The sequence below is a fragment of the Schistocerca nitens genome, chromosome 1 (genome assembly GCF_023898315.1).
Source record: "Schistocerca nitens isolate TAMUIC-IGC-003100 chromosome 1, iqSchNite1.1, whole genome shotgun sequence".
NCBI lineage: Eukaryota > Metazoa > Arthropoda > Insecta > Orthoptera > Acrididae > Schistocerca > Schistocerca nitens.
The window spans coordinates 137,568,645-137,640,733 of record NC_064614.1 but is presented as its reverse complement, the minus strand read 5'-3'; positions in this window follow the sequence as shown (position 1 = coordinate 137,640,733).

The window sequence follows — 72,089 nt, the reverse complement described above, 5'->3', positions numbered from 1 at the left end:
TAGACTCATCGGAAAATAGTACCTCTGCACAGAACGTGAGGGCCATTTGCATTTGTTGACGTCCCCATTCACAAAGGACTACTCGTTTTTGGAAATCGGCTCCATGAAATTCTTGATGCAGTGACACGAGGTATAGGTGATATTTGCGATGATACAATATTGTGTTGTGACAGTACTACCTCCGAACAAAGCGATTTCGCGGTGTAAGTACGGGCACTGCCGCTAGTACATCTGTGTCATTAGCTTCTCCTGTAACACGTTTGCTTCGTTTCCTTTTGCCGGTCTGTACGCTGCCATCATAAATATGGGCCTTTACAACCTTGTAAAAGAACAAACGAGAGCGAGATTTCTCTGGAAATCGCTCGGTATACAAAGCAACAGCAGTCTCAACATTTCCCCTACATTCTCCGTAAATCCGGATCATTTCATGTACCTCTTATGTGGTCGCAACATTCATCGTCTACGCTCAGATCTGCTCTCCAAACGGCAGGTAGGTGTGCAGCTAATACACACTGTAACATTGTAATGTTTAGAGCCGCTATCAGTGGTACGCCTCAACGGTCGCAGGCTACTGCCGTTCGTGAATCGTCGTAGTTCGGTGGTGGCGCGGCTAGTGATCCCCTGTTCTGTGCGTCGGAAGAATACAACGTTGGGAATGGGGTTTCCAATTAGAAGTTATGAAGTACTAGCCCGTGCTACGCTCCCATCATTGAGGTTGGGTCCCAAGTGCCACTGGATATTCAAGGGCCGTTACGTAGCCTGGCGAATATTACGATTGCGTACCCGTTTCTATAGATACTGCCTACAGGAAAATTAAAGAGACATTTGTAGAGAAGAGAACCACTTGTATGAATATCAAGAGCTCAGATGGCAACCCGGTTCTAAGCAAAGAAGGGAAGGCAGAAAGGTGGAAGGAGTATATAGAGGGTTTATACAAGGGCGATGTACTTGAGGACAATATTATGGAAATGGAAGAGGATGTAGATGAAGATGAAATGGGAGATACGATACTGCGTCAAGAGCTTGACAGAGCACTGAAAGACCTGAGTCGAAACAAGGCCCCGGGAGTAGACAACATTCCATTAGAACTACTGACGGCCTTGGGAGAGCCAGTCCTGACAAAACTCTTACCATCTGGTGAGCAAGATGTATGAGACAGGTGAAATACCCTCAGACTTCAAGAAGAATATAATAATTCCAATCCCAAAGAAAGCACGTGTTGACAGATGTGAAAATTACCGAACTATCAGTTTAATAAGTCACAGCTGCAAAATACTAACGCGAATTCTTTACAGACGAATGGAAAAACTGGTAGAAGCGGACCTCGGGGAAGATCAGTTTGGATTCCGTAGAAATGTTGGAACACGTGAGGCAATACTAACCTTACGACTTATCTTAGAAGAAAGATTAAGAAAAGGCAAACCTATGTTTCTAGCATTTGTAGACTTAGAGAAAGCTTTTGACAATGTTGACTGGAATACTCTTTTTCAAATTCTAAAGGCGGCAGGGGTAAAATACAGGGAGCGAAAGGCTATTTACAATTTGTACAGAAACCAGATGGCAGTTATAAGAGTCGAGGGACATGAAAGGGAAGCAGTGGTTGGGAAGGGAGTAAGACAGGGTTGTAGCCTCTCCCCGATGTTATTCAATCTGTATATTCAGCAAGCAGTAAAGGAAACAAAAGAAAAATTCGGAGTAGGTATTAAAATTCATGGAGAAGAAGTAAAAACTTTGAGGTTTGCCGATGACATTGTAATTCTGTCAGAGACAGCAAAGGACTTGGAAGAGCAGTTGAACGGAATGGACACTGTCTTGAAAGGAGGATATAAGATGAACATCAACAAAAGCAAAACGACGATAATGGAATCTAGTCAAATTAAATCGGGTGATGCTGAGGGAATTAGATTAGGAAATGAGACACTTAAAGTAGTAAAGGAGTTTTACTATTTAGGGAGTAAAATAACTGATGATGGTCGAAGTAGAGAGGATATAAAATGTAGACTGGCAATGGCAAGGAAATCGTTTCTGAAGAAGAGAAATTTGTTAACATCGAGTATAGATTTAAGTATCAGGAAGTCGTTTCTGAAAGTATTTGTATGGAGTGTAGCCATGTATGGAAGTGAAACATGGACGATAACTAGTATGGACAAGAAGAGAATAGAAGCTTTCGAAATGTGGTGCTAGAGAAGAATGCTGAAGATAAGGTGGGTAGATCACGTAACTAATGAGAAGGTATTGAATAGCATTGGGGAGAAGAGACGTTTGTGGCACAACTTGACTAGAAGAAGGGATTGGTTGGTAGGACATGTTTTGAGGCATCAAGGGATCACAAATTTAGCATTGGAGGGCAGCGTGGAGGGTAAAAATCGTAGAGGGAGACCAAGAGAGGAATACACTAAGCAGATTCAGAAGGATGTAGGTTGCAGTAGGTACTGGAAGATGAAGAAGCTTGCACAGGATAGAGTAGCATGGAGAGCTGCATCAAACCAGTCTCAGGACTGAAGACCACAACAACAACAACCCATTTCTATTCCTCCGATTACAGTTCCATCTATGGTCAAACGAAGAAAATGCTTCAGACAAAATGTATGTAGATTATCCCGTAGAATCGTAATCTGCAACAAAAAAAACGGGAGTTCCCACTGAAGATTTCGAAGTTGCCCTCCGGCTGCCACCCCCGTGTCGGGTGAGGTGGCTGGTCGTTGGATGTCCCCCTCCGAGACAAACAAATTGCAATTATAGCCTGTTTTGATCGTATGTGTGGTTTTCGAGAAATTACAATTGAGCCGGGCTGCGGCTCGTGTTGGTGCTGTTTGTATGTCTCCGTCCTCTGTTGGAGGCCGTATCGTTTAGTTGACATGGTTGCGGTTGTTTGTCTTCTTGACTGGCGCCACTTGGTTTCGCAAGCGTTGCCTGTCCGCTAGTGGCAGCAGCGGCGGTTATCGATATGTAGTAACTGTGGCCCTATCTTTGGGGCGACGTCGAGGTTGTTCCATGTCGAGTCAGAGGGCAGTTCGGTTGGGGACTCAGGAGTAGCCAGGTCCGTGCAATGCGAAAAAACACGGCGGGACCGCTGATGGCGTGCATGGACTGCCGGATCGAAGGCCTGTGATCACGAGGGTGCACAACCTCGTCGTAAACCGGATCCGGCAAGCTTTAAGGTCAGTGCATTTGGATTCAAGTAGAGAAACCTCCACCATTGCGAGATCTTGCGATTCTCCAGTGACTTGGGTTCGTGCTGCTGCTCGTAGTGTTGCTGAGGCGAAGAGCAGCGAGTGGAGTGCTTGGGAAAGGTGGATCTGATTAGCGTTCCTGGACTTCTAATTACTATTTATTGCGTTCAGTTTGTTACTATTTGTTACGTTCAACCAGCGGTATTTTTCCTACCTCGTGGCTGCTAATGCCCCATGGGGGTTAGCGTATGTAACGGCAGTGTACGTTTCCTCGCCTTGCCACTGCTGTCTGGTGAGGCGTGTAGTTTTGACAGCTTTCTTGGTTGTAGGTTGGTTGGCGGTTCTTCTCCTCCGATGGTAGTGATTCCTTTCTCGTTCCAAGCTCTCTAAGCGCAGTATTCTGCGGAAGGAGTCCAAACTGCCGGTTCTGGCTTTGGCGTATTTTTACATCTTAGCATTTGGTTTATTGGACTTCAGGTAGCCTCATCAAGATTATCATTAGTCATTCGTTAGACTGCCACTAGTCTGAGTTACCATCTTGTGAAGTGAATGCAACTCTTGGGTGCCTATCTCATCGCTCGCGAAAGTGTTTTTTGCCGGACCTACTCAGAGGTCGACTCCTGGTGCACCGTCTGTGTTTTATAATTGTATTTGCTGTTTCATTGTACGTTTCTAAAATTTTTTATATAATTGCAATTCTTGGCGTTACAGCAGGTTTAAATGAATGTGCTACCAAGTTTACCATCATTTTGTCTCGCCCGTTTGGTGATCAGTTGCCTGTCTTTTTAAATTAACCTTTGCTATTGCATTGCTGTTTTACAGTGTTGTTAAATTTTTTTATAATTTCTGTTCTTGGCATTAAAGGCCTTCAGCCGTGTCAGTGGTTACTTGCCTTAAAATTCTAATTGGGACCACATTGGCTTGTTTTTAAAATATTATTTGCTGTGTCTGTATTTTATGCTCATTTGGTAAATTGTAACGCACTGAAAGCACTATTAATTACACAGTTGTTTATTCTTTCATCAACAACGTGTGATATCTTTATTTATTGCCTAGTCCAGAATTATCGTTTTAAAATAAATGTGCGTAATTGCAAAAGGGAACCAATAGTAACTGATTATGTCGGCGTCCACAATCGTAACCGAATCCTGCCTTCCTTGATTACCAGGTTTCCACAATATCTTCAGTTCAAATGAACACCCTGTATACAATTAAGTCGAAGACGATCAACGACCTCTTCAGTGCGGATGCGCACCAGGCTAGAACTCATACTCGCACCGACGAAGTGCCGCGAGTAATGAGGTTACTGTGCAAGGGTCATTACTATAACGTTCCTAGCAATGGTTCTTTATTCCTTTCAGGAGGGTACACCAAGACAAGAATTACACAGAAACTAACTTCCGCTCCTCCTGCAGGTAACACACACACACACACTGGACTGTGGATGGTGTCCAAGAGTCGTACAGTAAATAAACAATCTACACAAATGGCACTATTAACGAAGCTTCACTTCGGATCGTCATCTACTTCTCTTGCACGCCGACGAGGGCTATTGAGGAACTGCAGTGCGGCCGGCGCATAAGGCGACCAACTCTCGCCGACGAGAAATTGCCCGCTCTGGTAGCTGCGTCTGCTTAATTATCCGTTCTTGCGGAAGATATGTCCTACCCTCTCCGCACACGTGACTGGCAGGGGCGTGGCTAGGAGTTACTGCACTGGTCTCTGGCTACGACTGGCGAGGCTCTTCTGTCCAGGTACGCCTCCTGGTGACGTACCAGCAACTCAGGCGTTCAGCGACGTCTTTTTTTTTTTTTTTGTGTAGTGTGCGCTGAAGAGATCATCCTTGATGACATTCTTCTAGGATGGGATATAAGGATAAAAGGAAGACACTTTATTTATTACACATTCAGTTAGGCTTGGGCAGTCAATGGGTCCTTTAGCCTGCTGTCTTTGGTGATGTCTACCTCCTGTGGAGGGTGAGATGTGTCTAGGCTCTTATGTGTGACTGCGTCCTCGTGTTATAACAGATCGCCTAAGGGGGGGGTGAAACGTTATTGACTTCAGTACTCGATACTTGTACCATCTTCCAGGGTTTATCGTTCCTACCGATTCTAACTGTCGATCTTCATCACTAAGGGCATCGATTTTGTCAGAAACTCGTCGATCCTTGTCATGGACCTTCTCTTGTATAGTGGTCTCGTGGAGTGCTGTGCGGATGTCGACGTTTCTTGTCCACCATGGAGCTCCTTGATCCATCGATAGCAAATGTTTTGCAGCGCTTGGAGTTTGTTGTACACTCCTGGAAATTGAAATAAGAACACCGTGAATTCATTGTCCCAGGAAGGGGAAACTTTATTGACACATTCCTGGGGTCAGATACATCACATGATCACACTGACAGAACCACAGGCACATAGCACAGGCAACAGAGCATGCACAATGTCGGCACTAGTACAGTGTATATCCACCTTTCGCAGCAATGCAGGCTACTATTCTCCCATGGAGACGATCGTAGAGATGCTGGATGTAGTCCTGTGGAACGGCTTGCCATGCCATTTCCACCTGGCGCCTCAGTTGGACCAGCGTTCGTGCTGGACGTGCAGACCGCGTGAGACGACGCTTCATCCAGCCCCAAACATGCTCAATGGGGGACAGATCCGGAGATCTTGCTGGCCAGGGTAGTTGACTTACACCTTCTAGAGCACGTTGGGTAGCACGGGATACATGCGGACGTGCATTGTCCTGTTGGAACAGCAAGTTCCCTTGCCGGTCTAGGAATGGTAGAACGATGGGTTCGATGACGGTTTGGATGTACCGTGTACTATTCAGTGTCCCCTCGACGATCACCAGTGGTGTACGGCCAGTGTAGGAGATCGCTCCCCACACCACGATGGCGGGTGTTGGCCCTGTGTGCCTCGGTCGTATGCAGTCCTGATTGTGGCGCTCACCTGCACGGCGCCAAACACGCATACGACCATCATTGGCACCAAGGCAGAAGCGACTCTCATCGCTGAAGACGACACGTCTCCATTCGTCCCTCCATTCACGCCTGTCGCGACACCACTGGAGGCGGGCTGCACGATGTTGGGGCGTGAGCGGAAGACGGCCTAACAGTGTGCGGGACCGTAGCCCAGCTTCATGGAGACGGTTGCGAATGGTCCTCGCCGATACCCCAGGAGCAACAGTGTCCCTAATTTGCTGGGAAGTGGCGGTGCGGTCCCCTACGGCACTGCGTAGGATCCTACGGTCTTGGCGTGCATCCGTGCGTCGCTGCGGTCCGGTCCCAGGTCGACGGGCACGTGCACCTTCCGCCGACCACTGGTGACAACATCGATGTACTGTGGAGACCTCACGCCCCACGTGTTGAGCAATTCGGCGGTACGTCCACCCGGCCTCCCGCATGCCCTCTATACGCCCTCGCTCAAAGTCCGTCAACTGCACATACGGTTCACGTCCACGCTGTCGCGGCATGCTAGCAGTGTTAAGGACTGCGATGGAGCTCCGTATGCCACGGCAAACTGGCTGACACTGACGGCGGCGGTGCACAAATGCTGCGCAGCTAGCGCCATTCGACGGCCAACACCGCGGTTCCTGGTGTGTCCGCTGTGCCGTGCGTGTGATCATTGCTTGTACAGCCCTCTCGCAGTGTCCGGAGCAAGTATGGTGGGTCTGACACACCGGTGTCAATGTGTTCTTTTTTCCATTTCCAGGAGTGTAGTTGGAGACGCACGTAGTTCCCCACGAGGTGGAGCCATATAACATTGTGGGTGCCACCGTTGCCTTATACAATTGGAGTTTAGTCTTAGGGTTGAGATCCTTACTCTTCAGGAACGGAATCCATGACCTGGCCATATTCTGGGCTGCCGTCTTTTTGTCGTCAATATGCTGCGTACAGAGCAATTTTTTGTCAAGTTAGACACTGAGGTACTTCACTCTCGGCGACCATGGGATAAATTGATCAGCTATTTGGAGTCTGTCGTTCAAAAATGGTTTCCTCCGTGTGAACATAACGGCTGCCGTCTTCCCGGTGATGTCGCGGTCGCTAGCATGAGCTGCGCCGTTTCTTGCCTGTGCAGCGTAGTTTCCGTTCGGGTTGCGGGTAGTCCCCCTCGGCGCCATAGCAACTACAAATGGTTCAAATGGCTCTGAGCACTATGGGACTTAACATCTGAGGTCATCAGTCCCCTAGAACTTAGAACTACTTAAACCTAACTAACCTAAGGACATCACACACATCCATGCCCGAGGCAGGATTCGAACCTACGACCGTAGCAGTCGCGCGGTTCCGCACCGAAGTGCCTAGAACCGCTCGGCCACCGCGGTCGGCTAGCAACTACACTCGTATTGTGTGATATAAGTTGACATTTGGGTCTGACGGGACACATGTTAGGGCAGTCCGTGTGTTTGCAATGCCGACTGTGGCTGGATGGCTTAGTGGTCACAGCATTTGTCTAATAAGCATAGGACTCCTGTTCGAATCCACCTCCGGCTCAAATCTTCAACTTTCCCCATTTTCATCGATGTCCACTTGCAGCATATGTCTGTAATTCCATTGTGTTTTATTAATACTGGCTGCTGGATCAGAATGGTGTCTGTTCCTTCGGAAATTTCCGAAAGTATAGACACCATGTACATACGTTATGTGAGGTTGCGTGAAATCTGGTGAAACCCGTCGGCAGGCACTTAACACTTGGTGGGAGACCCTGTTATTGTAGACATCTTTACGTACTCGCCATGAGCTCATAACTGAAAAGTGCGATGTGACGCAATAGATAGGAAAGTGCGCAAAGCTTCATCGGATTTTCACTGCTGTTTTATTCTGCGACCGATCGGTAGTCGAAATAAAATAGCCCTCGTATATTTATTAGCCAGACCCAATATCTTAGAGTGCACGCATGAGGGTATGTAACCTGAGGTATTCAGCACTCATATTACCAAAATGTAAAATTTAATATCTAACGCAATAGAACACATGGTAAAGTAACCTACCCATCTGAATTTATTGAACTACAACAAAAGGACACGAAGAGCACACCACCAATAACTGTTTTTCGTATTTCTTTGCGCAAACGTCGTTGAATGTGTAAATAATACTCTTTATTGATTCACCTTGTGACAAGAACTCGTGGTGCACTATTCCGTTAAAATGAAAGTTCATAGTCAGCGTAACCTTCACATCTGACCGCACTTCGCTAGCTTATTTCGGTCTTGGCGAGCCACATTGCTTCCACTGGTGCGACTGATTTTTAGTTTCGACGTCATATCCGTGAATACATGTTTCATCAGCAGCTACGAAACGTTTCAGAATTCAGCATTGATGCGGTGTTGACTTTATCTAGCAACTCCCGAACAACCTTTTTTTCCTTAGAAATCCAACACTTTTTGCGTCAAGTATATCTGCCTGTTCACATTGTGTGTCTCGGTCTATAACGGTCACATTATTTCGGACAAATCCATTGTAATCATTTCGCTGCAGTTAACTGTGGACTTGTCTTCATACTTCCACGTATAGCGTCCCCACTGGATCGACATATACCGTAATTTAATATTTGAAACTCGGAACAGTGAAGAACATTATGTATAACATATGACTATTATTTTCAATACGCGTCATGACAAGAATGAGATCAATTCTATTTATGTGAGAATAATTGGGAATAAATTGTAATTGTCTAGGCGAAGAATAAAAAATTCCTCGTGATGTCTGTGAATAGAAAATTTTGCAGGAAACTCTAAAGTCTTCTTGGAAAAGTGTTGTACTATCAGAGTCTAACTTAACAGTCGCGATTTTCCGTCTCTTTTTTTGTTACCCACTGCGATTGCAGAGCACCAAGCGGCCAATAAGTTAACTATTGAGTTCGGCGAGATCTTGTGACAGCGAAATGGGTCATAATTGTTTATATTGGTCTACAGAATGTTTTTACAAACGGTAGCGCCGGTAGACACCACATGTGTCTTTCTTTTAAATTTCCCAACGATCGTAGGAGGCTTGAACCGCTACACTACAGAGCAATTTACTTAAGATTTTCTTGTGACCTACAGACATTTACTGGAGAATGTCGTGCTCCTTAAGAACTAAAAAATTGCTATTAAACAGCAAAAGAACAGACCATTTGGTGAAAGGCGTCCTATTTCAACTCAACAAGCTGAAATTTTCTTCACTACACGTGCAGTCAAATCAGTGAATGTGGAACGTGTATGAAATGTAATACCTACATTATTTAACGCAGCAGATAAGCTACCACTACTGTAGCTAAAGGAAAAAAACACACATACATGATAATAAAAGATCAAAAGCAATACAACTATTTCCCAACACAGAAGAAACCAGTTCCACAATTGTTGTTGCATCTGAGTCATAAACGGGAAGAACCTTCAACACATTCGCTTTTGAAGGAAAAGCAATTAAATTTACAGAAATGTTTATGTGTTTCAAAGTCGAATGAAGCGTAAGACTGTGCGAAACATTAGGCTTCATACAATAGTGTTACGTGCCAAGGAAACTGCCTAGCATAATAAGAACAGACAACAAAAGAAATATATTCTCTTCATGCATGAAATATATGTTTATATTCTCTTGTTTTCATCGGAATTAACTTCCACTATACACTTATTTAAAAGTATTTCTTCATCATTAGGTTGTAGCTTACGTCACTGAATGAGGGAGATTCGGTTATTTTTTCATGTATTTTATGGTAAATCACCTCTCTAGATAATTTACTAATGCTTGAAACGCAAAAATGTAATGACTTTTCCGCTGATCAACTAGAAACATAATTAAAAACAAACTTTAATTTTAAGGATGCATTGTCACGGCTTGGGTCGCTCGTGTCGCATCATCTGTTAGGCGATGATAATATTCACAGCAGAGAGTGTCGCGATTGTATACGTTAGACTGACTATTTCGTCTCTGGATGTAACTGAGAGTAGACGCCTAATAGTTGCGCTGTTATGTACATGTCTGTATCGTAAGAATATTGTGAGAAAGTTGCATAACATATGTATTAAGCATTACTTTTGTGGTTACTTGTGTAATAATAATAACCTCCTCGTCAAATATTTAAGCACTCTCAGATTTTACCTAAGATTGCAGCTTCGAGAAATAACACCGCTGGCGCGCAAGAACGGGTAGCATTCATCTCACACTAGGTGAGGAGAACCCTACGTCATAGTGACGTAACGCCACGTCATCGTGACGTAAATAACCTAAATCGACTACATGAGTACGTATATCGATCTCTGCTGTTGTACTAATAACGCCAAAGCTAAAAGTAAACACATATGTACAAAGGAAGTGACAGGAGTTGTGTAATATGCTCATCCCAGTGGAATGAATTATTAAATGTAATCCCAACAATTTGCGATATTATTGTGTGTTTCATGAACATAATGAATGTCTGAACGAAGGAACCATAACGAAAGTAAAAAAAATGGCAATTTTTTTTTTAAATCCGATGGATCGCTCATAAATAGTGTGAACAGAAACGTGGAATAATTAATTATTAAACTGCAATCTAAAGAACGTAGGATGTTATTGTGTATTTCATGAACATACCGAATATTTGAATGAAGGAATCATACCCATGACGAAAGTTTAAAAAAGTGTCTAGTCACTTTTAATCCGATTAATCTTGAATAAATCATGTGGACAAAATCGTGGAATAGGGAGTAATTGAAGTGTTTCGTATTTTTATAAAAGCCAATAATTGAGACAGAACACATAATTCATGTGGGCATAAACGTTAAACTGAGAAATTGCAGTGGTTCTGAAAATAATTCCGAATGTTGCTGGAAATATTGAACCATCTAGTTCCATTTAATTCTGCCTTCATGTCGTAAATCAACTGGAAAAGATAGCGAAATCTTTCAGAATACCTTTATGGATCGTCTCGAAAGCTTTCTCATCGCCGTTAGAGCCCATGTTCAGAACGACGCACACGCTAGCAACACCGGACAATAGGACAATGAAACCACACAAACAAATAGCAATGGAGATTCCAGACGCACACAAAAGTCGATATATCCAGAATGCACACAACAATCGATAGGACAACTTGTGAAACTCGTGATGACGCGGACCTACGTCACGATGACGTAGGGCTCTCCTCACCTAGCTTGAGATGAATGCTAGCCCTCAAAAACAGGCTCCTATTACGCAGCAGATTTAATTTTCTTTAAATCGTGAAACAGGCGGGCAGTTCTGAGGAAATTAAATTATACATTCTGATTTTCAGCATATTAATGAATGAGAGTAACATAAGTTAAAATCAGTTTTCATTTTCTTGATGAGTATACAGTAGGCTGAGGCTGCGGCCTGTGCTCACGTAACCATAGAAATAATTTCATTAATTTTTATTCACTAATCTTATTGGAGGCCCTAGAGCATCAAGTATAAGGCAGCAAAGAATTTAAATTCAAATATTTTAAACACAGCTAACAGAATAAATAATTTTTTTTATCTTTTTGGTATTTCTTATAAGTCTCGAACTTACGTATGTGCATATATATAATACATGCATATATATAACACATTTTAAAACGTAAAAATAAAAGGAATTAACTATTTCATAATTGTAAAATCTCGAACTTACTTATGTGCATATATATCATATGCATATATATAACACTTTTTAAAACGTAAAAATAAAAGGAAATAATTATTTTATAATTGTAAAGGGATAATAAATACACTGTTCGAAAATTATTTCGAGATAGCAACCGGTCGTCGTAAGCCGGCAGTAATCCCGAAAGCTCTTCGAACATTTAATTCGCCGGGAAAATTTTAAATTTCGCAGTACACACATTACATTGTAGAGGGACAGTGTGTTTTCTAAATTTCATTGCACTGGCATTAGTGTAAAAGGATTAAATATTAAAAAAGAAATCAATTTGTAAGTGTTCGAGACGTCAATTTACAAGAAACCGAGAGGCCTTTCTCGGAATATTGCGAACACCATACGGCACACTTCACAGAAACTAGAATTTAAATGTACAGTTTTTCTGTAAGCGGAATAGAAACTGAAATGGCATTTTCAAGCTGTAAATCGTTTTAGGAATCATTTATGAATAGTGTGATTTTTCACAGAACTACAGTACGTAATTGTACGGTGAAATTTCACTCGCTCTTAAACACATGTAACCAAAGGCATCCATATATAAGGGAGGGATCGCAGGAATGCGTTGCCAGCGCGCGCTATTTCGCCGTACTTCGCATATCTGTGTGGAAATCACAATTCGCATCGAGCGCCGGTAATTCCATAACAACGCGACGAATCTCCGGTGTGAGGCAACATGGCTGCCTCAACGAGACCCGTTATCCAACTGTCAAGAATAACTGAAGAGTTTTGTTTCGATTCGCTGTGCCCACTTGCAGTAACGACTTTACTTTAGAATACAGAGTTATTCAGGGACAACGAAACTCTCTTAAAAGGACTTCAAAACAAGTTTAACCACTTTCTTTAGGAGAGACGCAAATACAGTATAAAAATAGTGGAATTCTTAGCTTTTGCAGTGATCGACATTCTGAAACTAGTTCCTTAGAAGTAGACATTCATGCAAACATAAGGATAATAAACAGAATGCACTGAGGTGCCGAAAGTCATGGGATACCTCGTACTGCCGTGCCGGACATTTTGCACCGCTTAGTGCAGCAATTCGACGTGGCATGGACTCAGCAAGTGGCCGGCCGGTGTGGCCGAGCGGTTCTAGGCACTTCAGCCTGGAACCGCGCGACCGCTACGGTCGCAGGTTCGAATCCTGCCTCGGGCCTGGATGTGTGTTATGTTCTTAGGTTAGTTAGATTTAAGTAGTTCTAAGTTCTAGGGGACTGATGACCTCAGCTGTTAAGTCCCATAGTGCTCAGAGCCATTTTGACTCAACAAGGCCCGCATCTCGTGGTCGTGCGGTAGCGTTCTCGCTTCCCACGCCCGGGTTCCCGGGTTCGATTCCCGGCGGGGTCAGGGATTTTCTCTGCCTCGTGATGGCTGGGTGTTGTGTGATGTCCTTAGGTTAGTTAGGTTTAAGTAGTTCTAAGTTCTAGGGGACTGATGACCTTTAGCTGTTAAGTCCCATAGTGCTCAGAGCCATTTGACTCAACAAGTCGTTGCAAGTCCCCTACAGAAATACTGAGTCATGATGCCTCTACAGGGGTCCACAATTGCGAAAGTCTTGTCGGTGCAGGATTTTGTGTACGAAATGAACTCTATTATGTCCCATAAATGTTCGATGCGGTTCATGGCCAAATCTTTCGCTCGAATTGTCCAGAATGTTCTTCAAATCAATCGTGAACTATTGCGGTCCAGTGACATGGTGCACTGTCAACCATAAAAATTTCATCCTTGTTTGGGAAGATAAAAGTCCAAACGATCTCCAAGTAGCCCAACATAGCCATTTCCAGTCAGTGATCGGTGCTGTTGGGCACGTACACTCAGCCCACGGCATTGTCGAACCACTACCAGCTTGCACAGTACCTTGTTGACAAGTTGAGTCATGGCTTCGTGGTATCTGCACCACACTCGAACCGTACCAACCAACTGAAACCGGTACTCATCTGACCAGCCACTGTTTTCCAGTCCTCTAGAGTCCAATCGATATGGTCACGAACTCACGAGAGGCGCTGGAGGCGATGTCATGCTATTAACAAAGGCACTCGAGTCGCTCGTCTGCTGCTGACATTAATTTTCTGCCGTTAGTTCATACAGTGTTGCTTGTCTGCTAGCACTGACAACTTAACGCGAACGCTGCTGCTCTCGGTCGTTAACTGAGGGTCGTCGGCCACTGCGTTGTCCGTGGTGAGAATTAATGCCTCAAATTTATACAGTCTTGATACTGTGGATCTCTGAATACTGAATTCCCTAACGATTTCCGAAATGGGATGTCCCATCCATCTAACTTCAGATATCACTCCGCTTTCAACGTCCGTTAATTTGCGTCGTGCGGCCATAATCAGCCGGAAGCCTTTTCACGTGAATCACCTGAGTACAAATGACTGCTCCGCCAATGAACTGCCTTTTTATACTTCTGTACGCAATACTACCGCCATCTGTATAAGTTCAAATCGCTGTCCCATGTTTTTGTCATCTCTGTGTACGTGGTCCCAGACCGCGATGTTAAGTACTTTTAAAACACCTTGACGCTTGAAGAACGCAGCTAGCCACAAATTCTTTTAAGAAGCTTTACTTTACTGACGTCATGGCCATCTTCAGGTGGGCTTATTTGTTTTATTACAATATTAGATTAGTCAGCAGCATGTCCTCTGGTATGAGAACATTGGAGTAGTTAACATCACTTTGTATGCTGTGTGGGTCACATGCTGTGCATAATATAGAAAAACATGTTAATGTTCCTGCATCTGATAACGTAGAGGGTGTAACAAAACGTTATGTCGAAATTTTCTAGTTGTGGAATAAAATGACTTTCAAGTGTCAACATGTCAGGCGTAACAGTGTCCAGGGTACATAGCAAAATTTATGCATTTTATAACAAAACTTGTATGACTGATTAATGTGACTGTGTCATCTGCTCGTCTATATGCCATGGCACGAATTATGTAGTGTACTGGACTCGTAGCTAACTGAAATTAATGACCTGATTGATGAAATTTTTCTGATCCATGTCTGGATTTGTAACAAAACGAATAAAATGTGTTATGTGAACATAGGTCCGGAAACGCTTTATTTCCCTCATCGTCACATTAAACATGGGAAACACGCAGAAACAGAAAGTACCAGCATTACACGTAGCGTTTTCTTACACGAAATGTTCCAAGTACCGTCATGGTTACGTTTGCTTAGAATGTTCGGCAATCTGTAATTTTTAGGTTCACCGTATGTGTTTGTTGTGCCAGTGGAACGGTGGTAACGTTGACGTGTGGCTTACATCACTGCTTGTGTTGACATGCAACTAACCTCACTACTCTACTAGACAAGGACGTAGCATCAACTGTTTCATGATCATCACGGACTGTGCATGCAAGCAGCATCGCCAGTTTTGTATTTGTCACGGACTTTGCATCCAGTACAGAGAAACGGAAATGTGGAGTTGGCAGATACCCGTTTGCTGTACGGATTAGCTGACGGTAATGGAGGTGGCGTTCAACGTTTATGTCGGAAGAGATTTCCAGAACGACGATGTCTCAACAGGAGAACGTGTGAAGCAATTGTGCGTCGTTTTAGGGAACACGGCACATTTCAGGACGAGGACACGTCAACTGATAGAGAAACTTCTTCGTGCAGTTGACGACAATCGTAATGTCCGCGTAAGGCAATTAGCTGCAACAAATAATGTTGAGCACATGACTAAGTCCGTACCATGTACAACGTGTGCATGCACCATCAGCAGCTGATTTCCCTGCACCGGTACAATTCTGTAAGTGGTTCGTTCAACAGTGTGTCAACCCTCAGTTTAGTGCAAATGTAGTGTTCATGCATGGGACTTCGTTTCAACGTGATCAGATTGAACATTTTCATCACCATCACGTATCGGCTATTGGGAAAGCTCATGAAATTGTTCAATCACTTCATCAACAAAGATTTTCTGTCAACATCGGTCCAGTATTGTTGGTGACTGTTAGGCCTTATGTTCTACTACATAGCTTCAACGCAGAAGCTTATCATGCTTTCTTTAATAATACTCTAGTTTTTCTGCTAGAACATGTGACGAGTGGGACACAGTACGTGTATTTCGTGCACGCTGAAGCTTTGCCTTGTTTCGGAATTTATGCTCATAGGGTTCTAAGTAACGAATTCAGTGACAGATTGGTAGGTAGAGATGGAGTGGTTCCTTGGGCTCTACCTTCTCCGGATCTAAACCCAGAAGAGTTTTATTTGCGGAGACATTTGAGAATTCCTGTGTACAGACCGCGACCCAAGATATGGAGAGACTTCGTGCCCGCATCGTGGAAAGTTGCGAAAGAACACGCAGTTCTCCAGAAATACATCCGTATATCAGCATTCAATATGGTGGCGCGTCGATGCATGTATCCTTGCTAGTGGTGGGCATTTTGAACGTTTCATTTAGGAAAGTGTTTCATAGTGGGCGACAAGTTCCCTTCCTGTGTCTTTCTAGCTATTAACGTGTTGAAGAGTTGTAGAAACTGAGCTCCGAGTATGGAAATAAAGCGTTTCCGGACCCCCGTCTATATAATAAATTTTCTTCCTCTACGAATGAGGCACATTTCCTGAAACTTTGGCGATGTCTTTTTGTTACACCCCATATAAAGTGAAATATATACATGTACATTTATTCTACTGAACCGTGCAGACTCGCATCGATCAATCGATCAAATTGGCGGGCCGAATTGGATGGAGCACTTGCAGGGCGTGAGGCCGATTTACCTCCGATGTCTCTGGCTGGCGATAAACGGCTTTTTCATAGCACAGACGTCTTCCAGTGAATACGGTGTTTGTGATTGGCTGTGATGGCAAAGGAACGCTGGAAATTTGCCTATGCCTAGCGTGTGGAGATTCTGAGTGCCACTTCGCTACCGATATTTTTGGTAAGACTCTTTCTGAGGTCTCTGCGCCTTGTTTTGTTAAAGTCGTTGTGCTGCGACTAGTTTCTTCTTCCCGGAAGGTCTGCTGTGTTTGTTGTTTAAGGGTGTCGCTCCGAAAGAGATAAAGTTTATCTTAATGAAAGCAACCCTGTTTCATTACAAACTTTAGTCGCAACTGTTTGCCGAATGTGTGCAGTTCCGCGATCTGTGTTACAGAGCTAGTGCAGGTATATTAATCAATACTGCCCGTTTAAATTGTTCATATATCTAATGGCTTACCGTGGACCATGTTGAGGGCTGAACTGTGTGCTGTTCTTCCTTTTAAATACAGTAAAGTCTAACTCAATAAGAGTGCCTTTCACACACTAATCATTTTAGTTAAGCATTTTCAAGACATTTTAGTGGGGTTAGTCTAATTCGATCTGTATGTGTTTTCATTGTAATCATTTCTGTTAAGCATTTGTAAAACAGTTTAGTGGGGTATGTTTACTTTAATCATTGTGCCTTTTCATTTTAACAATTTTAACTAAGTATTTGTAAAACGTTTTGGTAAGGTTGTTAGCTAACCGCCCTGAGATTTTCTATGGTCAATTCTGCCAAAATAAAAATGTACCGTTCCACTGTAGTTGTTACGGGCGGCCTGGTAAACAAAGGAGTTTACGTAAGTAAGAGCTGCCCGAATCGTTACTTATGGCTAGTGTCTTACTGCCAAACATGTTAGAAGTCAGCGGGTTTGAATTTTCTTCCATTTCAAAATAGTGTGTAATGAATGTCCTGCTGCATAGTTAGTACAAGTAAGTGTTTGCCAATTAATTCTGGGGGCACGCAAGCCATTTGGATTTCTCATTCCTGTAATCAGAGTGCCACCCAGTTGTTAAGTGCTTTGTTGCTTATCACCATATTCCTTGATTGGGTTGATGTTTGTTTATTTATTTATGTTTGGCTCTTAAATGGTAATAAAGAGTGCGGCAGCGTTCATATTAGGATATTAAAACACACCATGAGGCAGTAACTGTAATTTATTTATTAACTTTTATGTCAATTAATGGTTAAAGGTATGCCATTTACTAATGTGTAAGTCATTGTCCATTGCGTGGATTCCTTTTTGAATATGGCTGCTGTCAAATGATGCCCCCTCAGCATAACATATTCATCTAGGCGGCGTTGGAAGCTTCCCGTAACTCGGCATAACGTATTCCATGGACATGATGCGATCCTTCAACTCAGGAATGGTGGCACAATGTTTTCGCAACAAAAGGAAAAAGTCTGCACATGTAAGGTCAGGTGAGCGAGACGGCCAGGAAATGTCACCAAAACGTGAAATTACTCTACTGGGAAATGTCTGTCGCAAGAAATCCATGGAAATTCTGGCTGTATGCGAGGTCGCTCCGTCTTGTTGAAACCATAATTGTTCCACATCCACATCGACCATACCTAATTGGTGAAGAACGAAGTCTTGCAACATCTTTAGGTGGCCGAACCGCACAATAACCCTGAAAGAGTCGTTCAGTGTGGGCGACGGAGGAGTGAAGTGGACTGCGGTAGTCGTCGTGGGCTTGTGGACCACTGCGGCTGCATCGTCTCACAATTACACAATATTTTACTCTTTATTTTACCAAAAAGAGGTAATACGCCATTCACTAGAAAAAAATGCTGTTCAAGTCATCCACACAACACACACTGCCCGAAAAGAGAACAGCACGCCGTTTTAGAGGTTTCCAATTCACTCGATGTTTATTGTTGCAACAGTGCATATGGAGTACATGAAATGATTACATGTACAGATCAGTAATGCAAGCAGTTCTGAAGTACCAGGAGCCCATGCTGAAACACCCATATTAGTATGTGGTGTTCCCTCCACTGACGTCAATGAAGGGGTTGACCCTGGCATTCAGTCGATCATAAAAATGATGAATAATGTCCTGGAATATGTTATGCCACGCCTGCTCAAGTTGTTTTGTAAAAGTTGTTGGTTGACGAGTGGCACGAGTCCTCGTCCCATCATATCCCAAATGAGCTCGATTGGAGACATGTCTGGAGATCGTGCTGGACAGGGAACTTGCTGCACGTCTTCCAGAGCACGTTCAGTTTCATGGACAGTGTGTGGGCGAGCATTATCCTGTTGAAACTACACATCACTTTACATCACCTTCCTGTTACAAGAACGGCAAAAGAACGGGTCTGACAACGTTCTGCGCCTACCGTGCGCTGGTTAACATCCCATCCAAAAACACACAAAGGTGGACGAGAGTTGTACCTTATCGCACCTTATTGACTTGGGTAGGGTCAGTATATCTTGGACGAATAGACTCTATGAGCCAACGCTCACCAGGTCTACATCGTACGTGCAAACGACCCTCACTTGCGTGCAGGCAGAATCTGCATTCATCGCTGAAGACCATAGCACGGCAATCCATTTTCCAAGTGATCCTCTGACGGCACCAGTCGAGCCGTGCACACCAATGCTGTGGCGTGAGTGGAAGACGGGGTAGAGGGGTGCGTGCCAGTAGTCCCACTGTTAATAAGTGGTTCGCAACAGATCGTGTTGACACGTCTGGGCTCACAAGCCCTCTTATCTGTGCTGTGGTGGATGTACGATCTGCTACGGCTGACCTTACAGTACGACGATCCTGGCGAGAGTCTGTGCTGCGTGGACGTCCAGAACCTCGTCTATGGGTGTGAGAATGTTCACATGACCACTGATGCCAGCATCGTTGTATAACCGATGCAGCACGTCCAACCTGTGTGGCTATTCTCCGAATGGACCATCCCGCCACTCGGAAAGCTACAATTTGACCTGTTTCAAATTCGCTCATTTGGCTATAGGAAGCACGAGTACGTCATCGCTGCACGGTTGCCTGCTTGCTTAGCACGTTTCCACCACACTGAGCCTTCTGGTTGTGAGCATTCCCGACCATAGTGTAGACAAATATGGCGCTCTCGTAGCTATGCCACTACGCTATCTGTTGGCGTACGACGTTGAAACCAATAACAATACATCATTACCCCCCCCCCCCAGGTGACATGCATTGCCATCAGATCAAAATCTATGTCATCTTTCCGGGTGTACTAGTTTCGTTTTCGGCAGTGCATAAAGTAGTAATAACTACTGAAATATTCCTATGGAGTAGTGGTGAATAGAGCTTCTTAAAAGTGTATGCGGCTGGCTTCGTTCTCTGTTAACAATTTTAATTGAATAACAGCCACTGTGTGCATCATGATCCAGCTTGAATAAAATAAGAACCGGATAATGTTAAGAGGAGATTGTAAATTATAGGGCATACCAGTCCTAGAACTATTCTAACGTCCAGCCAAAGTCATAAATATATCTCTGTTTCAGACAATTTACAACAACACTTGTCGTTCCCAGAAGTACTACTATCTATGATATTTCTGTAAACGTACAGACATTGCAACGACTTAGCCTAAATATGGACAGTTGAACTGTAGAACTAATAAATAAAAAAGTAATAAAATGTATTGCGAAATTAAGACTGGAAGTATGTACACGACACACATGGCGTGTAGCATAACCTGCAGTCACAAAGATAATCGCTCTCAAATAATCGTTCCAGCTGCTGTTCTTTTTTCTTTTTTATCGTTATTAGTCGATATAAACGTTTCAAAGCAACACTTAGCAGTTAATTTTCCGTAGCAGAACTTCACAGTACGGTCGAACAAATGATAGTAATTATTTGGTAATAAACGCTCGTGTTTGGGACCTGCTGAAGGGAGCGACTCATTGCAGACGACTTATCGCTGCAGACATTACCAGCGACATATCGCCTGTGTGTGGGTCCCTTATGCTACCCAAGTCACATTTTGCAGCCATTCATATCAACTCTATTCATATTAGCTGTTGGCTGTTCGAAGTCTGTAACTGCTGTAAGTTTGCCACTTACAGAGATACATGCAGCGTTCATCTCTTTCTTCCAGTAAAGCAAGTACACCCCGTGTATGCAGTCTCGTTCAACCACTGACGTAAAGCCCTCGTAACTTTGATTCTGTAACCTGTACTCAAGTAATTCCACATTTCTTCGCATAATAATAAAGCTAGATGAAGATGAACAGCAGAACCAAGTCATAAAACAGAACTACAATAAATACTATCCCGTAAATAGTGGTTAGAGATAAAGTACAGCTGGTCAGAAAGCTTTTATCTCGGACCTTCTGACGCTAACTACTAGGCTACCGAATAGTATTCACTGCTGATTCTTGACAACTACAAGTTTCGCTTCCCCACGAATTTACATCGACTATCTTCGACACTGTGTCATTAAATTATTAATTGCTGTCTTTTACAGTATTACCTATCGTTTTGTTACTAACTCAGTAAGCGGCGAGAAGTACAAAGACGCAGTTTTTGTTTCCACCATGTATTCACGTCCTTCACCACACTTGCGCTTTGCGTCCACATACAAGTAGAGGACGCCACTAGGCGATAAGTGGAACGTTGCTTTCAAAGTTCGCTAACAAGGGGATCGTACGTACTTCCGCTTATCAATTTGATTTATATTGATAGGGTGTGTAGGGCATGACTAGGACTTCAAGATATTTAAACAGGTAGATGCAACTCTCAACCGTTATTCAGATAATCGACTTTGAACATTTTAGGGCCTGCTTATATACTTCGTGGTGTCTCAAATATTTACGGAGTCAGCAGCTACACGAGTAAGCCAGTAGCTTCATAACCCTGAGGATTTTGATCTAATCCTACCACGGTCGCTATATTTTTTGGTTTTAATTGTAACAGATTGTTTATTTCTGTACAAATTATTAGCATTTTTTGATTCATTTATTAGTTTCATAATCTTGATACTGAATAAAGAAGAAATAATCTAAATTTGTTGCAAGTATGACGTGTGAGCAGCGGAGGACTGCACGTATCAGGATGATAATGATTGTAGAAACAGGAAAACAATAATTATTGCTACATAAGGCACATGTAACGAATGCCGAACTTCTGCATTTGTATTGTTTATTCATTGTGTCTACCGCATAACAAACTTGGCTTATATTCACAAACGTTGTCGATCATCAGAATTTCGCAGCGTACCGAGCATATGGAAACATATCACCTAACGTTGGTGCAGACCACACATGGTGTATTACTGATTGAATTTTTATGCAGTTTTCTCTTGAAGCTCTCTCTCTCCTGTTCGATGACGTACGCGCAATGTTATAGTCGTTTTATAAGGTTCTTCACGTGCCTTTAAAAATAAATGTTGCAAGGCAACACCAGCGGGGTTCATTTTGGAGGAATTTCTTTCATACCACATGTTTGCAGACGCCCACGTACTTGAAAACTGTACCAGCTCGTTTTCCCTCCACATGACTCGAGGAGCCAAAGAAATTGCTCTTCTACTACGTATGGCTTCAAGATGCTGGTTAGAAAATTCTTGTATAATCACAGCCTTTGAAGATGTTATCGGAAAGTGTTTGTATTTGTGTGCGTACTCATAAACAGATTTTTTCACTCTTGATCCAAACGAGTCAGTGATCTCTTGCCAGCAGACGAAGTCCATTGGTAGTAATTCTATTATGTCATCTACCGAAGTTTCGCCTCGTCAAAATTCCGTGGGGATTTAAAAAAGGCAAAAGACAGTATCGACAGTGATATTTGATTCAGAGACTCCTTGCTTATAAAATTATGTGCTTACTTGCTATTTTTATAAGAAAAAGTTTATTTAGAACATAGGAAAATTATAATACATATAAACATTTCATATGCCCTGTTGTAAAGTGCAAAATTGTCTTCTTTTAATGAAAGATATACAGTCACAGGAACTGACTTTTTTGCGGGTGAGCCCTTGGTTCAGAATACCAAAACCTCACCTGCATGTCTTCCAAATATCCAAAAACTCGGATCGCGAAAGAAGAGAGAGTTCAAACAAACCAGTAATTAATGACACATTGGAATTACAGATCTTTACATTCACTAATTATTTACTGCTAGAAGTTCTATGCATACAGATCAATTTCTGATCCACTTGCAGCTTTCAAGGCAATATTCTAAGACTGCCTTATATGATAAAAAATGACAAGAACTTCTACAATAAATCAGTGGGGGTACCTTTAAACACCCAAAAGCCTGAAGTTTCGTAGTTATGATACGGTCCCTCCAAAGAAAAGTGGATTCCTTCTCGCAAAGACTAATGTTTACGATCAGTTGAAACCCATACAAAATATGAGAGCGGATTCCTTGGATACCTTTCACCCTGCAAACTGTATAAGGACGCCCAAAATTTTCAAACTCCGTCTTCTCGGAAACTGTGGACCGTTACTTCTTCCTGTTTAAATGTGTTGATGTCGTAGTTATGCCCTACACACCTTGTCCACATGAATCCAATCCGTGAAAATAAGTTCATACAGTTCCCTTCTTAGCAAGTAACATCCGCTATCGTAAGTGACATTGCTGTAGGTGGAAGGTACCAATTTTGCCGTAAAGTTGCCAGTTACAGGTGAAAATCTTGTTGCTGATTAGATAAAGAACTCCCTCCGCCTGAAATTGTGGGATTCTATGCACGCACAAAGCGCGTATGAGCAGAAAAACAATGTTCTCTTACCAAAGATAGCTTAGTGCACAAACGCAGAAAAATAAATTTTCCTTTAGCAATTATTTTACCTTGTCATCCTAATTAATCACAGAGAAGACTTTAGTTTAAGTTCTGGAAATTTGTTTACTTATGAAGAATGTTTAACTCCACTTATTTAGGACACATGATGTACTGTTCCAACAGCTGTTACGGCAGGGAGAAAGATGATTGCCTTCTACGGAGAAGACGTCCTTGCTTTACATAGATGAACCTTCTAATTCCAAAAGCAAGTTGTTAGGAAAGGGAAATACATTCACCCTTATTAGTCTAACATACGAAGCTGGCCGAAGAAGCCAACCAAGATGAGCTATTTGCGTGAGATAGAAGGGCGGGTTCGTAGGCGTAATAATAATAATAATAATCTGTAGCATACATTGTTTTCTAAACGGTACATTTCCTTCAACTACATTTATTTTAACGCTGAACACTGCTATATTGTTTTCTAAACGCTATATATCCTACAACTTCATTTATTTTATCACTGAACACTACAGTTATTGGTCATACACACAAGAAATATTTACGAAGAGTAATAATCCGTTAAAAATAAATTACCTATCACAAGAAACTTATATAAGTGGTGTTAAACATACACACTACAGTCAGTAAGAGCGGCCAGTTGTAATATTTCAGATACACTACATGACAGCATATCTTTCGCAAAACATACATTCTCTCCAGAGGTGATGCTCAAAGCGGCCTCCCTGCATCGCCAAACATTTAATGATACGTTGGTTCACGTTTTTTCTGAACTCTTCAGAGCAAAGCTTTCCCCATAATTACAGTATAAAGGGTGGTCCATTGATAGTGACCGGGCCAAATATCTCACGAAATAAGCATCAAACGAAAAAACTACAAAGAACGAAACACACACACACACCCAAGCCCGAGGGAGGACTCGAACCTCCGCCGGGACCAGCCGCACAGTTCATGACAGCAGCGCCTTAGACTGCTCGGCTAATCCCGGGCGGCACAGAAGAAGTCTGTTGAAATGTAAAGATATTTCTCCTTAAGAACTCGTTCTGTACCACAGAGGAATTATTGAATAGAAATAATTAGTGTTTTTTTACAGAAAATAAACTTGTAAATGGCTAGCATGCAGCTACACATTGCCGGCCGCGGTGGTCTCGCGGTTCTAGGCGCTCAGTCCGGAACCGCGCGACTGCTACGGTCGCAGGTTCGAATCCTGCCTCGGGCATGGATGTGTGTGATGTCCTTAGGTTAGTTAGGTTTAAGTAGTTCTAAGTTCTAGGGGACTGATGACCTCAGATGTTAAGTCCCATAGTGCTCAGAGCCATTTGAACCCAGCTACACATTTTTCATATATAAAAAACAAGTAACTATTCCTTTTATTTTTCCTTCAGTGACAATTTTCTGCTAGATGTTGTTCCGTAGAATATATCATGTCTAGTTTCCTTACCTCTTGCTTATTATTTCGTTAGAGTTCTTGTTTTCTTCATTCATAACACACTTCATTCTTCCCTCCACCTAAAAAAAAAAAAAATGGTTCTGAGCACTATGGGACTTAACATCTGTGGTCATCAGTCCCCTAGAACTTAGAACTACTTAAACCTAACTAACCTAAGGACATCACACACATCCATGCCCGAGGCAGGATTCGAACCTGCGACCGTAGCAGTTGCGCGGTTCCGGACTGCGCGCCTAGAACCGCTAGACCACCACCCTCCATCTACTTATTTAATTTTCTCTATTCCTATTTGCATTCACATCCTTATTATTTAAGTTTCTAGGACACACTCTGAGCATGTCTTGCTTAGATCCTTACCTATTTCTCTTGTTGCCAGTAATCGTAGTGCCTGTCTCTAGGATTCCTCTCCGCATAACGTCCATTCTTGTATTTCGTAGGTGCAACTTGCATATGTAGAAATTAATGAGTTCACCTCCTCTGCTTTTTTCTGTCTCATTTTATATGTAGTTGGATGCTTCCCTTCGCAGACGTACGTCCCGCCCACGGGCACAGCCCCCTACACCTTTGTGACATTTGCGATCCCGCTACACACCGCCGCCTTTGCACCACTGCCGACGAACAAACAGCTAATCAGCGGACATTGGTCAACTCTCAGCATTACTCGCCAATGTGTCCCAAATCTTTAGGCTCTGTGTTATACAGACGGTAGATTACATCAGTCTGCATCACACAAAATGACTCGAAATTAATATGTGTACCCGACTAACTTTTTTATCCTGCATTCAAAACCGTTCTTAGTTTTCTTCATTCACAGACAGAGTTTCAAAATGGAATAAGATTTGCAGTACTTTTTGTGTGGGTGGGTACATGGACTCACCAAAAAAAAAACCATTAGAATGTAAGGGTGTAACCAAACTGCGGATAATGTGTACTTGAGAACAGAAAAATTTTGAATGGTCTGCTTGCAGGCAACAAATGATTCTTGCTTGGACCAATAAATATCGAATTAGGTTTGATGGAGGAGTTTTATACACAAGATGAATCCTGCTTTAAGTGCCATTCCATGAAATTTCCCTTCATAAGTCAGGAAACATTGAAAACTGGATTTTTTGTTGGTCCTAAAATACACAAATTGATTAATCAACATGAATTTGAAAACAGAATCAATTCCAGAGGAAGAAAATGCCTGGACTGCCTATTTAACAGCTTACAGTGGCAACGAAAATTTGATTTTCAGTATTTCACGTAGTTATTGATGAAATTTAAAAATTTTAAAATGCTGTCATACTCTGCTCATAAAGAGCTATGGTATTACGTCAAAGATTTAACACAGTAAGAAAAGTATTCAAGTCAGAAGCTGTGTATATGTGTTAAGGTAGTGTAGCTCAAAGGACTCAAATTACCCAGACTCTATTCATCCAGTGTTTAAGGACATAATTTCAACTTTTTCGAAAGTTTTGCTCGCTCGCACCTCCAACAGAATAATGAAGGGAAAAAAGCTTATTGCGTGCTACACTTTCGCTGTTTATGGTGTAAAGCTTCAGCATCAATCATGATGTTTTAATGTATTGCATATCTTCTACTAACTGTAGTAGCAAGATATTTTGCAGAGAGTATTCCATTGAATGTACTAGCGAATTTATATAATTATCAAACGTAAAGGAGGAGGTATGGCGTCATAAACATTTAGATGTGTAAAAACCGAGCTTCTGTTAAATCATCTAGTCTCACTCATACAGTAATCAGACATTTAGCGCTGTTCTATTCAAGGGAGTTCAGTTGTTAAAAGAATGGGACTGGGACTCCGTGTTACTGGTCATTATCTACAGAGAAATTATGTTACAGACCTGCCAATAATGGTCAAGAACTAAGTGCTGCACTTTTCGTATACGTTTATCGTTCACATTTCAGTTTTTAAATTTGCTCCTGTATCAGTAGGCGAGACAGAATCTTTTATACGTACACATAAACGCATAGCAATCACATTACGAATTTTGCTTTGATACTGTACCAAAATACTAGACAATGCTGGATACTTCTGCATGAAGTGAGAGTATTGGGTGGTCCAGACTTATATGATTACTTTCACTGTTTCTGAGATGCCGATGCATTCTATAGGTACAACAACAAGCATGAAAACTGATGCAATTCGATATTTGTACTGAACTGATATGAATTGGTAGGAGTTAAGACTCCATTATTTTTTATTTTAAATTAATTCCGCTAAATGTTATAATCTTTAAAAGTATTCAAAATTAATTAATTATTCATATTTTATGTTAATATTTTAATAATGCTCCCAATGCGAATTGGCTACATTTCATTTTTTTGCACATTCTGTTATTATTTTCACCATTTTATTAAAATTTCTTTATTGGTTTCCATTATTCAAACCTGTAGCATTGCGACCAGAGTTCGTTATTCTTCCAGAGTATGCAATTTTGCGGCAGTTCTAGTTGTATGTTGATGAATAAGTATTTGAATGTACTCACAATTGCGTGTCAGCTGTGCAGCGGCTGGGATGTGCAACGAGGCAATGCTATCTTGTCAGATCATGGTTACGTTGACATGAAACCCCAAAATGAGGACACCTTCAACGTTACTGATCAGCACTCTTTCATGACGGTTCTAGGCAGCATCTCAATAAGAGAATATAGCAACGTAAGCGGTAGTGATGTCGATTACATCCACATGTCCAGACACTCTAGGCATCAATCAGAATGGATGCCAAACCCTCCATCTTAGAGGCATAGCCATCATTTTCCATATGAACAAACCTATGGATACATTAGTTCGCTAGCAGTATGTGAGAAACTGTTAGGTAAAAACTGGAGGAAAGGGGAAATATCACAGGCAAGGAACATAGAAAACACAGCTAACTCTAAGCTAAAAGTATCGAAACATCGAATATATCAATATAAATCAATATTTTCGGTTTCACTCATGGAGGTAAAAAAGAAGGGAGTTGTCATTATGTCACAAACTTGAGGACTACGTCCGCCATCTTACGTAGCCCAAACCATTATGTTCACCACATTCATTCCTCCATGGTCCACCGCGGTGATACTTACCCGTGATTGACAAACGCGCACCTCCCTCCAACATTGCAACAAAGGCTTAATCAGTCTTATATCAAACAATTAAATATTATATGCGGAGATAGGAAATCACGGGAACAATTGAAATAGCGCATCACTTCAGTTTGCATTTATTGTAACACTTGATAAAAGACCAATAAAATGTCGCGTGTTAAACTTGACAGATAATAGCACTACAACAATAACAAATACCTGATTAAGTTTTCTGCACTTTAGTTAAAGTTCAACAGGTGAACACAGTATAAGTTCTCCCATAAACATACAAATGCGCGTAGGAGCGTTAAAGAACTGGTTGTGAAACAGTCACAATAACATCAAGGCAGGCATACTCCATTTAAAGGGAAAATAATTAGCAAGTTTACACATTGACTAGAACATTAAGGTGAATAACAGGAAAGTGCACCGTCCACAACACCTTACGGCGACAGTTAACCTCCAATAAGTTCCTTTTTTAACAGTATGACATTAGATACAGCTCAATAGTAATAAAAAATTTAGATTCCATACATATGCGCATAATAACGATTAAAACTGGTGGAAAACACAAAATTAGAAATTGACAAATATATACTCAAAGGATCCGCACTCCATCGAAACACCCCAAATTGGCAACTTAATGGCTAACTAGAGCAACAAAATTAAGAATAACATGCTTATATATCGACTATAATAAAGGAATAAATAACACATACACGGCTTATGAGGGCCGACAAACTGTTGGCCTATTGAGCAGTGATTAATTTAAGCTAGCCACAACATACGCTTACCAGATTAGTGGCGGATTTAAAGACAAGCGTCGAGCAAGAACCCTGCACAGAAGGTAATGGAAACAGCACTAATTTACAACTAACTACAGCACTGAAATCAGCTTATGACAGGTTGACCATTACCGATGTGGGGTACGATGGACAGTCAAAAGACTGAACACTCAGCTGAAACCCAAGTATAATGCTGAGGGACGAAACGCCCAGCCCAAACCGTGTTTAGGGCAAACACCTAGTTTGAGAACAAAACAACCGTGAAACAACAGGATGATGATGCAGCTTGCAGTACAAATGCCAGAGCCCCAATATAGCCTTAACCCAAGGCAGGACTAAAGCACACTAGTTTCTCGCTCAATTAAAGTTTCCAAAACAATCAAAACTAGCAGGATTCCCTTACACGGCAGACGTGCTAACACTTCTGTTCATACCCCAGAATCAACTAGCGCAATATACATCACTGACACATACTTAAATACCTTTGTTTACCACAAGCCTTAATTAGTTAACAGGTTAAGCTCTGTTTCTGATGCCACGCGAATGAGATAGCAAGTTAAGGTCTACAATTCTACTTTGTCATTTAACACGCGTCGTGGCGAGGAAAGAAAGAATCCAGCTAATTAATTGAAACTCACTACTTGGATTCAGTGTTTGACGATGCGCTTAAAATCAACAGACACTCGCAAGCAGCACACGCAGAACACGAGCATAAAGTGAACATTAAATAAATTGCTCCTTGTTCAATCATTTACACACCGACGAAACAAATAATCTTCGCCGAATTAATGCAGACGCCGGAATCCCTAGTTGCTTGCAAATGACGTAAGTAATGGTCAAAATGTTTTACTTTAAGTCCGATGACAACCGTAGAATAGGAGTGTCAAAGGACAACCAGGCCTCATCCCCTTGGATCCACCTGCGACCAAGACAGTAACATTGGCTGTTATCACGGCTTTAACGATGCATCAAACCAGACACGAGTCACGCCAAACCATCACCAAAACGGCGTGGCCTCCTGTACGCTCCCAGATGTTCACAATCACAGTCCCTCCTCCCGACCGACGCTCCCCCGAAACACGACAGGCAGCCGGCCGCAGCAACGCCACAGCACCCTCTGGCTAGGGTAAGGAAACAGAAGAGCGCGAAGCGGGAATTTCAAAAGGAACGCGCTACAGATAAGGAGGAAACGCTGAGTACCAACCGTGACCTTTCGTCACGGTTCAGTGACGTCACTGTATAAACGGTCTCGTCCCCCAACAACACAGGGCTTCATGACCGTGCTGATTGTTGGTGGAGCGTTTCACGCCCTAAATTCCTTCCGCCTTTTTCGCATTTCCTCTCTCTGAAGAAGATTCTGACCAGAGCAGCCGGAAACAGAACAAGAAGGCTTTGGCTCCAAATTTATGTGAACACTCCTTTCATCGTGACTGCCTCTTACTCAGCGTACATGTAGCTACCTATCCGCTTCAAAATTTAGTTATTCCCTCATGAAATTTGTTGCAAATAATCTACTACACTCCAACAGGAACATTAATCTACACTAATCTACAAGAGGAGAAGAAAAAAATGACATTCATTCCGCCACGTTAAGGTTGTCTGTAGCACAAACAGGGATTCACAATGCTGCAACCCTGACAGAGAAAGTAAGATATGAAACTAAACTGAAAACGTTTCTCTTTGTAAACTTCTTGTCCTATTACGCAGAAGAAATGGCTCTGAGCACTATGGGACTTAACTGCTGTGGTCATCAGTCCCCTAGAACTTAGAACTACTTAAACCTAACTAACCTAAGGACATCACACACATCCATGCCCGAGGCAGGATTCGAACCTGCGACCGTAGCGGTCACGCGGTTCCAGACTGTAGCGCCTAGAACCGCTCGGCCACTGCGGCCGGCTACGGACAAGATAATTATCGTAATGTGGAATGATGTATATGAATTACTGACTAACATGTGACTGTCTTTAATTAGAAAAAAACCCTGGCAGGGTGACGACTCCAGCGAGCGACCAAATGGTGTAAATTGCCCTGAAGATGATCCCATCGCGGGTTGAAACCGGTTAGCGGCAAAATAAATAATGCGACTGTGACTGTCATTTTGAATAATTGATACGACATTGAGCCTTCCTTCGTTCCTCACTGCACGTTTATAGCCTAACAAAGAACCCGTATGTACGTTTTTTTTTTTTTTTTTTTTTTTTTGCGAATGTGAACATTTGCTATCGATGCAAATACAGTAAGGAGGAATTGAATGGATAACGAAAGCATCCTTCATCCTTTTCACGCCACATCCTTCTCTTATTAGTTATTTGAAATATATCAACGAAAAGCCGGCCCTGGGTGGCCGAGCGGTTGTAGGCGCTACAGTCTGGAAACGCGCAACTGCTACGGTCGCAGGTTCGAATCCTGCCGCGGGCATGGATGTATGTTATGTCCTTAGGTCAGTTACGTTTAAGTAGTTCTAAGTTCTAGGGGACTGATGACCTTAGAAGTTAAGTCCCATAGTTCTCAGAGCCATTTGAACCATTTTTAATCAACGAAAACCAAGTTCCATTATGAAGGCGAAATATTTGTATTACTAGAGCAAATACGCATTCAAACACATAAAAACGTTCGCAGTTGCCTTACCGACATTATTTTATTCATGTAAGACCTGTAATTAAGTATTTAAAACAGCTGTTGAGCACACACGACAGAAATAATGAACAAGAAGCAATCGTTAACAGTACTTTGTAAATGTTTTCGGCTACCTGAGATACCGGCCGGCCCCGCTCACTCTGGCTTCTAAACAACGTACAACGGTGCCATCTACCTTCTTTTTTTACCTCCATGATTTTACTAGCATAATTGATCGGTAGTAAGCAGATAACAAATGATATCTTTTAATAACAGAAATAAAAAAATACACTACTGGCCATTAAAATTGCTACACCACGAAGATGACCTGCTACAAACGCGAAATTTAACAGACAGGAAGAAGTTGCTGTGATCTGCAAATGATTAGCTTTTCAGAGCATTCTCACAAAGTTGGCGCCGGTGGCGACACCTACAACGTGCTGACATGAGGAAAGTTTCCAACCGATTTCTCATACACAAACAGCTGTTGACCGGCGTTCCCTGGTGAAACGTTGTTGTGATGCCTCGTGTAAGGAGGAGAAATGCGTACCATCACGTTTCCGACTTTGATAAAGGTCGGATTGTAGCCTATCGCGATTGCCGTTTATCGTATCGAGACATTGCTGCTCACGTTGGTCGAGATCCAATGACTGTTAGCAGAATAAGAAATCGGTGGCTTCAGGATGGTAATACGGAACGCCGTGATGGATCCCAACGGCCTCGTATCACTAGCAGTCGAGATGACAGGCATCTGATCCGCATGGCTGTAACTGATCGTGCAGCCACATCTCGATCCCTGAGTCAACAGATGGGGAAGTTTGCAAGACAACAACCATCTGCACGAACAGTTCGACGACGTTTGAAGCAGCATGGGCCATCAGCTCGGAGACTATGGCTGCGGCTGCCCTTGACGCTGCATCACAGACAGGAGCGCCTGCGATGGTGTACTCATCGACGAACCTGGGTGCACGAATGGCAAAACGTCATTTTTTCGGATGAATCCAGGTTCTGTTTACAGCATCATGATGGTCGCATCCGCGTTTGGCGACATCGCGGTGAACGCACATTAGAAGCGTGTATTCGTCATCGCCTTACTGGTGTATCACCCGGCGTGATGGTATGGGGTGCCATTGGCTACACGTTTCGGTCACATCTTGTTCGCATTGACGGCACTTTGAACAATAGACGTTACATTTCAGATGTTTTACGACCCGTGGCTCTACCCTTCATTCGATCCCTGCGAAACCCTACATTTCAGCAGGATAATGCACGGCCGCATGTTGCAGTCCTGTACGGACCTTTCTGGATACAGAAAATGTTCGACTGCTGCCCTGGCCAGCACATTCTCCAGATCTCTCACCAATTGAAAACGTCTGGTCAATGTTGACCGAGCAACTGGCTCGTCACAATACGCCAGTCACTACTCTTGATGAACTGTGGTGTCGTGTTGAAGCTGCATGGGCAGCTGTACCTCTACACGCCATCAAAGCTCTGTTTGACTCAATGCCCAGGTGTATCAAGGCCGTTATTACGGCCAGAGGTGGTTGTTCTGGGTACTGATTTTTCGGGATCTATGCACCCAAGTTGCGTGAAAATGTAATCACATGTCAGTTCTAGTATAATATATTTGTCCAATGAATACCCGTTCATCATGTGGATTTCTTCTTGGTGTAGCAATTTTTGGGCCAGTAGTGTATATAAATTGATGAACGATACGAGTTGTAAACAAAAATCAAAAGAAACCAATTGCCTAGTCATGATACCAAAATGCTGTCAGCAACTGTATGTACGTATGTGCCTTTTTTGTTCAACTTCTATCTGTAGGCATGTCTACAAAATAATTATTTTGTCCCTAAGAAAGACATGACAGGAAAGGGGGAAAGCATAATTCTAACTGATTTATGCGACTAAAGGAAAGACAGCAATTAAACAAAACTTTAAGAATGACTGCAGGTCCTGCTCTTACATCATAAAACACATTAAAGTGAAAATAAAACATTCGCTTTAGTCTAAGTTAGCAGTATTCATATTGTTTGACTTTGTTTTCACACATAGCTCTGAGCACTATGGGACTTACCATCAGAGGTTATCAATCCGCTAGAACGTAGAACTACTTAAACCTAACTAACCTAAGGACATCACACACATCCATGCCCGAGGCAGGATTCGAACCTGGGACATAGCGGTAGCGCGGTTCCAGACTGAAGCGCCTAGAACTACTCGGCCACAAAGGCCTGCTGACTTTGTTTTCCGTCTGTTTTTTATCTAGGAGCAGAGCTTTCAGTTTCACAAATCTATTAAACTCGATTTCCTCGGCGAACTGCTCCGCACATTTACATGTTCTTCCCTCTGTTGATCCTCTTCGTATTAAGAATACACCATAATTTAATTAAGTAAATTCTAGAACAGGCGGATGTAGAACTATGTTGAAAAGCCGACTGCACGTCTACGTAGTAAGCACATCGAAGTTTTCAGTTGTGGGACGATACTGCAGTCTCACTGAAACAACAACAACAACAACAACAAAACAGCGCCGAAACCGCACTATTTCCAGAAGAGCAAAATAGGGATAACTTAACGAGACAGGGATGTTAGAGACGGAGCAAAAACTGGATTAGGCAAGGGTGGGAAAGGTAAGAGGCAGTGTCCTTTTCGAACGTGGTGTAGAGGTGGGCATAACTGTCACCCTAAGGTTTGGGGATACTTTTTATTTTTTTGTCAGCTAAGTTTCAGTAGATCTAGAAACAGCTAAATTAGAAGGTGTACAGCCACACTACGTACCTGATATTTTTTATTCTCTGTAGACGAAGGAAAAATACTTCATCAACACACTGAAAATTTTTCAAGAGACCATTGTGCCCGTAAAACGAATGAGTTAACCACTAATATGAACATTTATTTATATATTTGCCACTTTCTTTTAGCTGGTTGTATGTATAAAAGGACAGACTCAATGCTGAATATGAATTCGCATGAATAAAGCACATAATATTTTAGCATAATTTCAAATGTGTTAGTAATAACTAAGCATTATGGTGTGTAATGGGTTGGGGGGAATATACGTAGAATACCTACATTAAAACAATAATAATAATAATAATAACTAAAAGCAAGTCTGTATACTACTATTGGGCCACCTGTTGGACAGATTTATCTTCATCCGGGATCCAGAAGTCACACACTGCTTGTCTTTTACAATAACAAGCATTAGTAGATCACAAATTTTGTAATTTATAATTCTGGACCACACTACTAAGACACTGTAATAGACAACACTACGCTACACTACTGTTCTTGACATTAGAATCATGTTGGATCGCTCATTTGTCTGGATTGCTAGCCCCGGAGCACTGAGGCGCAATTCGAGGATTCACAGGAACTGCTCTGCTGGTCCACTCAAGGTGTAGAGATTGGAAGATGGCTGTCAGGATCGCAGGAAGTCATTCCGGGTCTTTCCCGAGGATCGTCTTCTCACTGCTTCCGGAAGGCTGTTGTAGGTGCGTGTTCTGCCGTGGTGCGTCTCGTTATCATGATGTAAGGCCTCTTTTCTTGGTTGTCTCTCAGCAATGTACACTTGCAGTTCACAAGCTGGTAGCTGTGAGCTAATTCAGCAACAGTTCCTCATTCCTTTTTATATTTTAGACTGTTGGATTTCGAAATGCGTTCCTGTCCTCATCTCTAACATCTTGTCTAACAGGACACTCCCAGACAATATGATCTGCGGTACCTATTGCTCGACATTCACAAGTGTCTGTAGTGCGCTGTCGTATTTTTAGGAAGTAGCTGGGGTTTAGACCGTTTCCCAGCAGGTAATGTACAGCTCCTTTGGTCGGATGGAAGTTACGTCATTCTTGTTCTTTTTTTATGTTAGGGTGTCCTCCCTGTTTCTGCCCTGTCCCAGATTTTCCTGTCATCCTCTATCAATGCAAGCTTTTATTTCCTTACACGATATGAACAACTGAACATTGAATACTTGGACGAGGGGTCCTAACGGTGAAGTGCATGTTGGCACATGTGCAGATAGTACAATAATACGGCCAGTGAGTTTAATGGTTTAAAAATGGTTCAAATGGCTCTGAGCACTATGGGACTTAACATCTATGGTCATCAGTCCCCTAGAACTTAGAACTACTTAAACCTAACCAACCTAAGGACAGCACACAACACCCAGTCATCACAAGGCAGAGAAAATCCCTGACCCCGCAGGGAATCAAACCCGGGAACCTGGGCGCGGGAAGCGAGAACGCTACCACACGACCACGAGCTGCAGACAGTGAGTGAAATGTTACGTCTTCTGCACCACTTGTTAGCAGCAGTCTCAGTGGCTGCGCCAAAGACTGAGATGGCGTGGAGATTTATAATTATTTATTGAACTTTCTTTACAACTTCTCCCTCATCGTTGCTGCCCAGCCCTGCGGATCCCTCCGCCTGGCTGCTGCTGTGTGGATTCTCCGACAATGCGCGCAACCCGCGCCGTTGATCGCACTCGGAAGCCTCAGGCGACCAGTGCTCCACTGAAGCCAAGATGCCCTGTGGTTGAGATGAACTCGTCGTCGCTCGGCGCCCCAGTACGGGCACGCCCACGGAGCCGCGTCGCCATGATGTCAGCTGCCGACGCCTGCTGCACCGGCGGCTGGGAAGCTGTCAGTCGCGATGCCCGCAGGTCCCGTCATGGACGGACCACGAGCCGTGGGGCCAGTTAGCCGTGAAGTCCGGGCGTCAGTCCCCGACGGCGCCTGTGACCGAGACCGCGCTGTGGCCGGTCCTGATGGAAGTTCTCGCTGTAGTTAGTCAGCCACGGTTCCGACCGAACTCGGGCCGAACTCCAGAGCTGAAGTTGACAGAAGATGACTCCTGTGAGCTGAAACAGACTTCCGGAATCGTCACCTACGAAGTGTGAACATTCGGACACGGATCACGTCCGTCCTCAGATCCGAACTGCTTCCTAATGGCTTCTGTCTGTTGCTGCCTGCGCTCCACTATTTATATCCGGCAGGAGGACGTTTTTTACCCTCGGTGGTAGCTTTTTGTTATTACTCCCGCAGTATATTGCAGCGTAACTTAGCGTGCTGGCCTCACTTCCCCTTACTCAGCACTGTCCAGGCTTTGCTCGGCGCTCAGTCTGTGTGCGTCCTTGCGTCAGCCTGTTGGTAGACTGCTGCTGTCAGCAAGGCTATTTGTGCCTGCCTACTTCACAACGCCTCAGTCGCTGGCGTGCCTCTGTTTTACCATTCTCCACTGCGTGAAGCAACGCTTACTACATGTGGCCGCAATAGTAAGTATGGTTCATAAGTTACATGAAGAAGACAGAAAAATAGGATCGAACATCAGTTACACTGACAAAGCGCTTACTGAAAGAAAATTACCCAACTGCGAGGTATTGGAACGGAATATCTGGCTTCTGAAGGGACTCAACTTACATCGTATCCCTACTGAATTTCAGATTGCAATGCTGGCGCATCTTACCATACGCATGCGGAAGAAAGCTGCAGTAGCGGCTATAGGTCCTGAGCTCAACTCCCTCTTTGTCCACAGTGCTCAAGTGGAAACTTTCTGACTTGCGACCGCTAGACACGCCTCTTCATCCGTCCAGCGACAAGTCTCTACTCCATCATCTCACAGCAACAAATGTTTTCTGTAGTCACCTAGAGTGAAGTGTTTACTCTGCAAAAGCCTAAGAAGATGTGCGGTCCTTGTGAACGGTCTCTAAGTTGGCTGCCTTTTCGCCGGAGCAGGAACTTGCTCGTCAGTAGTGGCAAAGTTAGCGAGTTCTGTTCAGTAAAACTCAAGTAAAGATATCAAACGGCAACCTGCTCTTGCAGATTTTTGTTGTTTCCAACCAACAATGCTGTGAGCTGAAGAGTGTGAAGAAAACGGTTCCTGGAGATTTCCTATGACCGTGAATTTGTAATCAGACAATGTTTAAAGAAAAACTGCACGAAGAAACTTAGTATTGTGTAAACCTCACGAACCCGTTTTACTTCCGGAAACTTCAAAAGCACACTTTTATATGAGGGGTTTTCGAATCCTGTTAAACTTCTGATAATAAAATTCTTTGATAGTGGAAAACAGTAAAACAATCTGAAGCTAATTTGATAAATAATGACACAGTGTACTGTAATTTTGCTTACCAGTAACAGTTACACCCAGACAAATTTGCACCTAAACATGAATGAATGGGACTATGACATTAAGTGGCATGTAAACAAAGATCACGCACTTTAATAACTGTCAGATTCAAATTTCTCTCCAATACGTTAACTTGAACCAATGGCAAAGAAGCTAGTTCTTTGTAATTTTTTGGTGTAGATAACGTTTGGCCACATTTTGGAGCTCTAAACATAAATTCTCCTGTCTAAATTAATGCAGATACACATCGAAGCAGGCCCTTCCAAAAGACACATACAATGCATGCAACGACTAATGCAAATACTCTGAAGAACAGAAACAAATAAATGATGGCAATAACTACTGTTAAGGGTTGGGGTCAGCAGCCACTGAAGGTGAACAGTCTTTACAATACACTACTTTTATTTATAAAGAGAAATATTGAGAGATAGTCCATTGCAAAGCATAAAGGAACAAAATTGGTTACAATTGTGTGTCTCGAAGAGAGAAATGTTTTTAGGTCTTATCTATTCTAGGTCGGCGTGAGGTGGCGACGGCGGTAGAAGCAGTTTGAAGTTGCTGATATGAATCCTACAAGTTCATCCAGTCGTGTCCTTGGCATTAAAATATCCACTTTCCTTACATCCTGTTTGGGCCGGCGGTGGTAATAACTGGCGTAGCATCCATTTGTCGTGCGCTGGGACAAAGTGCTTATGCACCACCTGAAGGTCGTATTAGTGAAATTGCAACTTTCACACACAAAAGTTTGGCACAGTCCACATTACGTGTTTGAATTAACATTCCACTTGTTATACTTCGTCAATTGCGAAGCTAGACGGTACATATACCGTTAATATTCACGGTTCATAATAATACTGTTCCCGCGAAAACAGTCACTTACGTAGCAACACAGTTCACAATTTCCACATTGGCAGTCTGTGTTTCAGTACACGTCATACATCGTAGACAAGAAAACGAACAATATTAAATTCACATTTTATGTAATGCAGTTGAATTCTAAACCGATGACAATACTGTCTGTTCACGAGAGTCTTGTCACTGCCACAGGCATCGTTCTGCAAAAACCAACAGCGTTTGCGTACTACAACGTCCTTTTAGAATATCCATCATAAAGTCAAATTCCATACATCTACATCTACATCTACATCTATACTCCGCGAGCCACCTTACGGTGTGTGGCGGAGGGTACTTATTGTACCACTATCTGATCCCCCCTTCCCTGTTCCATTCACGAATTGTGCGTGGGAAGAACGACTGCTTGTAAGTCTCCGTATTAGCTCTAATTTCTCGGATCTTTTCGTTGTGATCATTACGCGAGATATATGTGGGCGGTAGTAATATGTTGCCCATCTCTTCCCGGAATGTGCTCTCTCGTAATTTCGATAATAAACCTCTCCGTATTGCGTAACGCCTTTCTTGAAGTGTCCGCCACTGGAGCTTGTTCAGCATCTCCGTAACGCTCTCGCGCTGACTAAATGTCCCCATGACGAATCGCGCTGCTTTTCGCTGGATCATGTCTATCTCTTCTATTAATCCAACCTGTCTAACACAGAAACGTCCGGTATTAATATCACGTTAAACGCACACCATTGCTACACACAGTAATCAGTACTTGCCTCCATACCGCCGTGCTTTCGCGCCAACAACTCCGGTCTTTGCCACACTGCTCGAGCCGACAACTATCGATACCTTTCTCGCTCCACAGTCCTTACAACACTTCTTCCTACTGCATTCTCTCTCACACAATACATTTAATAAAACTATTTGAAAGATCACCAGAAACAAAATCCAAGTCTTTACATAAGGAACTCGTACAGAAATTAGCACAGCAAACATAGTCACACACTTCGCGATAAATGCAAGCTAAGTAAGTGGCCAATGCTGCATAGTACTCTTAGAAAAAGTGAATAGTAACTAAACGGTCCACAAAGTAAAAATAATAGACGTATAGCAATATTATATGCAACTGAGTAAGAAAGGACTACAGAAGCTGAAGAAGTCCCTTTGCATTATTTTAAAGAGGTGTTGATTTACAGCTTTCAGTTACTTCTGAGAAATGATAATTTGACATAACAGTTGTACCCATTATTCTGTTTCGCAAAATAAATTCCATTTCCGCATGTTTTTTTTAGTCCCCTAGTCAAGGCGTTTTTTCTCTTTTACAAGAGAGGCCCTCTTCTCGTGCCGATGGATTCGTGTATCACTCTCAGAAGCTGGTAGTTGCGTACTAGCTGCTTGAATGTATCCATGTTCCGGATTGCGTTGCTCGCTGTAGATTTCTTTTACCATTCTTGAAGCAGCTGTCTCGGCGGGCTGATTCAGAGAAACTTGGAATTTTGAGATTTGTATTGCTAGCCCTGCGCGATACTTAACTGCGAACAACAAATAGAAACCGTATCACGCCATCTTGCCATTTAGTTAACATCGATACTTGGGCTGCTGCGCAGTGGGCTATTGACCTCAAAGCTTCTTACAAAAACCAATGACAGTGCAGAGGTTGCACGTAGAATTTTTCTCCATCACTTCAGTTTAAGAAGCCACGATCATGCTCCGTCATCACATCCATTTAGCACATGGATACGTAATTTGGAGGAAACCGTTCGTAGATCAGCTAGTATCGAAGCTGTTCGAGCTGCTGTCATAAGAAGCGCTTATCGTAAGCGTCATGCATTGTCTTCACAATCGCACAGTTCAGGTGTTCGAAGACTATTGATACAGGATTTGTGTTACCATTCATAAATGTTGCAGATCCTCCAGGAACTGAAACCCAGCAATCATCTAATGTAACGACAATTCTGTGAACGAATGTTTGAAAAAGTAAACAACGATAATGAGTCGTTATCAGCCTGTGGATTTTGACGATGTCCATTTCCATCCTAATAGATTTGTTAATAAACAAAATGTTCATTATTGGACACAAGAAAATTGTTCTCAGACACAGCAAAGCCCATTGCACAGCAGTAAAGTTACCGTGTCATAATATGGCCTGCCACTGTAACCGAGCGGTTCTAGGCGCTTCAGTCCGGAACCGCGCGGCTGCTACGGTTGCTGATTCGAATATTGACCCGGGCATGGATGTGTGTAATGTTCTTAGGTTACTTCGGTTTAAGTAGTTCTAGGTCTAGGGGACTGATGACCTTAGAGCCATTTGAACCATTTTTTGTTATAATAGGGCATAGTAGACCCTAATTTTCTGAGGGCAAGAGTGGCCTTGTGAATGCGGTCACACCGTCCAATCTGTTTCCCCAAATTATTGACAGCTGCTGGTTTCATCAAATACCGATGGCTGCCGTGCGACAGTTCTATGGTGAGGTATAATTCCGAGAAACGGTGACATTCCGTGGCCTCCCAAATCCCCTGATCAGTCAGCTTGCGAATTCTCCTTGTGACGTCACCTTAACAGAAAAAGAAAATGTAGTCTACCTTCTAATACAGATGAAATAAACACTAAGATCCGAGAAGAAATTGAGAAAATTCTTTTAGAAATGTTACTTCGAACCATGCACATGGCTTCTTGGAAAGTCCATTCTGAAACAAAAACTGACTGAAATGATAATAAAATCAAGACCATACGCTGCCGACAGGCATTGTTATACATCAACGGGGACAGTTGAAAATGTATGCCCCAACCGGGACTCGAATCTGGGATCTCCTACTTACATGGCAGACGTCTATCCATCTCTTTTTTTTTCTTTTTCTTAGATCTCATTTTTGTTCTATATTGTTCGTTGAATTTGTTCGGGGTGGACGTCCGATGACACCCGTCCAGGTTCTTCGTTAATTCGTTCACTCAGTTTTTTATTACAGAGGATAGCTAACCCTCTGATCGAGCATACTGAGCTACCGTGCCAACATCCATCTGAGCCACCGAGGACACAGAGGATAGTGCGACTGCAGGGACTTATCCCTTGCACGCTCCTCGTGAGACCCACATTCCCAACTTAATGTCCACCCACTACATTTGTAGTACCCCTGCCCATTACATTCATTACTCGCAGCAGACAATCTTTCTGAGTCCGGTAAGAGTTCGGGCAATACGTGTGCATCCGCACAGAAGAAGAAGGTCAATGGCCAGTTAGCCTTAATTATATTAAGATGTTATCTGTTCTTTCGGACATGTGTGAAAGAACAGATACCATCGGTGACCGTGCAGCACTCTAGTATGAAATGATAATTAAATCAAGACCCTATGCTGCCGACAGGCGTTGATATACATCAACGGGTACAGTTGAAAATGCGTGCCCCGACCGGGACTCGAACCCGGGATCTCCTGCTTACATGGCAGACGCTCTATCTATCTCAGCCACGGAGGGCACAGAGGATAGTGCGACTGCAGGGATGTATCCCTTGCACGCTCCCCGTGAGACCCCTTCCCAACGTAAGGTCCACACACTACATGCGTAGTGCCCTGCCGATTACACCCATTACTCGTTTCAGACAATCTTACCGAGTCCCGTAAGAGTTCTGGCAATACGTGTGCAGGTCCGAAAGAACAGACACCATCTTCATAAAACTGACTGACGTTGGGCACAATATGATAAGACAAGATTCGGTGGAAAAGACGTTAATGCTAGAGGAAGGTCGGAGGTACAAGGAGAATAGGGCGGCAAATGTCATTCGCTAGTAAGGAAGGAGGGAAGATAGGGTTTAACATCCCGTCGATATCGAGATCATTAGAGACAGAGTACAGGCACTGATTGTGTTAAGGAAGGGGAAGGAAATGGGCCATGCCCTCTCGAAGGAACCATGCCCTCATTTACCTGAAGCGACTTAAGAAACTCACGAAAAACCTAATTGTGGATGACCGGACGCGAGTTTGAACCACCGTCCTCCAGAATGTGAGCCCAGTGTGCTAACCACTGAGCCACCTTGCTCGGTTATGTTCATTACCTTTCACTGGCGTTACTCCTGTCGCACGGTGACCACTTGCGGTAAGGCAATACGTCCAGAAAAGGAGTGCCTTAAAAACTCTCGTTTATCCGATTCTCGAGCATTGTTCGTCAGTGTACGGCCCATACAAGGATAATAGAAGTATTGGATAAGGTCTGAGAACGAGTGTTTTGTTTAGTAAACGTTAACACTCAGCTTTATATTCTCAGTTACCACGTGATTTTCTCTTCATATTTTCGAACATCATTCAAAGGCATGTCAAATGTTTTTTTAATCTAAAAGAGGCGTTCAATAAGTAGTGTAACACACTTTTGTCTGAAAGCAGGTTGGTTTCATTCAGGTTTCCAATAGACTCTTTTGACTACAAAACTCTATTTTTCACCGTAACCTCCGTTCAGTGCGGCGGCCTTACGCCACCTTACTGGGAGGGCCTGTATAAGCGCCATGGCACCACTCCACTGGTCGGTGTCGGAGCCAACGTCTTGCTGTTTCAGTTACCTTCCCATTATCCACGTACTGCTCCCCGCACTGTGCATCCTTCATTGGGTCAAACAGTGGAAGTCGGGAGGTGTGAGATCCGGGCTGCAGGGTGGATGAGGAAGAACAGTCCAGTGAAGGTTTGTGAGCTCCTCACGATTGCGCAGCCTTGTGTGAGGCCTCGCGTTGTAATGGAGAAATTTGTTTGCATTTTTGTGGGGATGAACATGCTGAAGGCGCTTCTTCAACTTCTCGAGGGTAGCACAGTACACTCATAGCTGATCGCTGCACCACGAGGGGTGACATCAACCAGAATAATCCTCCAGAGTCCTAGAAGACCGTCGCCATGACTTTACCGGCTGATGGTACAGCTTTGAACTTTATCTTCGGAGGAGAGGTGGTATGACGTCACTCAATGGATTACCGTTTTCTTCCCGGTTCGAAGTGATGAAGGCACGTGTCAGCGCCTGTGACGATGTTCGACAAGAAACTGTCACGATCAGCCTCGTCGTGAGCAAGCAGTTCCGCACAGAGAGTCCTTCGTTGCTACACTGTTAGGCGGCGAGGAACTTAGCGGGCACACACCTTTGAGTACCCCAACTGATGGAGGAGCGTGTCATGACTACCAACAGAGACGTTCAACTGTGGAATAAGGTGTTTGACTGTGATCCATCAAACACCTCGAATGAGAGTGTCCACTCGTTCCAACTTTGCAACAGTCAGAGCTAACTGCAACCAGCCGGCAAGTGGCAGATCGGACTGGTTTGCGATATCTTGTTGCGATGATGACAAGCGACTCACCCAACGACTCACCGTGCTTTTGTTAACTGCCAGGTCTCCGTAGACACTTTACAAGCTCCTAGGAGTATCTGCGATGCTGTGGTTTTCCGCCACAACAAACTCAATAACAGCTCTCTGTTTGGAATGCACCTCAGTTACAGATGCCATTTTGAGAGCTACATACAGGGTGGAGAAAATTTTAACCCTGGATAGCTGATGCCTGTGTTGTTGTTGTTGTTGTTGTGGTCTTCAGTCCTGAGACTGGTTTGATGCAGCTCTCCATGCTACTCTATCCTGTGCAAGCTTCTTCAACTCCCAGTACCTACTGCAACCTACATCCTTCTGAATCTGCTTAGTGTATTGGTCTCCCTCTACGATTTTTACCCTCCACGCTACCCTCCAATGCTAAATTTGTGATCCCTTGATGCCTCAAAACATGTCCTACCAACCGATCCCTTCTTCTAGTCAAGTTGTGCCACAAATTTCTCCCCAATCCTATTCAATACCTCCTCATTAGTTACGTGATCTACCCACCTTATCTTCAGCATTCTTCTGTAGCACCACATTTCGAAAGCTTCTATTCTCTTCTTGTCCAAACTGGTTATCGTCCATGTTTCACTTCCATACATGGCTACATTCCATACAAATACTGTCAGAAACGACTTCCTGACACTTAAATCTATACTCGATGTTAACAAATTTCTCTTCTTCAGAAACGATTTCCTTGCCATTGTCAGTCTACATTTTATATCCTCTCTACTTCTTCCATCATCAGTTATTTTACTCCCTAAATAGCAAAACTCCTTTACTACTTTAAGTGTCTCATTTCCTAATCTAATCTCCTCAGCATCACCCGATTTAATTTGACTACATTCCATTATCCTCGTTTTGCTTTTGTTGATGTTCATATTATATCCTCCTTTCAAGACACTGTCCATTCCGTTCAACTGCTCTTCCAAGTCCTTTGCTCTCTCTGACAGATTTACAATGTCATCGGCAAATCTCAAAGTTTTTACTTCTTCTCCATGAATTTTAATACCTACTCCGAATTTTTCTTTTGTTTCCTTTACTGCTTGCTCAATATACAGATTGAATAACATCGGGGAGAGGCTACAACCCTGTCTCACTCCTTTCCCAACCACTGCTTCCCTTTCATGCCCCTCGACTCTTATAACTGCCATCTGGTTTCTGTACAAATTGTAAATAGCCTTTCGCTCCCTGTATTTTACCCCTGCCACCTTCAGAATTTGAAAGAGAGTATTCCAGTTAACATTGTCAAAAGCTTTCTCTAAGTCTACAAATGCTAGAAACGTAGGTTTGCCTTTTCTTAATCTTTCTTCTAAGATAAGTCGTAATGTTAGTATTGCCTCACGTGTTCCAACATTTCTACGGAATCCAAACTGATCTTCCCCGAGGTCCGCTTCTACCAGTTTTTCCATTCGTCTGTAAAGAATTCGCGTTAGTATTTTGCAGCTGTGACTTATGAAAGTGATAGTTCGGTAATTTTCACATCTGTCAACACCTGCTTTCTTTGGGATTGGAATTATTATATTCTCCTTGAAGCCTGAGGGTCTTTCGCCTGTCTCATACATCTTGCTCACCAGATGGTAGAGTTTTGTCATGACTGGCTCTCCCAAGGCCATCAGTAGTTCTAATGGAATGTTGTCTACTCCCGGGGCCTTGTTTCGACTCAGGTCTTTCAGTGCTCTGTCAAACTCTTCACGCAGTATCTTATCTCCCATTTCATCTTCATCTACATCCTCTTCCATTTCCATAATATTGTCCTCAAGTACATCGCCCTTGTATAAACCCTCTATATACTCCTTCCACCTTTCTGCCTTCCCTTCTTTGCTTAGAACTGGGTTGCCATCTGAGCTGTTGATATTCATACAAGTGGTTCTCTTCTCTCCAAAGGTCTCTTTAATTTTCCTGTAGGCAGTATCTATCTTACCCCTAGTGAGACAAGCCTCTACATCCTTACATTTGTCCTCTAGCCATCCCTGCTTAGCCATTTTGCACTTCCTGTCGATCTCATTTTTGAGACGTTTGTATTCCTTTTTGCCTGCTTCATTTACTGCATTTTTATATTTTCTCCTTTCATCAATTAAATTCAATATTTCTTCTGTTACCCAAGGATTTCTATTAGCCCTCGTCTTTTTACCTACTTGATCCTCTGCTGCCTTCACTACTTCATCCCTCAGAGCTACCCATTCTTCTTCTACTGTATTTCTTTCCCCCATTCCTGTCAATTGTTCCCTTATGCTCTCCCTGAAACTCTCTACAACCTCTGGTTCTTTCAGTTTATCCAGGTCCCATCTCCTTAAATTCCCACCTTTTTGCAGTTTCTTCAGTTGCAATCTGCAGTTCATAACCAATAGATTGTGGTCAGAATCCACATCTGCCCCTGGAAATGTCTTACAATTTAAAACCTGGTTCCTAAATCTCTGTCTTACCATTATATAATCTATCTGATACCTATTAGTATCTCCAGGATTCTTCCAGGTATACAACCTTCTTTTATGATTCTTGATGCCTGTAGGAACCAAAATTGCTAATGTTGGATAGGTCCACTTGCCGGCACGCGCTCCGATTGGCCGTGGGATTTCGCTGTTGCCGTTCGTCTGTCGATAGGCAGCGCTATGGTTGTCAGTTCACACATACAAACGCCCGTCGCCCTGTCTCTGCCACAACACGATACGCACATGTGTCCAATAGGTCTTGCTGTTTGTCTCCACCTCACGTCAGAGGCATTCACACGTAACCTTCGCTTCGGAGCACACCCACGTCACCTGCGGTTTAGTCATACAGTAAGCATGGCGGCACAGTATTCGTTTGAAGAACAACGAGATACGGCTTTTTCTGGACTAACCGATGGTAATGTGCATGAAGCTCGACGGTTGTATGAGGAACGGCAGCCAGCAAGACGCCACCCACACCTGCAAACGTTTACAGCAATTCACCGGCGACTTGGCGGAACAGGATCGTTAGCGGAATATCATGGTTATGCTGGAAGACCTCCAACACGACGAGATGCTGCATTTGAAGAGACTGTTCTCGAGCGTTTCGACGAAGGACCTACGACACGTACTCGAGTGGTTGGACACGACATGGGGGTCATTCATCGGTTAGTCTGGGAGGTTTTGAGGGATGATGGCCAGCATACATTCCGTTTCCATCCTGTCGAAGACCTAAAACCTGTGCCGGTGGTTTCTGCCATGTGTTGCACGAGATCCCGACTTGCCCGCGATTGTGTTGTTTACTGACTTCCATCACAGTGGCCTTTACAACACTCGAAACGTTCGTTACTGGGCAAGGGAAAATCCTCACGTCACGTACGTCCACGGACACCAGGAATGATTTTCGCTCAACATCTGGGCAGATAATGTGGATGACTATCTGATTGGGCCGGTCCATGTACCTCCTCGACCTATTGGGGCAAATTACCTTCACTTTTTGCAAGAAACCCTACCCGGCCAGCTGGAAGATGTTCCCCTGGACATATGGCTATGCATGTGGTTGCAGCACAATGGAGCACCCGCACATAACAGTCGTGCTGTGTGCGGGTAATAAAATGAACTCTTCGACGGCCGGGTAATTGGCAAAGGTGCTCGTAGGACATGTCCCCCGCGATCACCAGACCTCACGCCGCCAGAAGTTTTCCTGTGAGGATTCTTCAAGGTTCTAGTTCATCCACCCAGTCGCGAAACACCTAAAAACGAAGAGGAATTAATGGATCACATTCAACATGCCACCAATCACATCAGGGCAATGCCAGGAATCTTTGAAAGAGTTCAGTAAAATACCGTTCGACGTTACCAAGCTTTTGTCGCGTCAGAGGGTCGCCAGTTCGAGATAACAGCTCAAACAATGTTCAAATGTGTGTGAAATCTTATGGAACTTATCTGCTAAGGTCATCAGTCCCAAAGCTTACACACTACTTAACCTAAATCAGCCTAAGGACAAACACACACAGCCATGCCCGAGGGAGGACTCGAACCTCCGCCGGGACCAGCCGTACAGTCAATGACTGCAGCGCACCAGACCGTTCGGCTAATCCCGCGCGGCGAACTAACAGCTGTTAACGCGTTTGTTTCCGGTACGTCTTATCATGAAACTACAATGGATGTGTCGGGACGCCGGCGGTTTCGCCCCCAGAGTGGAAGGCCGGCGCGCTACCACCGAGCCTTGGATACATCGTTTTCTCCGGCAGGCAAAGCGCTCGCGGTCATGTGTTGCCCAGAGCATGCGGCAACAGGGTAATCCCGCGGCCAGTCGGAGAGCGTGGCGCCAAGATTACGTAGTTTAAAAATTGAGCATTGTCGACCTACACAACGTTAGTAATTTTGGTTCCTACTGGCATCAGCTATCCAGGGCTAAAATCTCGTGACAAAATTTTTCTCCACCCTGTATAGCGCCGCCACCTATCGGAAATTCATGAAACTATAGAGGCTGAAGTGGGAATTCTCCACCCTGTTCCAGAACAAATTCTGCATTTTTTCAACCGAAACTGACCGAGAAAAAAATGTGTTGCCTTACTTATTGAATGAACCTCGTAATTTTGATGGCGTTGGGACAGCAACCAGCCACAAATTTACTTTCAGTTCCTTTATTCAAAGGGTACCGTTACCGGTTTCGAATCGTTGTGATTCATCCTCAGACGGTTTAAGCGCTTTCTTTATGACATGTGGTGTGTTTTTTTACTGATTAATTGTCCTAAAATATAAATAATACATAATTATAAACACGCCACACACAGATGGTTACGGCCGGCCGCGATGGTCTCGCGGTTCTAGGCGCGCAGTCCGGAACCGTGCGACTGCTACGGTCGCAGGTTCGAATCCTGCCTCGGGCATGGATGTGTGTGATGTCCTTAGGTTAGTTAGGTTTAAGTAGTTCTAAGTTCTAGGGGACTGATGACCACAGCAGTTGAGTCCCATAGTGCTCAGAGCCATTTGAATCTTTTTTTTTTTTTTAATACTTACAAAGAGCTTACAAACATATGAGTACCAAAGATGCTATGATATATCGTAATATTTGACGATGATGTCCTACGTGTGTGGCGTGTTTATAATTATGTATTATTTATATTTTAGGACAATTAATGTGTGAAAACCACACCACATGTCAAAAAGAAAGCGTGTAAACGGTCTGAGAATCAATCACAGCGATTCGAAACCGGTAACGGTACCCTTTGAATAAAGGAACTGAAAGTAAATTTGTGACTGGTTGCTGTCCCAACACCATCAACATTTGTCTTCAAGCAACAGCCACGGTCTCCATCATGTCATCAAATGGTTCAAATGGCTCTGAGCACTATGGGACTTAACTGCTGAGGTCATTAGTCCCCTAGAATTAAGAACTAGTTAAACCTAACTAACCTAAGGACTTCACACACATCCATGCCCGAGGCAGGATTCGAACCTGCGACCGTAGCGGTCTTGCGGTTCCAGACTGCAGCGCCTGTAACCGCACGGCCACTTCGGCCGGCATCATGTCATCAAATGGTTCAAATGGCTCTGAGCACTATGGGACTTAACTGCTGAGGTCATTAGTCCCCTAGAACTAAGAACTAGTTAAACCTAACTAACCTAAGGACTTCACACACATCCATGCCCGAGGCAGGATTCGAACCTGCAACCGTAGCGGTCTCGCGGTTCCAGACTGCAGCGCCAGAACCGCGCGGCCACCTCGGCCGGCCATCATGTCATCATATGACAAAATTGCTCCTCGTAATTTGTTTCTTACTTTTAGACAATCACTTTACAAAACGTTTGACCAATTTTGTATCAAAATTTCTTGTTATTGGGAACTAAATAGATGCGTGAACGCGTTGCTTACAAGGAAATTAATGTGACGCTGAGAATAGAGTGACGTTACTGCGACTTTCGACGAGATGGCCCCTGCTATGCTGTATAGCTGAGCCCGCGCTGCTTAAACAGAATGTAAGAGCGAGAGGTAAATAGTAGATAAGAGCGACGAAGCTGCGCCTGCAATAACGCTCAGCCCCGCTCTCGGATCGCGCCCGGTACGAAGGCGAGGTCAACAAGCCTCCGTCGTTGTGCCGGGGAAGCGGCGATACGGGCGCGTCATTATTTTCGCGCTTCTCCGCAGCCGAATGCGAAGCTCTTCGCGGCGTTGTCGGCGACAGGCCGAGTGGTCGCGTTCAACGCGCCATCGTATCGTCTGGCGAGCAGAGCGAATCTGACGGGTCGGTTCGCGCGCTCGGCGTGTCTAAACGCGGAAAAAGCGGGGGGTGGGAAAAAACGGTAGGCTCCGGCAGCTGAGCAGACTCCTCAACGGAGGAAGGAAGCGGGCGCTGCGTGTTGAGCCGGGTCGCGGACCTGCGGAATGAAGTGGTTCGGCTGTGTGGTGCGCGCCCGCGGCGTCCTTGTTTTTATCTCGGAGCGGGTCGGCTGCTCTCTTTTTTTTTGTTTCGCCAGGCCCCTCGACGAATTGTCCCGCTGCTCGCTATTCTTTGTCGCGCGGTCGATCCGGGTTGGCACTCGACCCAGCTGGCTACATTTCACGTTTCGTCGGCTGCACCGACTCAGCACCGCCCGGCGCGGGCGAATTTACGTTGCGCTTTCCCCGCAGGGCTCTGTTTCAGGACCGCTCGTGTCTGACATTTTCATTTTCTTAATGCTTCCTGGATTTTTTTCCTTCTTTTTTGGGCATAAAGTGGGGAAAGTAAATGACCGTTGTCGAACTGTGGTCTTCTGGATGTGCGTTTGGTCATTAAAGACCCAAAATTTTCCGCTACTCCGAACCTCAACTACATCCACAAGGAGCCTCCATGGGAATGATGGTGTGCTACACTTGCATTAGTTGCCGAACTACTGTAACATTTTATACGCTCAGTTGTTCAGACATCTCTTAAACATTACCAGGCGATGACGACAAGCGATTTTATTTATTTCTAAGACTTTCATCAACATCTACATCTACATTGATTCTACGCAAATCACAGTTAACTGCCTGGCAGAGAATTCATCGAACCACCTTCACAATCACAATAATTATCTATTATTCCAATTTCGAACAGCGCACGGAAAAATCGAACACCTATATCTTTCTGTGACAGTTCTGATTTCCTTTCTTTTCTTATGATGGTCGTTTTTCCTTGTGTAGGTCAGCATTGACATAATATTTTCGCATTCGGAGGAGAAAGTTGGTGATTCAAATTCGTCAGAAGATTCCGCCGCAGCGAAAAACGCCTTTGTTTTAATTAGATTCATCCCAAATCCTGTATCATGTTCGTGACGCTCTCTTCCCTATTTCGCGATAATACTAAACGTGTTGCTCTTCTTTGGACTTTCTCGATGTATTCCGTTAATCCTATCTGGTGAAGACCCCAGACCGCGCAGCAGTACTTCTAAAGAGGACGGACAAGCGTAGTGTAGACGGTCTCCTTAGTAGATCTGTTACATTTGTAAGTGTTCTGCCAGTAAAACACAGTCTTAGGCAGCCGCGTGGGGTAGCCGTGCGGTTTAGGGCGCCTTGTCACGGTTCGCGCGGCTGCTTCCGTCTGAGGTTCGAGTCCTCCCTTGGGCATGGGTGCGTGTGTTGTCTTTAGGGGTAAGTTAGTTTAAGTTAGATTAAGTAGTGTGTACGCCTAGGGACCGATGACCTCAGCAGCTTGGTCTCATAGGACTTAAAACAAATTTCCAAAATTTACATTCTTCGATTCGCTTTTCCCGCAACATTTTCTAATTGCTTTTTTTAATTTAAGTTGTTCGTAATTGTAATTCCTAGGTACTTGTTGGATTTACGCCTTTAGATTTTCCTGATTTATCCTGTAAATGAAGTTTAACGGATTCCTCTTAGCACTCGTGGGGATGAACTTACACTCTTCTATTTAGGTTTAACTGCCAATTTTCGCACCATACACATATATTTTCGAAATGGTTTTACAATTTATTTTGATCTTCTGATAACTTTACTAGACGATAAAAGACAGTGTCATCTGCATGGAACCTAAGACGGCTGCTCAAATTCTCTCCTAAATCGTTTATATAAATAACGAACAGCGGAGGGTGTATAACACGACCTCGGGGAACGCCAGAAATCATTTCTGTTTTACTCGATAAATTACCGTCAATCATTACGAACTGTGACCTCTCTGACAGGATATCACGAATCCAGTCACATAACAGAGACGCTATTCCATAAGCACGCAATTTCACTACAAGCCGCTTGTGTGGTATAGTGTCAAAATCTTCTGGGAATCTAGAAATACGGAATCAATTTGTGATCCCTTGTCAATAGCACTCAGCACCTCGTGTGCGTAAAGAGCTACTTGTGTTTCACACGAACGATCATTTCTAAATTAATGTTGACTGTGTGTCAACAGACAGTTCTCTTCGAGGTAATTCATAATGTTATAACACAATGTATGTTACAAAATCCTGCTGCATATCGACATTAATAATATGGGCTTGTAATTTAGCGGATTACTCCTAATACTTTTATTTAATATTGGCGTGACTTATGCAACTTTCCAATATGGATCTTACATCGAGGGAACGGTTGTATATGACTGTAAAGTACGGAGCTACTGTATCTGCATACGGTACTCTGAAAGGAACCTAATTAGTATACAGGCTGTACTGGAATACTTGCTTTTATTAAGCAATTTAAGCTGTGTTATATCTCCGAGGGTATCTACTTTTTTCAAAAATTTGTAAAATCTTTTAATCCTCTCGTTCTCGATCACGGAGCAGAAGAAGTTACCTTTGATTCAAAATAATATATGACGGACGATACAAGGTGGACACAAAAAGAAGGGACAGCACAGGCAAAGAGGGCCTTCCTGTCGGGGAGTGGACTACTGGTATCAAACACGTGTCTTAATTTGAGGAAGAAATTTCTGGGAATGTACGTTTGAAGCACAGTTTTGCATGGCAGTAAATCATAGATAGTGAGAAACTGGAATAGAATAGAGCTGAAGCAGCAGAAGAATGCTAAAAATTACGTGGAATGAGAAGATGAGGGATTAGGAGGTCCTCCGCATAATCGGCAAAGAAAGGAATATGTGGGCAACACTGACGGAAGAAAGGATACGATGATAGGACATGTAGGACATGTGTTACGACATCAGGGAATAACAACCTCCATGGTTAGTGAGAGAGCTGCAGAATGTAAAGACTGCAGGGAAAGAAAGAGACTGGAATATATCCAATAACATAATTGAGGAATTTGGGTGCAAGTGCTATTCAGAGGTGAAGAAGATCGCACGGGAGAGTAATTTATGGCAAGCTGCCACACATTTATCAAATCTTTATATCAATATTAATTGCACAGTGCTATACTTATATTAATCTTTTGCTTGAAGCTTTGGTCTTTTAATCTGCCTTATAGCGAACTACTACACTACTGGCCATTAAAATAGCTACACCAAGAAGAAATGCAGATGATAAACGGGTATTCATTGGAAAAATATATTATACTAGAACTGACATGTTATTACATTTTCACGCAATTTCGGTGCATAGATCCTGAGAAATGGCACCCAGAACAACCGTAATAACGGCCTTGATACGCCTGGGCATTGAGGCAAACAGAACTTGGATGGCGTGTACAGGTACAGCTGCCCATGCAGCTTCAACACGATACCACAATTCATCGAGGGTACTGACTGGCGTATTGTGACGAGCCAGTTGCTCGGCCACCATTGACCAGACGTTTTCAGTTGGTGAGAGATCTGGAGAATGTGCTGGCTAGGGCAGCAGTCGAACACTTTCTGTATCCAGAAAGGCCCATACAGGACCTGCAACACGCGGTCGTGCATTATTCTGCTGAAATGTAGGGTTTCGCAGGGATTGAATGAAGGGTAGAGCCACGGGTCGTAACACATCTGAAATGTAACGTCCACTGTTCAAAGTGCCGTCAATGCGAACAAGAGGTGAACGAGACGTGTAACCGATGTCACCCCATATCATCACGCCGGGTGATACGCCAGTATGGTGATGACGAATACACTCTTGCAATGTGCGTTTGCCGCGATGGTGCCAAACACGGATGCGACCATCATGATGCTGTAAACAGAATCTGAATTCATCCGAAAAAATGACGTTTTGCCATTCGTGCACCCAGGTTCGTCGTTGAGTACACCATAGCAGTCGCTCCTGTGTGAGTTGCAGCGTCAAGGGTAACCGCAACCATGGTCACCGAGCTGATAGTCCATGCTGCTGCAGACGTCGTCGAACTCTTCGTGCAGATGGTTGTGTCTTGCAAACTTCCCCATCTGTTGACTCAGCGATCGAGATGTGGCTGCACGATCCGTTACAGCCATGCGGATAAGATGCCTGTCATCTCGACTGCTAGTGATACGAGGCCGTTGGGATCCAGCACGGCGTTCCGTATTACCCTCCTGAACCCACCGATTCCATATTCTGCTAACAGTCATTGGATCTCGACTAACGCGAGCAGCAATGTCTCGATACGATTAACCGAAATCGCGATAGGCTACAATCCGACCTTTATCAAAGTCGGAAACGTGATGGTACGCATTTCTCCTCCTTACACGAGGCATCACAACAATGTTTCACCAGTCAACGCGGGTCAACTGCTGTTTGTGTATGAGGAATCGGTTGGAAACTTCCCTCATGTCAGCACGTTGTAGGTGTCGCCACCGGCGCCAACCTTGTGTGAACGCTGTGAAAAGCTAATCATTTGCATATCACAGCATCTTCTTCCTGTCGGTTAAATTTCGCGTCTGTAGCACGTCATCTTCGTGGTGTAGCAATTTTAATAGCCAGTAGTGTAAAATGTTTTATTCTTAAGTGAAAAAAGTTCCTTTCATCTGTACCATGCTGGCCGTTCCCCAGGCTTGAATCCCATCGAGCGTGTGTGTGTAGTGTTGGGAGATCTACTGCAGCACGTCCAACAAGCATACGGCAGCTGTCAACCGTACTGATGGAGGAAAGGAATACATTACCACAAAAAACCACAAAAATCTTTACCAACATTGTGACCAGCATTAGAGCACGTTGCAGAGCGTGCATTCCTATCCGTAGTGATCACACATGCTATTAAGAACCATGTCCTGCGTTTTGTATAATGTCCAGGGGACCATTGTAAATCGAGGTGACTTCGTTGTGATTATTGTCTCTGAATAAAAGTGTCATTCGGTTCGTCTCATTGTGTATTTACTTCAGTTAGTTTCGGTGCCATATTGTAGCAGTGCTTTCTATGTATGGTCCAAGTTTCGTGAGCTATGCAGTGAAACCTTACGTGAAAGTTACTTTTGTCCTTAAGCTTTGCAAGCTACTGTCTTAAAATAATTTCTGCTCGTGACATGTACCTGCAACGCAAAGCAACTGAGGTGACCATACTTCTGATATGTTAACTTCAACTTTTACTTCACTGTTCCAGTGACCCCGAGCATTTTTTCGCGAAGCTATAAGGTTCAAGCGCTCTAGTGCTACCAAATATGTTAGGTCTCTAAAGAAAATGCCTGCCCTATACATCAATTATTTCTGTGCCTAGTAGGTGCTCAGCTATTTGATCACTGTGAGCCACAGTACATTTCTGATGTTAATAAATTGCACTTCTGTGACCGCCGTTTGCGGAACAAAAGCTGTTCATTCGGGAGCGCGTTATTTGACATGGACAACTGAATGTTGACAGAGGAAAGGCAATAAATCACTACAATAGTTCAGTGAGTCAATGTAAATTAATTACCTCACATTAATTAACAGCAAGGACGCACTGGAAGCTCCAGTGGCTTCCATCCGCTGGCTTGTCTCCAGCATTTGACAGTCAGGTTCTCTACAGACCTCTCCACGCAGCGCTGGTCGTTGCGTCTTAACTTTGCGTAATTCCAAGTGTTTACGTCATCTTGCGATGGGCTGCGGCGATTCGTTCGTAACTTTGTTGAGTTAATGCATAAAATAGTTTGCACTGCTTATAGTAGCATATTTTACACTTGCTTGTTTACTCTCTTGAATTCAAGGCGTTCTAAAAGTTCTGCTACTGTCTAGCAGCGGGTGATCTATTAAGAATGACCGTAACGTTTTACTAAAAAGTTAGAAAGGAAAATTTTTTGTCTTAATTCGAAGGCTATTGTAAATTTGTAACGCATTACTTCTATTGGAAGTTTTAAAAGTCATCACAGAATGGATATCGATTTTTGTCCAATCATGGATACAGAAGTTTTGATTTACGTATACTAAAGACAGATCAGCATCACTAGACTATGTAAGAATAAGTAAGCGAACGTGTGTTTTAATACAGCTAATGTAGCAAGTATGGAAGTGAAACATTGAGGATAAACAGATTAGACAAGAAGGGAACAGAAGCTTTTGAAACGTGGTGCTACAGAAGAATGCTGAAGATTAGATGGGTAGATGACGTAAGTAATGAGGAGGTAACTGAACAGAATTGGGGAGAAATTTGTGGCACAACCTGACTAGAAAAAGGGATCGGTTAGTAGGACACATTTTGCGACATCAAGGCATCACCAATTTAGTACTGGAGGGAAGTCTTGGGGGAGGGGGTAAAAGAGATGAATACAGAAGAACATAGGTTTCAGTAGTTACTCAGAGATGAAGAGGCTTGCACAGAATTTAGTTGCATGGAAAGCTGCATCAAACTAGTCTTCGGAATGAAGACGGCAACAAACAACAGGAATTTTGCGCCCATCCACTTTCCTAAACTGTGTGGTCTACAAGACAGATACAGCCAGCAGCTACCACTGCAAGGACAGTTATGTTTCGTGTGATTCACCAGCTCGATTCTAAGTGCGTCCCAACCAGGATGTCAATCACAACATACTTAACAATGAGAAACACGTCCCATATGAGGTCGGCTCAAGGCGCGGAAAAGCCTGAAGGGCCTTTTATTCCTAGTTAGGTGTGAGTTGTCTGACGATTATGATGTCAGTATAGTTCAGTGACTTTGTTGACTTCCAGCATCACTTCGACCTTCGTAGACAGTATCAGTCGCAAATTTAATTAAAGGAATTCACAAATAATTTAGTTGGTGGTTTGAACTCGCATGCAGGAAAACAAGAAAGAATCGAGGCACAAAGGAATTAATGGCATTGGCTGCCACTGGGCATCTATTTAAATTAATGGTGAAAGTTGAAAAATTATGCCAGGGTTCGAACCCAGGTATCTACTGCACGGATTACAGCCGCAATCTTCCTGTCAGACGCAAACTTTCAACTTATCCACATACTAACAATTTATTGCCCCTTGTCAGTTACCCTCATTACTCGCGGCATTTCGCCTATTACCGTAAGAGTTCGAGGATGTTTTACATGTGTACTGAAGTGATCAATTGGTTGCCGTCACCCTTAATTATAGAAGGTGGTCCATTGATCGTGACCGGGCCAAATATCTCACAGAATAAGCGTCAAACGAAAAATCTACAAACAACGAAACTTTTCTAGCTTGAAGGGGGAAACCAGATGGCGCTATGGTTGGCCCGCTAGATGGCGCTGCCATATGTCAAACGGATATCAATAGCGTTGTTTTAAATAGCAACCCCCATCTCTTATTACATATTCGTGTAGTACGTAAAGAAATATGAATGTTTTAGTTGGACCACTTTTTTCGCTTTGTGATAGATGGCGCTGTAATAGTCACAAACATATGGCTCACACTTTTAGACGAACAGTTGGTAACAGGTAGGTTTTATAAATTAAAATACAGAACGTAGGTACGTTTGAACATTTTATTTCGGTTGTTCCAATGTGATACATGTACCTTCTACATCTACATCTGCATCTGCATGACTACTCTGCAATTCACATTTAAGTGCTTGGCAGAGGGTTCGTCGAACCACAATCATACTATCTCTCTACCATTCCACTCCCGAACAGCGCGCGGGAAAAACGAACACCTAAACCTTTCTGTTCGAGCTCTGATTTCTCTTATTTTATTTTGATGATCATTCCTACCTATGTAGGTTGGGCTCAACAAAATATTTTCGCATTCGGAAGAGAAAGTTGGTGACTGAAATTTCGTAAATAGATCTCGCCGCGACGAAAAACGTCTTTGCTGTAATGACTTCCATCCCAATTCGCGTATCATATCTGCCACACTCTCTCCCCTATTACGTGATAATACAAAACGAGCTGCCCTTTTTTGCACCCTTTATATGTCCTCCGTCAATCCCACCTGGTAAGGATCCCACACTGCGCAGCAATATTCTAACAGAGGACGAACGAGTGTAGTGTAAGCTGTCTCTTTAGTGGACTTGTTGCATCTTCTAAGTGTCCTGCCAATGAAACTCAACCTTTGGCTCGCCTTCCCCACAATATTATCTACGTGGTCTTTCCAACTGAAGTTGTTCGTAATTTTAACACCCAGGTACTTAGTTGAATTGACAGCCTTGGGAATTGTACTATTTATCGAGTAATCGAATTCCAACGGATTTCTTTTGGAACTCATGTGGATCACCTCACACTTTTCGTTATTTAGCGTCAACTGCCACCTGCCACACCATACAGCAATCTTTTCTAAATCGCTTTGCAACTGATACTGGTCTTCGGATGACCTTACTAGACGGTAAATTACAGCATCATCTGCGAACAACCTAAGAGAACTGCTCAGATTGTCACCCAGGTCATTTATATAGATCAGGAACAGCAGAGGTCCCAGGACGCTTCCCTGGGGAACACCTGATATCACTTCAGTTTTACTCGATGATTTGCCGTCTATTAGTACGAACTGCGACCTTCCTGACAGGAAATCACGAATCCAGTCGCACAACTGAGACGATACCCCATACGCCCGCAGCTTGATTAGAAGTCGCTTGTGAGGAACGGTGTCAAAAGCTTTCCGGAAATCTAGAAATACGGAATCAACTTGAGATCCCCTGTCGATAGCGGCCATTACTTCGTACGAATAAAGAGATAGCTGCGTTGCACAAGAACGGTGTTTTCTGAAACCATGCTGATTACGTATCAATAGATCGTTCCCTTCGAGGTGATTCATAATGTTTGAATACAGTATATGCTCCAAAACGCTACTGCAAACCGACGTCAATGATATAGGTCTGTAGCTAGATGGATTACTCCTACTACCCTTCTTAAACACTGGTGCGACCTGCGCAATTTTCCAATCTGTAGGTACAGATCTATCGGTGAGCGAGCGGTTGTATATGAGTGCTAAGTAGGGAGCTATTGTATCAGCGTAATCTGAAAGGAACCTAATCGGTATACAATCTGGACCGGAAGACTTGCCCGTATCAAGCGATTTGAGTTTCTTCGCAACCCCTAAGGTATCTACTTCTAAGAAACTCATGCTAGCAGCTGTTCGTGTTTCAACTTCTGGAATATTCCATTCATCTTCCCTGGTGAAGGAATTTGGAAAAACTGCGTTCAATAACTCCGCTTTAGCGGCACAGTCGTCGGTAACAGTACCATCGGCACTGCGCAGCGAAGGTATTGACTGCGTCTTTCCGCTTGTGTACTTTACGTACGTCCAGAATTTCTTCGGATTTTCTTCAAAATTTCGAGACAATGTTTCGTTGTGGAACCTATTAAAGGCATCTCGCATTGAAGTCCGTGCCAAATTTCACGCGTCTGTAAATTTTAGCCAATCTTCGGGATTTCGCGTTCTTCTGAACTTCGCATGCTTTTTCCGTTGCCTCTGCAACAGAGTTCGGACCTGTTTTGTGTACCACAGGGGATAAGTTCCATCTCTTACCAATTTATAAGGTATGAATTTCTCAATTGCTGTTGCTACTATATCTTTGAATTTGAGCCACATCTCGTCTACATTTTCATAGTCAGTTCGGAAGGAATGGAGATTGTCTCTTAGGAAGGCTTCTAGTCACACTTTATCCGCTTTTTTAAATAAAATTATTTTGCGTTTGTTTCTGGTGGATTTGGAAGAAATGGTATTAAGCCTAGAAACAACGACCTTGTGATCACTAATCCCTGTATCAGTCATGATGCTCTCTATCAGCTCTGGATTGTTTGTGGCTATGAGGTCAAGTGTGTTTTCGCAACCATTTACAATTCGCGTGGGTTCGTGGACTAACTGCTCGAAATAATTTTCGGAGAAAGCATTTAGGACAATCTCGGAAGATGTTTTCTGCCTACCACCGGTTTTGAACAAGTATTTTGTGAACTTATCATTTCTGAGAACGCATGCTGTTACAGCGTGATTACCTGTAAATACAACATTAATGCAATAAATGCTCAAAATGATGTCACTCAACCTCAATGCATTTGGCAATACGTGTAACGACATTCCTCTCAACAGCGAGTAGTTCGCCTTCCGTAATGTTCGCACATGCATTGACAATGCGCTGACACATGTTATCAGGCGTTGGCGGTGGATCACGATAGCATATATCCTCCAACTTTCCCCACAGAAAGAAATCCGGGGACGTCAGATCCGGTGAACGTGTCGGCCATGGTATGGTGCTTCGAGGACCAATCCACCTGTCATGAAATATGCTATTCAAAACCGCTTCAACCGCACGCGAGCTATGTGCCGGACATCCATCATGTTGGAAGTACATCGCCATTCTGTCATGCGGTGTAACATCTTGTAGTAACATCGGTAGAACATTACGTAGGAAATAAGCATACATTGCACCATTTAGATTGCCATGGATAAAATGAGGGCCAATTGCCCTTCCTCCCATAATGCCGCACCACACATTTACACGGCAAGGTCGCTGATGTTGCACTTGTCACAGCCATCATGGATTTTCCGTTGCCCAATAGTGCATATTGTGCCGGTTTACGTTACCGCTGTTGGTGAATGACGCTTCGTCGCTAAACAGAACGCGTGCAAAAAATCTGCCATGTTCCCGTAATTTCTCTTGTGCCCAGTGGCAGAACTGTGCACGACGTTCAAAGTCGTCGCCGTGCAATTCCTGGTGCATAAAAATATGGTACCGGTGCAATCGATGCTGATGTGGCATTCTCAACACCGACGTTTTTGAGATTCCCGATTCTCGTGCAATTTGTCTGCCACCGATTTGCGGATTAGGCGCGACAGCAGCTAAAACACCTACTTGGGCATCATTTGTTGCAGGTCGTGGTTGACGTTTCACATGTGGCTGAACACTTCCTGTTTCTTTAAATAACGTAACTATCCGGCGAACGGTCTGGACACTTCGATGATGTCGTCCAGGATACCGAGTAGCATACATAGCACACGTCCGATGGGCATTTTGATCACAATAGCCACACATCAACACGATGTCGATCTTTTCCGCTGTTGGTAAACAGTCTATTTTAAAACGGGTAATGTATCACGAAGCAAATACCGTCCGCACTGGCGGAATGTTACGTGATACTACGTACTTCTACGTTTGTGACTATTACAGCGCCATCTATCACAAAGCGAAAAAAGTGGTCCAACTAAAACATTCATATTTCTTTACGTGCTAAACGAAATGTAATAAAAAATGAGGGTTCCTATTTAAAAAAAACGCAGTCGATATCCGTTTGACCTATGGCAGCGCCATGTAGCGGGCCAACCATAGCGCCATCTGGTTTCCCCCTTCAAGCTAGACGAGTTTCGTTCTTTGAAATTTTTTCGTTTGATGCTTATTTATGAGATATTTGGCCCGGTCACTATCAATGGACCATTCTGTACTTGTGTAGTCTGTTCTTTCGGACATGTCCGAAAGAACAGACATCACATGCATATACCACAAAAGGTTAAGAGCTGTCACTGTGTGCCCAGTACAAGTCCCACGCCTTTGTTTAAATACTGTACATCTTGATTATTATTTATTTCATATCAAGCACCCAGTCTCTGTTGGTTGCCTATCTAACCGCTTCCAGAGGCAACAGAAATTTGACTATCAGCATTTATCACACAATCATTAACCGAATTTAAAACTTTAATATGCTGTTATTGATTTATAGACCCGTGGTCTAGGGGTCTAGGGGTCCCGGGTTCGATCCCAGCCACTGCCTAAATTTTGATAAATAGTCAGCATTGGCGGCCGAAGACTTCCGGCATAAGAAGTCAGCCTCATTCTACCAACGACCTTGTCAAAGAGGGCGGAGGAGCGGATAGAGGTTTAGGGCACTCTCTTGTCCTAGGGGTGAGAAATTGCCCCTAAATGCGGAAGAATCAGCAATGATCAACGACATGAGGATGCAGAAGGCAATGGAAACCACTGCATTAAAGACACTTAACGTGTATCCACAGGACATGTGGCCTGTAATTGAAGAAGTGTCATGATGATCTCTCCATTGGCAAAAGATTCCGGAATAGTCCCCCATTCGGATCTCCGGGAGGGGACTGCCAAGGGGGAGGTTACCATGAGAAAAAGATTGAATAATCAACGAAAGGATAACGTTCTACGAGTCGGGGCGTGGAACGTCAAAAGCTTGAACGTGGTAGGGAAACTAGAAAATCTGAAAAGGGAAATGCAAAGGCTCAATCTATATATAGTAGGGGTCAGTGAAGTGAAGTGGAAGGAAGACAAGGATTTCTGGTCAGATGAGTATCGGGTAATGTCAACAGCAGCAGAAAATGGTATAACAGGTGTAGGATTCGTTATGAATAGGAAGGTAGGGCAGAGGGTGTGTTACTGTGAACAGTTCAGTGACCGGGTTGCTCTAATCAGAATCGACAGCAGACCAACACCGACAACGATAGTTCAGGTATCCATGCCGACTTCCAAAGCTGAAGATGAACAGATAGAGAAAGTGTATGAGGATATTGAAAGGGTAATGCAGTATGTAAAGGGGGACGAAAATCTAATAGTCATGGGCGACTGGAATGCAATTGTAGGAGAAGGAGTACAAGAAAAGGTTACAGGAGAATATGGGCTTGGGACGAGGAATGAAAGAGGAGAAAGACTAATTGAGTTCTGTAACAAGTTTCAGCTAGTAATAGCGAATACCCTGTTCAAGAATCACAAGAGGAGGAGGTATTCTTGGAAAAGGCCGGGAGATACGGGAAGATTTCAATTACATTACATCATGGTCAGACAGCGATTCCGAAATCAGATACTGGATTGTAAGGCGTACCCAGGAGCAGATATAGAGTCAGATCACAATATAGTAGTGATGAAGAGTAGGCTGAAGTTCAAGACATTATTCAGGAAGAATCAATACGCAAAGAAGTGGGATACGGAAGTACTAAGGAATGACGAGAAACGTTTGAAGTTCTCTAACGCTATAGATACAGCAATAAGGAATAGCGCAGTAGGTAGTACAGTTGAAGAGGAATGCACATCTCTAAAAAGGGCCATCACAGAAGTTGGGAAGGAAAACATAGGTACAAAGAAGGTAGCTGCGAAGAAACCATGGGTAACAGAAGAAATACTTCAGTTGATTGATGAAAGGAGGAAGTACAAACATGTTCCGGGAAAATCAGGAATACAGAAATACAAGTCGCTGAGGAATGAAATAAATAGGAAATGCAGGGAAGCTAAGACGAAATGGCTGCAGGAAAAATGTGAAGACATCGAAAAAGATATGATTGTCGGAAGGACAGACTCAGCATACAGGAAAGTCAAAACAACCTTTGGTGACATTAAAAGCAACGGTGGTAACATTAAGAGTGCAACGGGAATTCCACTGTTAAATGCAGAGGAGAGAGCAGATAGGTGGAAAGAATACATTGAAAACCTTTATGAGGGTGAATATTTGTCTGATGTGATAGAAGAAGAAACAGGAGTCGATTTAGAAGAGATAGGGGATCCAGTATTAGAATCGGAATTTAAAAGAGCTTTGGAGGACTTACGGTCAAATAAGGCAGAAGGGATGGATAACATTCCATCAGAATTTCTAAAATCATTGGGAGAAGTGGCAACAAAACGACTATTCACGTTGGTGTGGAGAATATATGAGTCTGGCGACATACCATCTGACTTTCGGAAAAGCATCATCCACACAATTCCGAAGACGGCAAGAGCTGACAAGTGCGAGAATTATCGCACAATCAGCTTAACAGCTCAAGCATCGAAGCTGCTTACAAGAATAATATACAGAAGAATGGAAAAGAAAATTGAGAATGCGCTAGGTGACGATCAGTTTGGCTTTAGGAAAAGTAAAGGGACGAGAGAGGCAATTCTGACGTTACGGCTAATAGTGGAAGCAAGGCTAAAGAAAAATCAATACACTTTCATAGGATTTGTCGATCTGGAAAAAGCGTTCGACAATATAAAATGGTGCAAGCTGTTCGAGATTCTGAAAATAGTAGGGGTAAGCTATAGGGAGAGACGGGTCATATACAATATATACAACAACCAAGGGAATAGTAAGAGTGGACGATCAAGAACGAAGTGCTCTTGTTAAGAAGGGTGTAAGACAAGGCTGTAGCCTTTCGCCCCTACTCTTCAATCTGTACATCGAGGAAGCAATGAAGGAAATAAAAGAAAGGTTCAGGAGTGGAATTAAAATACAAGGTGAAAGGATATCAATGATACGATTCGCTGATGACATTGCTATCCTGAGTGAAAGTTAAGAAGAATTAAATGATCTGCTGAACGGAATGAACAATCTAATGAGTACACAGTATGGTTTGAGAGTAAATCGGAGAAAGACGAAGGTAATGAGAAGTAGTAGAAATGAGAACAGCGAGAAACTTAACATCAGGATTGATGGTCACGAAGTCAATGAAGTTAAGGAATTCTGCTGCCTAGGCAGTAAAATAACCAATGACGGACGGAGCAAGGAGGACATCAAAAGCAGACTCGCTATGGAAAAAAAGGCATTTCTGGCCAAGAGAAGTCTACTAATATCAAATACCGGCCTTAATTTGAGGAAGAAATTTCTGAGGATGTACGTCTGGAGTACAACATGGTATGGTAGTGAAACATGGACTGTGGGAAAACCGGAACAGAAGAGAATCGGAGCATTTGAGATGTGGTGCTATAGACGAATGTTGAAAATTAGGTGGACTGATAAGGTAAGGAATGAGGAGGTTCTACGCAGAATCGGAGAGGAAAGGAATATGTGGAAAACACTGATAAGGAGAAGGGACAGGATGATAGGACATCTGCTAAGACATGAGGGAATGACTTCCATGGTACTAGAGGGAGCTGTAGAGGGCAAAAACTGTAGAGGAGGACAGAGATTGGAATACGTCAAGCAAATAATTGAGGACGTAGGTTGCAAGTGCTACTCTGAGATGAAGAGGTTAGTACAGAAAAGGAATTAGTGGCGGGCCGCATCAAACCAGTCAGTAGACTGATGACCAAAAAAAAATGCTGTTATTTTCCGTTTATTAAGAGGTATAATCTCACCTTAAAAGTTCAACGTAGAAAGCCAGGTATAAAAGTTAGAAACCGTATACATGCCATGACGCAACGCAACTCAAGGCGCGTAAATTACCAAAAAAACTATGTTCTTCCGCTTGGCGCCTCCAACAGACTTAACATGTAATTTCAAAGAGCTTCGAAACATTTCATCGCTCATACTCCCCACAATACGATGAAAGCAAAAAATTTTGTCTGTAAATACATTTTCTCTCTTCATGTAAAAAAACTTCAGCATCACGCATGACGTTTTCATTTCTTTCGTATTTACTACTAACTCTATTGGCAACTCAGTTTTCAGACAGTATGCACATATGCCAACGAATGTGCTTGCAAAATTATGTCACCGAACAATACGTAGTTCAGGTGATATTAGGTCATATCCAGTGGGACGCGTAAAAAACAACGACGGTTGTCCAGAAAGTAAATATCGATCGGTCGTAAAATAGAAAATCAGACATACTTTATTTGCAACAGCTGCTCCTATACATAGTCCCCGCTCCGACTTCAAAGAAACCCCCTGAGTGCCGGGTCGGAAAAGACGAATGATGTTTACAGCATTCGACGCCCCACATATTGTCTACCATCCAACCACAATACTGCCTGCTAATGGCAACAGGGGGCGGGACTGGAGGTATCCAGTGGTGAGCACAGCGTGAGGCTACGGAGCGTAGTTGAACTGCTTACTCAACCAGTAACTCACAACAGAGCTACGCTGCTAGCGGTGGTGATACAAAGAAGGGAATGACAACGATAAACACCGAAAACATCGCATTACATCTACAACAGTACCCGAAGTTGACATTTCGTCAGAAAGGAACCCAAGGAATTTTGCAGAGTGATTTTCAATGGAGGACTAGGAGCACTTGTAACAAAAACTGGTGTTTGCGCCTCTCGAGGATGCTCGGTATAATTTACAGGCTGTGCACGACAGCGATCTACTACGTTACGCACATCAAATTGCGCATGACATCGATTACAGTGATTTCGAGGGAAGCAGTGAATAGTTTCATAACTTCAAACAGTGCTGCAGAATTGGAAGGCGTAAGATAACGAGTTTCAAACAAAGAGTCAACTTGACGATGCACAGCAAACTGCGGTATCAGTGTCAAAATTTGTAGATGAGATAAACAAACTTATCCCATCGTTCAGTAAGGAATTGGTTTTCAACTCCGACCGATCTGGGTTTGAAGAGAAAATGTATATAAAAGGAACCCTGGATTTAGTGGTACTGAGCGAGTTGTATCAAGAACAACTAACATCAATGCCTTAACACATACGTATACAATTATGCCGACTATTAATCCGGATGGTAAATTGGCTGGGAAGTTATTTATTGTTTTGCGAGAAGTTGGAGGTACTATGCGCGTCGTGTTGCAAGAGCTTTAGGGGTATTTACGTTACAACAAGCAAGAGTCGGAAAATGGGCATAAGAGAACTACAACTATGGTATGATTACCGATTTTGGGCAATACCTGGTCAAAACAACATCCTTTCGCTTGATTACTGATTTGCAAATAAAAATCATAATGCTTCAGAGCAAACTATCACTCCTGAAAAGTTCATACCAGCTGGAATCATGGCGCAAATTCAGCCTATGGATGTTCGTTTTTCCGTGCGTGTGAAACATATTATCTCACTAGCTACAGCTTCGCCTTAAAGGATAGCCAGTTTCACGATAAGCTCCACGGTATAATGTTTCGCTTTCGGTTGCATGCCGTCACATTCCATCAGTTCTCATCACCCCGTTACACCAATATGGTGGTATATGCATTCTTTACGAGTCGATATCTAGCTGTACGTCCCGCACAACTTGTAACTCCCAAGAAGCTTCCCCTTGACCTTCATGGTGCGAATCTTTGTGATCACTGTGACGCGCCATTTTTCATTCGGTGTTCGTAGTCAAAGTTAATGATTTGTTTTGAGTATTTCTTGAATATCGATGATGTCCATTTTGTGGATTGTAATACATAAGTCCCATAGAAGTTTATCTCTCCACCTCTCGGACACTCATTTTCCGTCGCCCTCCTGGTGCCCATGGAGAGTCGTTACCAGCTAATGTTTCTCCTGTCGTAATTGTTAACGCAACACATCCAAATGAGCTTTACTAAAGATTGAACTTCAGACCTCGCACTCAATGGGTTCCTTGTTAGACCTTTCTCGTAGCGTTAGACCAACTTTTCAATACTCTCGTCATAAAATGCAGCCGCCTACGATTTACCCCAATTCTCTATGCTGGTCTAGCTCAATGCCTACACCAAAATGCCATCCCCATAGCCAGCGTTCATGTGAGCGAAGAGATGAAAATCAGAGGGAGTCAAGTCCGCGCTGTATGGCGGGTGATCAAACACTTCCCATCGAAAACGGTGCAGGGGCGTCTTCGTTGCATCTGCAGTATGCGGCCGAGAATCATAATGCAGAAGGAAAGACTTGACAGTTACGTTGAATGAACTGCATGAAATCCGGCGAAACCCCTCAGCGGACACTTCACACTTGGCAGGGGACACAATTGTTCTAGCTGCCTGTACACGGGCACTGTGCGCTCAGAACAAAAGTGCTACGTGACGGGATAGACGGGCGTATTAGACACACTGCAAAACACACCTGCACAAAGAGTCATTGGATTTTCTCAACGGGTTCCATTTCACGACCGATTGTAGCTTGAAAAAAATTGACCCCGTATATTCTTCCAGTATCTGAGAAAGAGAGCACTTGGTGACTTCCAATAAACTTTACACATAATTTCAAAGCTTTCGAAACTTATTATCGTCCCCACCCCCCGCCCCGCACACATACACACAAAATGATAAAATGAAAAAACCTAACCCTTACTACATAATTGCCGTCTCTCTCTCTCTCTCTCTCTCTTTCTCTCTCTCTCTCTCTCTCTCTCTCTCAAACACACACACACATACACAAAAAATTAAAATGGCATACCATATACACAACACAAACAAAATACGAATGATCAACACACAGCGACAGTTGGCAACACTACACACCGAAAACACAATAGAAAATGTAAAGGGCAAGTGATGTATGTGATGTGTTCAATCAAATGTGGGTGTAAGGTAGCCGGAAATCGGTCAGTTGGAGCAGGGGGACTAATGAACACATCTCCAGGACCACATATATACGCGAACAGTGGCGGAAATCATAAGTAACATCGAACGATAATTTCATATCACGAAGTTTGTGCTACAATAGTTGATTCTAACCTAAACAACAAGAGACAAGTACGACAAAATGTAACGCAGCAATATATTGTAACTACCAGATAATACGTTTATTGTATGGATAAAAAGAAACATGTATTACAGGTTACTGAAGATGATTCACAAATAAAAGAACCAGAGGTTGTACATAGTTTCAGGAAGAGCATAAGGGAGCAATTGACAGGAATGTTGGAAAGAAATACAGTTGAAGAAGAATGGGTAGCTTTGAGGGATGAAGTGGTGAAGGCAGCAGAGGATCAAGTAGGTAAAAAGACGAGGACTAGTAGAAATCCTTGGGTAACAGAAGAAATATTGAATTTAATTGATGAAAGGAGAAAATATAAATTGCAGTAAATGAAGCAGGCAAAAAGGAATACAAACGTCTCAAAAATGAGATCGACAGGAAGTGCAAAATGGCTAAGCAGGGATGGCTAGAGAACAAATGTAAGGATGTTGAGGTTTATCTCACTAGGGGTAAGATAGATACTGCCTACAGGAAAATGAAAGAGACCTTAGGAGAAAAGAGAACCACTTGTATGAATATCAAGAGCTCAGATGGAAAACCCGTTCTAAGCAAAGAAGGGAAAGCAGAAAGGTGGAAGGAGTATATAGAGAGTCTATACAAGGGCGATGTACTTGAGGACAATATTATGGAAATAGAAGAGGATGTAGATGAAGATGAAATGGGAGATATGATACTGCGCAAAGAGTTTGACAGAGCACTGAAAGACCCGAGTCGAAACAAAGCTCCAGGTGTAGACAACATTCCATTAGAACTACTGACAGCCTTGGGAGAGCCAGTCTTGACAAAACTCTACCATCTAGTGAGCAAGATGTATGAGACAGGCGAAATTCCCTCAGACTTCAAGAAGAATATAATAATTCCAATCCCAAAGAAAGCAGGTGTTGACAGAGGTGAAAATTACCGAACTATCAGTTTAATAAGTCACGGCTGCAAAATACTAACGCGAATTCTTTACAGACGAATGGAAAAACTAGTAGAAGCCGACCTCGGCGAAGATCAGTTTGGATTCCGTAGAAATATCGGAACACGTTAGGCAATACTGGCCCTACGACTTATCTTAGAAGCTAGATTAAGGAAACGCAAACCTACGTTCCTAGAATTTGTAGACTTAGAGAAAGCTTTTGACAATGTTGACTGGAATACTCTCTTGCAAATTCTGAAGGTGGCAGGGGTAAAATACAGGGAGCGAAAAGCTATTTACAATTTGTACAAAAAGCAGATGGCAGTTATAAGAGTCGAGGGACATGAAAGGGAAGCGTGGTTGGGAAGGGAGTGAGACAGGGTTATATCCTCTCCTCCATGTTATTCAATCTCTATATTGAGCAAGCAGTGAAGGAAACAAAAGAAAAATTTGGAGTAGGTATTAAAATCCATGGAGAAGAAATAAAAATTTTGAGGTTGTAATTCTGTCAGAGACAGCAAAGGACGTGGAAGAGCAGTTGAACGGAATGGATAGTGTCTTGAAAGGAGGCTATAAGATGAACATCAACAAAAGCAAAACAAGGATAATGGAATGTAGTCGAATTAAATGAGGTGATGCTGAAGAAACTAGATTAGGAAATGAGAGACTTAAAGTAGTAAAAGAGTTTTCCTATTTGGGGAGCAAAATAACTGATGATGGTCGAAGTAGAGAGGATATAAAATGTAGACTGACAATGGCAAGGAAAGCATTTCTGAAGAAGAGAAATTTGTTAACATCGAGTATAGGTTTAAGTGTCAGGAAGTCGTTTCTGAAAGTATTTGTATGGAGTGTAGCCATGTATGGAAGTGAAACATGGACGATAAATAGTTTGGACAAGAAGAGAATAGAAGCTTTCGAAATGTGGTGCTACAGAAGAATACTGAAGATTAGATGGGTAGATCACATAACTAATGAGGAAGTATTGAATAGGATTGGGGAGAAGAGAAGTTTGTGGCACAACTTGACTAGAAGAAGGGATCGGTTGGTAGGGCATGTTCTGAGGCGTCAAGGGATCACCAGTTTAGTATTGGAGTGCAGTGAGGAGGGTAAAAATCGTAGAGGGAGACCAAGAGATGAATACACTAAGCAGATTCAGAAGGATGTAGGTTACAGTAGGTACTGGGAGATGAAGAAGCTTGCACAGGATAGAGTAGCTTGGAGAGCTGCATCAAACCAGTCTCAGGACTGAAGACCACAACAACAACATATCTATGCTTAAAGTCAAATATCCAACACAATAATTTATTTGTAAAATAATCAGATGTATGTATCTGTTCTAAGCATGGGAGTTGCATTTATCAAAAAATCATGGGTGGAGGAAATTAATAGTAAGTTGGTTTAAGAAGTACAAAACGCACAAACGCAATCACTGCTTATTTGTCAAGATTTTCAACCTAAAGCTTACCCTCGTCAGTATTTTTGCAATATAATTTGACTATAATTACTGTCATTCAGGATTGTGACCTGCTGGGGTAGCCCAGAGCGCTAATGCGCTGCTTCCTGGACTCGGGTAGGCGCGCCAGCCCCGGATAGAATCCTCCCAGCCAGCCTGAATGTGGTTTTTAGACGGTTTTCCACATCCCGCTGTGTGAATACCGGGCTGGTCCCCCCGTTCCGCCTCATTTAGACGACTCGCAGACATTTGGAACAAGTTCGCACTATTCCATGGCTTACACTAGACGTAGACAGCTGGGATACATTAATTCCGTCCCGGGTGGTTCGGGGTGACGGCAGAAAGGGCATCCAGCCGCCCTCTGCAACTAACACTGCCTAACCAATAGTAACAAGGCGACCCCCGCATTTCAGCGGGAATAAAGCGTCAAGTAAATGATGAATGATGACTATCATTCAGGACTGTCACCACGAAACACAGAAAATTTAGTCGAAATATTGTGAATGCCCATTGCCACTGAAGCGATATTGTTAACTTTAACCACTTGAGAGAATCCTAAGCAAAATGCCTATTCCTTAATAACCCTCTGCAGAAACTCTCTTATTTCACAGTATTAATTATTATTCTGCTTCTACCACACTTCCCGTAGTCGACATCTACTCTAATTGTACATTTTATATTTAACATTATTACCGTTCCTGAAAATTCTTCCTTCCTCCCCTTCGTTCTAATTACTAACTACGTGGTAACACAGGTGCACTCCAACTGAAAAAGAAGGAAGGCTTGGACTGAAAAAAACCATCGACGACAAAGGCATGAGGGATGGAGCAAAACCTCTGATTGGAGAAGAATGAGGAAGAAAATCGGCTGTGCCCTTTCAAAGGAACGCCTTTAGTGATTTAGGGAAATCACGGAAAACCTAAACGTAGCCACATACTTATAGTCAAGAAATTAAAAAAAAGTATGGAACAAGGTGCCGGATGGTTGGTGCCATCGTAATGTCAGATATACTCCCCTTAAAACGTCCATACTTTCAATAAAAATATTAGTTATTGTTAACTGTTAATTCTGCACATGTTTGATGCACGTTTTGCCTTCCAGCACTTAATGTAAGTGTCCACAGCACCTTTTCTAGTGGACCGCCTCGCGCGTGCTTGGACATCTCTTTCTCAGGGTTTTTTGTGTTTTAGTGTGTGTCACATCGCCGTTTGGTCCGTAGCGTCATCTGATGTGTGTCTGCTGGTAGCGGCGGAGTCTGCTCCGTGATGTCGACCATGGTTTCCTAGTGCGTTCCGGGAAAACGTACAGTAAGCTTTAGTTTCAATAAATCTGCGTATTCTGTGCGGCCCGGATTCTTGGAGATTCATGACTGCTTCATCGATACCATTCATGTAATGTCTGATCAGATTCGTACCGCCTACCTAGACTTTGATAACTATATTGTTATGTTTTTGAATCCGTTACAAGTAGATAGGTGGCTTTTGCATCATAGTTCTCAAGCTGAAATTTCTGTTGTCAAGCCGGCAACGTCCGCCGTGCAACATAAAAGACGTCCTACGCAGGGCGGTTAGGAGTCGAGTACTTCTCACCCATCTCTCCGTAAAGCAGCTTTGTCAGTTGATGTACGAGTATCTCGATAGTCCTGCAATCCTGATGGGGTCTACGGTGCGAAAACAGCTGCTGAGGTCTTTAGTGTTTCTCCTAGCATTCCTCCCGTGACTGAGGAAATTCCTCCAGAACCACCCAAGGGTGGGGAAGTTGTTGAGGCTTCCGACATTCCAATGATTCAACATCAGAAAATTGAGGCGCCACTAAAAAGACCTGTTCCCCTGATGTCACCCATTCAAGTGATGTCGGACCGA